This window comes from Elgaria multicarinata, chromosome 2 (assembly GCF_023053635.1).
Source record: "Elgaria multicarinata webbii isolate HBS135686 ecotype San Diego chromosome 2, rElgMul1.1.pri, whole genome shotgun sequence".
NCBI lineage: Eukaryota > Metazoa > Chordata > Lepidosauria > Squamata > Anguidae > Elgaria > Elgaria multicarinata.
Genome location: NC_086172.1, coordinates 148,364,942 through 148,419,151, shown reverse-complemented (window position 1 = coordinate 148,419,151; position 54,210 = coordinate 148,364,942). Strand labels below are relative to the sequence as shown.

Sequence of the window (54,210 nt, the reverse complement as noted above, 5' to 3'; positions counted from 1 at the left end):
TCTCCACGCCATGCATAATTTTGTACAGCCCTATCAGGTCTCCCCGTAGCCTCTTTTTTTCCAAGCTAAACAATTCCAGCTGTTGTAACCTTCCCGCATAGGAAGGTTTTCAGTTTGGGGTCTAACCCTCTGGGTCTTAGAGGATCTATTGATCTAAATCTCCCCCAACCTGGTGACCTCCAGATGTGTCTAATTACAACTCCCATTGGCCATGCTGGCCTGGGGCTTTGTAGTTGAACACATCTGGGGGGGGCAGGTTGCAGATGGCTGTGTTTGTTCTGAGTCCAAAATTGCACACGTTTTCCTAGTAGCAGCAACCCTTCTCCAAACGTCTCCTTCAAAAGCTAATGTGATGGATGGTGCCCCTTGGGAAAGAGGAAAGACTTCCCATTTGTCAATAAGGATGCACAAAGAGAAAGGTGGTGGAGGATGGGTTAGTGCACATATTTTAATTGCGTTTTGCATGTACATATATATCCCTGTCCCATGTAGGGTAGACATGTTAACTTTTGAAAGAGCTTCAAATGGTAGTTAACATGTCCATAATATGCACAGCTCCTGCCGCCTACGCAGTGTCTTGAGCAGCAGCAGTAGTAATGCGTATGCTAAGTACTTGGCCAACTCCTTCCCCCATGCTAAAGCTAGAGCAGCTATATCCCTGCTAAGGGAGTTTACGAAGGGGGCATCCATTTGTTCTGCCATAGGACTCCAGAGTCCTCCCAGCTGGCCTCTTGCTGCCGGATGGCCTTAAGTTTGTCTTTAGGCAGGTTGCTCACACAGCTGGAATACAGCCTGGGGATTGACAAGGACTTGAAGCCAAGCTGAGTCTGTCAATGAGGGCAGCTCAGCCCCGTGGATCCCCTTCAGCTAAGAATGCAAAGCACTCTCCAGCGGGACCAAGAGATGGGGCGTGAGCCAGCAGCTAAATGTAGCCAGCATCAGATTTCAAAGTGCTTTCTAAAGCTACAAAGCAAGATCCAGCTGCTTGGGAGTGGGTGTGTATTTAAGCAACAGGGTGCTACTGAAGAGTTTGATGACAAGCCCAGTAAGAAACCAAAACCCTCTGTCCACAAAGCTGGCACTTCTCAAACAGCTGCCCTTCGTGGGGATGGAGCAAGAGCATACGGTTGATTTACACGATCCAGCCGAAATTCTTTGCAGAAAGGCAGCCATGGGACCTCTGACGTGCCATTCGTTTCCTGCCTCTTAGCTGGGGAAGGCTTCAAAGCCGCACGGCCTCCCCTCTCTCGCTCATTCAGCTCCTGTAGCAATATTTCTTCTTTTTATTTTTATGCACAAAAGGAAAAATACACACACCTATCAACCGTTTTTCATCTGATAAAGTGCAGCCCACAAGTTCTCTAGAAGTCAATACAGCAATGAGCAAAGGCAACGCTGCTATTATCACTTGTGGCAACACTGCGCTAGGAACCAGGTGGCAGCGTAGGGCTTGCAGACACTCGCTATCCCAATTCGTCATCAAGAAGAGAGAGGCCACCGACCTGGAATCAGAGCACCCTCCAGTTTGGGGAAAGCGGTTTAGGGGGCATGAAAAGAAAGCAAGGAAAAGAGGGGAGAGGAAGAGCCAGGCTAGAGGCCAGGAGGGGAGAAACAGCAAAGTAGAGGGTGTATGTGGGGGGAGAAATAGCAAGGAAATGGGTTGGAGAACAGCAATCGCGAGGCTAGAGGCTAGGAGGGGAAAGGTCTGTGTGGACACAAGAAGAATGGGCAATGCAGGTAGCAAGTCTTTCCACTTCCCCCTCCCAGCCAGCCTTTATTCATGCTATTTCTCCCCTTCCCCTCACATCTCTTGACTAGCCAGCTAGCCCACCCCAGACAGCCATTGGCCCCATTCAGACAACACACTAAACCATGCTGCTTAACCACAAAGTGTTTAATGGAATGCATAGTGCATTCTATTAGTGTGTTGTCTGAACGGGCCATTATGTGACTAGCCACATCCTCCATGTGAACCAGTTTGTGGTGGCGCCCACAGCAGCTTTTCAAATGCCCAAAGGTGCCCATGGGCCCAAAAAGGTTGGGGATCAACAGCCTAGATGATGATGATGATGATGATGATGATGATGATGATGATTAAATGCACTTCAGAATTCTGGGTTCAGACTCACTCCATTCTTTGGCTCTAAACGCAAGATTGTTAATAGGAACTTGCTGCTGCAACAGCAGTGCAATTTTAGTGCACAATTGTATTCCAAACAGCAATCTGTCATACTGTCCACATGCATGCAATTTACAGCTGGGGGTTGTCTTCCATTGGCAGAACCAGAGACAACTTACTGAGATCGCCACTGCAAATCAGTTTCCAGCCATTGGTTTTAAGCTTCTAAATATTTGCACCCCAGTTCTCTTTAGGTCACCGATTTGTTCTGCCAGAATATAAACACACAGCATAAGTATAGTTATTGCTGCTGCAGCTGCTTATGAAATCTAAATGTGCCTTGTTACGAATTCAAATTCCAAATATGACAGCCAGTACTGCCATCTTGTGGCCAACTCTGAAAAAAATCACATTATTATTTCCAAAGGCAAATTTCAAGATGGAAAGTACAGAAAATGTGATATTTTAGAATTATTATTTATTACATTGATATACAGCCCCATAGCTGAAGCTCTCTGGGTGGTTTACAAAGAATAAGATTTGTTGAATGAGATAAGCCACAGCTTAGTTGTAGAAGACACATCCATGCCTAAGAGAAACTGTCCCATCAGAGTCTGTCAGTGTATTTTCTCCTTCAGTTCTGGATCAGATGTGCCCTACACAGTAATGGAAACAAATTAAAGCTATAGTGATTTATATTTGTAAAGGCTAAGCTTGAGTTTGCTTGGAGGACAATATGTTGGTTCACATATCACAATAAGCCACTGTAGGTTAATTCACCTGCGGAGCTCCAAGATGCACAACAGGTGCCATTTTGAATATGCAAGCCGTGGCCAAGGCTTGTGTCAAGCTAAACCAGGCATCATGGATTATTTAAATCTCAAATAACCCACCTGAATTCACACAACACAAGCAGCCATGGCACGTCCCCACCATGACTTTCATATTCAAAATTGTGGCCAGCGTCTGTCAGAGCCCTGTGGGTGAATTAAACCAGGACAACTTGACTGTCACAGACTGAGGCAACACTTAGAAAAGGATCGGATCAGAAACAGGTTAGCCCAGATCCCTGTTCCCATAATCAGTAGGGATTGTATTATAAGGGTGGGGCATCTTGAATTAGAATATTGCACTCTTCTCCCCCTTACAAAGTTATTTCCTTCCTTTTAGTCTTTTCGCCCTTCTCCACTGCCTCACGAAAAAATCTAAACACAACATTCCAAACTAAAAAACACAAAATCTCTCAACATGTAATTAAAGTTGCAGGAAGCATGCAAATTAAGCCTGTTTGTGGTGCACACTTTCTCTAAGAACTTATTAGGAAATCAAGTTCTCTAAGCAAATGTGGAATCACTACCACCATCCCCCAATGGTGCACAGCCAGTAAGAGTGGCAGAAGCTATAGACCCCCAACAGTCCTATTATGGCACAATTTTGAAGAGACTTAGGAACTACAGATGCATGGGAAAGTTTTCTTGCTGTCCTTGCTTCCTCCAGTTTAATGAACTAGCAATGTTCAAATGTACTTTATACAGCAAAAAGAAATCAATTTTGTCCTATGGAAACGGCTCTTCTCAGAATAATGTTTTATTAGCAAAGCCAACGTTCCACAGATATTAAACTTTAGTCTTGCATGCTTGAGGGACTGAGATCCTACACAAATGTCCTTATTTTTATTCAGCCTTTGTTCTTGGCTTGTGTATGTTTGAAGTCCTGTTGCTCATATCCCACATTGCTTTGATTCTACTTGCTTTTGAAGGAGTTTCATAAGGTGTTGCTTAGAGAAAGCCAATATCCTGATTTTCCTGGGCAGTAGTTTTCTACTACTATTGTCTGTTCTCAGAAGAGATGCCAGTACAACATCGATATAGCTGTGACAGCAGATCAACTAATAGGCTTTAGCTTTTCTCCTTTTAACCCCATAACAATTTGGAACACTCCCTTGCCATTTACTCTTTTGCTAGTAAGCCTTAGTCACTAAACTAGTAAGTGTTGGAGCAACTTTATTGGGGAATTTCTGGAGAGCAAGGATTAAAAGTTTGCCTTAAATTAAGATACATCCAAAATCCACATGCTGGAATACAATACTTCTGCTGCTTCCAATTAAAGCTTCACCAAAAGTTACAGTTATCTACAACATACACTTTTGCCTTCTGAGCTGAAAATTCCCCACTATCTTCTTGAAGAGGCTGGACTATCTTGGTCTCTGGTCAAAAAACCTGTGATCTCCCCACTCAAATAAGAGAGCCAGTACATCTTCTTTAAGTTATGTTTATTTAGCAATACGGGTGTATGTACATTTCTGAGAATCCACCTTTGAATCCCCTGCAGCAGGAGACATGCATACGCAGTGAAGGGCTGGAATCTGCACTGCTCAGTGGCCTTCAAGACCACCCTGCCATCCTGCTTGTCACTACAGTGAAACCGAGGATAAGAAAGGGACAGCCAAGAAGCAAATCAGTCCACACGGCAGAATCCTTGGGCAGAGACTCTCCGCAGTAGCCAGCGTTAAAATAATCGGGCCCCAAAGCCAAATGTCTGTTTAATGCCCTCAAAGTAGTAACGTTGCCAGCCCTCCCTTGTTCTCTCTTCTTCATTGGCTGGGATGCCCCTCCCTTCCAGACGGACTTCTGTTTCACCAGCTTTGTCAATGAAGGCCAAGGTGATGGTTGCAAAGTGACCTAAAAAGAGACAGAATAAATCCCAAAATCACGACCTGCGGTGACACAGCAAATCAAAACACCTGCTTCTTTTCTGATACTGTTGGAGAAAATTACTCTTCCTTCTCAAAAAGACAAAAGGAAAGACAGGAAACACTCAAGCCTTAAAGTATTTCATATCCAATAATAAGTATAGGTGATACCAACATCCCTCAAGCGAAAGGAAGGCAAAGCCTTGCCACGATCAAGGTTTGTAAACTACCAGAGATACTTGCACTTTCTACCATCTTTTTTTCCAATCTTCAACTTTGTTTTGCAGGTCTTTTGCTATTGCGGTCAGAGCTTCTATTTTATTTTTTTGATCCTGAGGATTAAATTCATAGCCTCCTCTGCTGTTTTCTTTAAAACTTTCTCCTGATGTTCACGATCGTATCTCGGCATGTCTTTCAGATATCTCAGCTTGGCTGCTTCATCGTCGCTTAAAACTTAACATGGCAAAGACTGAATTGCTTGTTTTTCCTCCTAAACCTTCTCCTCATCTCTCATTCTCTCTTACTGTCAATGATGTTACGCTTACTCCGGTCAAGGAAGCTCGTAGCCTTGGCTTTATCTTCGACACCTCGCTCTCCTTTATTCCTCATATTGAGGCAGTAGCTAAATCTTGTCGATTTTTCCTGTATAATATTGCCAGGATTCGATCATTTTTGTCTGTCTCTTCTGCCAAAACGCTTGTTCATGCGCTGGTTATTTCACGGTTGGACTACTGCAACCTTTTTCTCTCTGGCCTTCCTTTTTCTCACATCAGTCCGTTGGTTTCTGTTCACCACTCTGCCGCAAAGATCATCTTCTTGGCTCGCCGCTCCGACCATGTTACTCCGCTTCTGAAATCTCTTCATTGGCTTCCAATTCACTACAGAATCCAATATAAACTTCTCCTGTTAACCTTCAAAGCTTTTCACGGTCTAGCTCCTTCCTATCTCTCCTCTCTCATCTCACACTATTGCCCCGCTCGTGCTCTTCGCTCCTCTGATGCCATGTTTCTCGCCTGGCCAAGGGCCTCTACTTCCCTTGCTCGGCTTCGTCCATTCTCTTCTGCTGCCCCTTACGCCTGGAACGCTCTTCCAGAACATTTGAGAACTACAAGTTCAACCGCAGCTTTTAAAGCTCAACTAAAAACTTTTCTTTTTCCTAAAGCTTTTAAAACTTGATGTTGTGCAGACTTCTACTGTTACTTTCTACTGTTAGTTTTACCCTACCCTGTGCCTGCTTACCCTACCCTGTACCTGTTTGCATTCTCTTCCCCTCCTTATTGTTTTACTATGATTTTATTAGATTGTAAGCCTATGCGGCAGGGTCTTGCTATTTACTGTTTTACTCTGTACAGCACCATGTACACTGATGGTGCTTTATAAATAAATAATAATAATAATAATAATAATTGTCAATTTCAGAAAAAGAGAGAGGTGTCAATGTTGCACCAATCAGCTGCAGGGCTGGTGCCCAGTCTTCGTAACTCTCTCCTAAATTTGGTAGGAGGTCTCTCAGTTTTTATCAGCCCGATTATTTATTTATTTGTTTATTTATTTATTGCTTTGGAACCTTTGAAAGCTTTAGAAGAAACCAGTGCCATTTTGATAGCTTTGGCCTTCAACTGGGGAGCTTAGCAAGTCCAGGGCTTTTCTTGCAGAAAACTAATGTCCAAATTATTTAATCTAACAAAGCCCCATTTCATTACCTGGGCTTGGCACTGCTTCGTTAATTCTTTAATTAGTAGGTGAGCAGCAGAGCAATGATCCTAGGCAGCTAGCTTGCAGGCAAGACACACACACGCACCTCTCTCTCTACCTGTTTTCCACCATCTTATTGTTCAGGAGTGGGCACCACTACTTATGCAACACAACCAGAGTGCAGCTAAACCTATGACATATTCTATTTTATATGTAGTGGAATTACTTACCTTCTGGCCATGATTTAAATCTCCACTTCATAGTAATCTGCTTCTCAGAAACCTGGAAAGAAAGGAAAGTTCATCTACAAGCTAGAGTATCACTTGACTATTCAAGATAAGGAAAGAGATTATGTTGAGAAAGGTTTGGAATGCCAATATTATTCAAGATTAACTGATATACCTACTCCAAGTGTAAGGAAAGCATTAGAAATGCACAATAATCGCTTTGGTTTTATTGAAATCAGATTCATCTAGACTTAAGCGCAATCCATCTGACTTTCCTTGAGAATGTCTTTTCCACAGAATCAGACACCAAGCCTGGATAAACAACCACACATATATCCACGAACATGAATTTAATTCATGCTCCTAAAGGTATGGGAAATATTTTGGCCCATATAAAACTACAATCAACTATTTGACCAGAGAGTGGCCTGATTCAGATGTAACCATGGTTTATAAGACTGAGAACAAGTACTGTACCTGTATATGCCCTCTTCCCTGTCCCTCACACTCTGTAACCAATGATTTCTAGCTTTTGTGAAATCACAGTTCCTTTTACATCTGAACCAGGAAACAGTGGCTTATTATCTTGGAATACAAAGCACAATGTGAAATTAGGATCAGACTCTACTTATCCCAATTTGTAGTGAGATTTTTTTCCAGTTTGGATGCTAACAGGAAAATGGTTTGTATTTTGTTCTGACAACATGCAAATGAAGGGAAGGAGGAAGCATGCAGGTACAATGCTTGTTCTCAATCTGAATAGACTGTCTGATCTAGGCTAGTGTTGTCCATGTGTTTTCTACAGAAGAGGCGTACTTTATTTCCAGCTAATCCATTAGCCACATAAAAAGGACGATGCAGCTTATGGAGTCAGTGAGATAACATAGGCATTAAAAAACAAACAAATCATGAGCTGAACAGAAGGGCACTTCTCAACAACTTTGAAACACACACACGAAACCAATATTTATACTCACTAGTTCAGTGAACTCTCCAGTGACACTCCCATCTAGTAGCTGGAATTTTCCTCCTTTGTCAGCCTCCACAACAGCAGGCGAGTGAGTAAAAGCCTGGATCAGCTGTAGAAAATATATATATAAGAGCAGCCTAGAAACAAGATGACTCTTTGCACTAAGTTAATTTCCACCTGATTCACTGAGATAACAGGGATAGCTGCTAGATTCCAGCATGTGCAACTTGATTCCTCTACTGTCTTCCACAGGGAACTTTGGAGAAGTCAGGCAAGTTTCAAGGATGAGGGAGAAACACTACCTTTTATCTGACAGCAAAACGGAATGCCTCTCTCTCAAGGAAAAGTGTTTTGAAGCAGGACCCTTCTGTATTTTTAAATTTCTTAGATTTATATACCAACCAACTAGCAAATATTTATTTATTTATTTATTTATTACATTTCTATACCACCCAATAGCTGGAGCTCTCTTGAGGTGGTTTGAAATAACCTTGAGGTGGTTTGAAATAATAGAAAACCAAATAACAAAATAACCAAACAAAAACACAACAGTAAAAGTATAAGATTAATATAATGTTAAACACTAAAAGCATTATGATGCCAGCAGTAAAATTAATAATCAGTGCAACAGATTAAAGATTAAATGCCTACTGGAAAAGGAAGATCTTACCTCTTGTGTAATGAACACTCTATACAGCTCATCCGGAGATGTTAAGAAAGTATCCTTCAAATTTATCTTACAGGTTGGGATCTTAACCCCTACTGATTTGGATTTAACTGCGTTGCCAGCAACATGTTCAGTAGCCTAAAGAAATGTCACAGAATTCAAGACTAAAATGTATCTTAAGTGCTAGAGCAGAGTAATGATCTAAAACCTCTCAGATCAGACACTGCATTCCCTGACGCTGTTGTCGGATCAAGGCACCAACCTGAAGCCACCCTTCTTCCTCACTGGGTCCCACCAGTCCCCCATATCTTCAAGATTTTTATGTGAGCAAACAAAGCATTAACAGTCCTGGAGGGTTTGGGTCCAATCATATGTCACGGAATAGACATATTCATGGAAACAGTGCTTATTGCTCAGGGCTAGAGATATAACATTTCTGAAAATTTTGAAGCCATGGGGAAAAATAGGTTTTTTGAGGGGGGCGGGAACAGACATTTTTGGGGAAAGTTAAAAAATAAAAATCTTATTTTTTTTAGCACTCTTTACAGATTTAAAGTCACTATATTGACTTAGAACAGCTTTCCCCAACCTGACACCCTCCAGATATTATAGACTTTAGCTCTCTTCAGCCTTAGGCAACATGGCCAATGGTCAGGACTGCTGGGCATTGTAGTCCAAAGCATGTGGAAGGCTGCTCTAGGAACATAAAGAAGCTTTTATGTTCCTTAAGTTATATTATGTATAACAGTAAGCCTATATACACCAGTTGCTGGGGAACATGGGTGGGTGATCTTTCACCCATGTCCTGCCTGTAGGTTCTTGCAGGTCCTGCCTGTAGGATCCAGCATGGCACTTCTTCTATTCTTATGTATAGCTTGGTTTGCTCATAAAATCATTATTTTATTTTAAAATGTTTGAAAGTAAACTCAGTAAATTTGCAATTACTGCCTGAATGAACTATATTTTAAAATTTAAGATACTAAACATGATAATTTTATGAGCAAACTAAGATATACATAACATATTTTAGGTTCCTATTTACGTCTGACAAGAGGGAACTTCAGCAAGAAGTCCCTGAAACATCTGTAGCATCCTAAAGGCTAGAGACAGAGGAAGACTGGAGTACAGCATTTGCTCCTGGTTGTAAGGAAGTTCAGAAAATACCTAAATCTGTTCCTCTTTGTGGAATGAAAACCTATTAACATTTTATTTAGCTAGGAAAGATTGCTTAGGAACGGTGAGCAACCAGATTTAATTTAAGAACCTTTAAGCAATCTCAACCTATTATTTGAAGAGTGACATATTATTCACTTTTGTAAATAATTTCCATTATTTGGAATGAGATGTTCATTAATGGAAATTATTTACAAAAGTGAATAAAATGTCACTCTTCAAATAATAGGTTGAGATTGCTTAAAGGTTCTTAAATTAAATCTGGTTGCTCATTGTTCCTAAGCAATCTTTCCTAGCTAAATAAAATGTTAATAGGTTTTCATTCCAACATCTCATTTTTTGTTCATTTTGAAAAGTTGTCTCTAGTGGTAGTGTCAATCCCATGCCTATGGCTTAGAAACTAGACTGACTTTCTTTTAAGTTGAGAGGGTTTATTCGAGTGGCAGAAATTAAGAAGTTTTATAGCTGAGGCAGCATTCCCAGCGGTGAGGTCTAATTGATAACTTTATTAAAACTGTCGCAGCAAGTTCTATAGACCCAAGCCTCAAAGTTATTTTTTTTAAAAAAAAAAGCATAGGTGGGATAACCCACATGCTGTTCTGTCACCTCTGGTGACAGTAGGTGAATAACCTAGTGTTTTTTCCACATGTGGATTTTAGATTAGAACTAGTTTAATTGACTGCTACCACATCAAACCAGAACAAGCCCAGAAACACAGGACTCTTTAGAACAAAAACCAAACTGTCAAGAATGCACAATGTGCAACGCTACTCACTTGTTAAAACAGCTCCACTGGCTTCCAGTCTGTTTCCGGGCACAATTTAAAGTGCTGGTTATGACATATAAAGCCCTATATGGCTTGGGTCCAGGTTATCTGAAAGACTGTATTCTCCATTACGAGCCTGCCCGTGCTTTGAGATCTTCTGGGGAAGCCCTTCTTTCAGTCCCACCATCTTCACAGGCGCGCCTGGTGGGAACATGGGGGAGGACCTTCTCAGTGGCTGCTCCAGTGTTCTGGAACTCTCTTCCTGGGAAAGCTAGACTGGCTCCTGCATTGATGTGCTTTCGGAAGCAGGCAAAAACTTCTTTGTTCCAGCAGGCCTTTGGCAAATAATCTGGGCCTCCGTCTATGTTAAGGACTTGTAAAATTGTTGTGTATTTTAAATGTTTAATGTTTTAATATTGTAATATATTTAATATATTAACTTTTGTATATTTCTTTTCGTAGGTTTTTAAATGTACATGTTTTAAATTTTGTAAGGCCTCCTTGAGGCCCAGTATTGGGCAAAAGGCAGGATAGAAATAAATATAATAATAATAATTTTTTTTTGAGAAACTGAGCATAAATGACTATCAATAAACTATAGATCAATAATTTTAATCAGGAATGAAAGAAATAACTATGCTGGGAATCTTAAAGAGAGGATTAAATAAAACATTTTTACCATGGCTTCATTATTTCCAGACATTTTACATATCTAGTTTTTCTATAAAAGTGTTCTTATTGCAAAGTTTTTAGAAATCATTTTGTGGGGAATAAAGTCTGTGTAACAATATATAAGCAGTATGTCTTAAATTCTAAAGAAAACATTTCATAATCCAAAGCTGTTCAATTTTTTGGAAAAAAACCAAAAACAGTCCCCAGGGAAAAAAAATCCAAAATTTTCAGCTTTTTTCCGGGCCTTCACATCTCTGCTCATGGCCACATCACATGCTACTCTGTAAAGCCTGCTGCTATTAAGTATGTAAAGTGGCTTCCTGCCTTGTAACTTATTATACCAGAATAAGGAAACATTACTCTGTAAAATGCCTTTGCCCAGGCTTTCCCCATCTCAGTTTGTTTCAAAGTAACATGCACCTACCTTGCGCTCTTCCGCTTTATGCACAGGATGAGGTGGTGCCTCTGACTGTTCACCATTCACTGTGGGCAAGATCATGCCTTGCGTAAACTCTGGAAGATATTAAGATCTCATTATTTCATACAAAGTGTCTAGAAACTCAATTGTTATTTTGTAAAAACACACACACACATAGCTGCAAGGGAGCATCATAGAATCATAAAATAGTAGAGTTGGAAGGGGCCTACAAGGCCATCGAGTCCAACCCCCTGCTCAATGCAGGAATCCACCCTAAAGCATCCCCGACAGATGGTTGTCCAGCTGCCTCTTGAATGCCTCTAGTGTGGGAGAGCCCACAACCTCCCTAGGCAACTGATTCCATTGTCGTACTGCTCTAACAGTCAGGAAGTTTTTCCTGATGTCCAGCTGGAATCTGGCTTCCTTTAACTTGAGCCCGTTATTCCATGTCCTGCACTCTGGGAGGATTGAGAAGAGATCCTGGCCCTCCTCTGTGTGAAAGCCTTTTAAGTATTTGAAGAGTGCTATCACTAAAGTAAGATAAGACAGGACCACAAGAAAAAAATTTAATTTGGAAAGCTATTACCCACTTTGAAAAGACGTGAGAGCTAGATTGCATACTCATCCTTTTTAGGTACAAAAAGCTAGTTTCAAGTAACTGCAGAACTACAATATGTCTTCTGTCTATGAGGTGGTAAGAAAAGCTACACAAAATGCTTTATTGAAAACAAGAAATATGACCTAATGCTAATTTACAAGGTATGTTTTATTATTAAACTATTCGAGACATACAGCCTAAAATTTCGCTAATTCCAAGTCAATATCTAAGTATCAGACTACCATCATCACCACCACCTCAAATTCTCTAATGCCTCTCTACTGCTGCAGCTAGCACATGCAACCATTCAGTCACTACAGCTTTCTGGCAGGAGGAGATTCTGCTGGAAAACAGGCAAGGAAGTCAGTCCCGTGCACCCTGTTTATACCCAGAATTGGCTGATTCTGCTGGAAAACAGACGTGTGGGGATAACTCTCCTCACACAGCCATTTCCTAGCAGAACCCAATGTGCTGGGAAAGGGGGAGAGCAAAGAAAATCATGCCCATGCACCTTCTTGCTCAGCATGATCACTGATAAGAGGGCAAGGGCCTCTCCCATTATTATTATTATTATTATTATTATTATTATTATTATTATTATTATTATTATTTATTTATATAGCACCATCAATGTACATGGTGCTGTACAGATAACACAGTAAATAGCAAGACCCTGCCGCATAGGCTTACAATCTAATAAGTTGTAGTAAACAATAAAGAGGGAAGGAGAATGCAAACAGGCACAGGGAAGTGTAAACAGGCACCGGGTAGGGAGAAGCTAACAGTATAGAGTCAGAACAAACTCAATATTTGAAGGCTATAGGGAAAAGAAAAGTTTTTAGCTGAGTTTTAAAAGCAGTGATTGAGTTTGTAGTTCTCAAGTGTTCTGGAAGAGCGTTCCAGGCGTAAGGGGCAGCAGAAGAAAAAGGACGAAGCCGAGTAAGGGAAGTGGAGGTCCTAGGGCAGGCGAGAAGCATAGCATCAGAGGAGCGGAGAGCACGAGCGGGGCGATAGTGTGAGATGAGAGAGGAGAGATAGGCAGGAGCTAGACCGTGAAGAGCTTTGAAGGTCAGCAGGAGAAGTTTATATTGGATTCTAGAGTGAACTGGAAGCCAATGAAGAGATTTCAGAAGTGGAGTGACATGGTCAGAGCGGCGGGCCAAGAAGATGATCTTAGCGGCAGAGTGGTGGACAGAGACCAGCGGACTGATGTGAGACGAAGGAAGGCCAGAGAGAAGAAGGTTGCAGTAGTCCAACCGAGAGATAACCAGTGCGTGAACGAGAGTCTTGGCAGAAGAGACAGACAAAAATGGTCGAATCCTGGCAATATTATACAGGAAGAAACGACAGGATTTAGCTACTGCCTCGATGTGAGGAGTAAAGGAGAGCGAGGAGTCAAATATAAAGCCAAGACTACGAGCTTCCTTGACCGGAGTAAGCGTGATATCGTTGACAGTAAGAGAGAATGAGAGGTGAGGAGAGGGTTTAGGAGGAAAAACAAGTCACAGCCATCATGAGGAGCACTGCTGGGATGGGGACACGGTTAATTTATTAATTAATTAATTAATTACTTTTTTATACCGCCCAATAGCCAAAGCTCTCTGGGCGGGTCACAAAAATTAAAACCATAATAAAACAACCAACAGGTTAAAAGCACAAATACAAAAAATACAGTATAAAAAGCACAACAAGGATAAAACCACGCAGCTAAATTGATATAAGATTAAAATACAAAGTTAGAACAGTAAAATTTAAATTTAAGTTAAAATTAAGTGTTAAAATACTGAGAGAATAAAAAGGTCTTCAGCTGGCGATGAAAAGAGTACAGTATAGGCGTCAGGTGGACCTCTCTGGGGAGCTCATTCCACAACCGGGGTGCCACAGCGGAGAAAGCCCTCTTCCTAGTAGCCACCTGCCTCACTTCCTTTGGCAGGGGCTCACGGAGAAGGGCCCCTGTAGATGATCTTAAGGTCCGGGCAGGTACATATGGGAGGAGGCGTTCCTTCAAATAACCTGGCCCCAAACCATTTAGGGCTTTAAATGTCAATACCAGCACTTTGAATCGGGCCCGGACCTGGACTGGCAGCCAATGAAGTTGTAAAAGGACTGGCGTAATGTGATCTTGCCGACCAGTCCCTGTTAGTAAACGGGCTGCCTTGTTTTGTACCAGCTGAAGCTTCCGGACCGTTTTCAAAGGCAGCCCCACGTATAACGCGTTGCAGTAATCCAAGCGAGAGTTTATCAGAGCACGGATAACTGTAGCTAGGCTATCTCTGTCCAGATAAGGGCGTAGTTGGTATATCAACCTAAGCTGATAAAAGGTGCTCTTTGCCACTGAGTTCACCTGTGCCTCAAGTGACAGTTCTGGATCCAAGAGCACCCCCAAACTATGGACCCGATCCTTTAGGGAGAGTGCAACCCCGTCCAGGACAGGGCAAACATCACCTCGCCGGACAGATGAACCACCCGCTAACAGTACCTCTGTCTTGTCTGGATTGAGTCTCAGTTTGTTAGCCCTCATCCAGTCCATTACTGTGCCCAGGCACTGGTTCAGAACAGGTTAAAGCCTCCCCACTGCAGCAAATTGGATGTGTGCAGTGTGCCTGGGTGTGCAGGCCCCAGCCACCCAGCCAACACCTGATGAGGCCCTCAAGAGGAGCAAACTCAGTTCTGATCTAGTCTGTTCAGAACTGTAGCCAACAGAACACCAGGTTTGCTCTCTTTGATCTCAAGCACTGCTGAGTATTTCTCATTTTTCTCACTTTGTGCAATTACCGGAGGTTCTCAAGAGGAGCAAACCTATTTCGAGACAGCAGTAGATACTGCAAGTATCCTCCATCCTTCACTGAAAAAGCTAGTGAGGAGAGCTTTAGCAGGAGGTCACTACCATTTCTTTTATCCTCTGTATGTACCTGTTTTGAGAGTACTGATGTAAGTTCCCAAAGCATTGCTGATCTGTTCCGCACCTTCTTGCTTCATCAACACTAGAAGGTTGGTGTCTGGCTCATCTTTGGCAAGACTAACGTTGATCTGAGAATAAAAGGAAGAAATTAGTAAGGTCCCACCAAAACATGTTTTCACTGTACATGCCTGGCCTTGCACTGCATCCATAAAAATCATTTCGAGAAATAATTTGGATGCTATTTCTAGCTTTGAATGTCAGAAAACAGCAGTGAACTTATGGGGCTTTAAAAATGCTGAAAAAGGCCTTTCAGAAGTCCTGAAGTGAAGGGGAGAGAGATAACATTCCCATTTCAAAAGTAGTGCAGGAGCCTGAATCATCCTGTTAAACATGAAATTATTCAGATTTGTGATCCCTTTCCACTTTCTAATGAAGCAGCAGTCAAGAATTTCACCTGTAACTGTGCTTACCTCAATTTCATCAACATCATTTTCGTCTGACAGATTGGGGATCTCCACATGTCCTTTATATTTCACACCTGTATTTGAGGTGCCTGAAAACAGCAATATATTAAATTAAAGACCTGTTCAATTTCACTTTCCTAACAGCAATTTCTGACAGCTTTTGACACTCTAGAAATTCAAAGGCTGGGTTCAGACAATTACAGTGTGGAAAGGAACCACCATGGTCCTTGTGACCACCATTTGCATAATCTCCCGTGATACAGCGAGGGTTGGCATGTCATGTGAACCCAGTGCAGGTCACAGTGGCAGGCACTTCATACCCATCCTAAAACCCACAACATACAGCAAAGGTTGCAGGATGGGTATGAAGCAATGCTGCTGCACTCCACGCCAGGTTTGCACACCAAACCTCGTTGCATCGTGGAAGATTATGCAACAGCAGTCATGTGTGCAGCATGCACAGCGGAAGGAACCATGATGGGGGGTTGTTGTTGTTGTTGTTATTATCATCCTGCCTTTTCCCAGTACTGGGTTCCTTCCCCCATTACAATTGTCCAAATCAGGTCATAGAGTGGCTCTTCTCTCAATTCCGGTCTCAATTCTTTCTAAGACGTTAGAAGTTCTATTATATGACAATTCAGGATCTGGAATGCTGCAATGGGATCTTTACACGGATGAAAACAAAGCAGCCAAACTCACCTGTCCAAGCCAACTTGATATTCCACTCATAGAAGAAAATTAGCTTTCCTTTGCGGTTGTTGATGGAGGCTTCTCCATCCAATTTGCTCACTTCTGTCACTTCACAAGTCCCCTCTGCATTCTCTGCTCTAATAGCCAGAAGCAGCGTTTTCAGCTTCTCTGAGGACCAGTTAGATGCATCTCTTTCAGTCCTAAAAGGGAAAAATAATACTGAAGTTGAAAATGCAGTAACAGGCAATGGCTTTTCATACCCCTCCCCACACTTTGTTCCACCCTTCCTGAGGTGGTGTTTATTTGGCTTGAAAAGTCACGTTTTCAAACCTGACTTTCTTTTCCTTTCTTTTTTGGAAGCAACGTCCTAGAAATGGGAAGGAACCCCTACACACACACACACACAGAGAGAGAGAGAGAGAGAGAGAGAGAGAGAGAGAGAGAGAGAGAGACAGAGAGAGAGAGAGAGACAGGAAAAATTCGGGAAAGCACATTCCACATCCCCAGGATTTTGTTTCAGTTTTTTCAGTAGAATAACTTGAAAATTTGGGGGAATACTGAAAAATTGCTATGACATATTTCCTCTTTTTGGAATGAGTGAAATGCTTTTGAAGACAAAGTTTTACTCATTCAAAAGGTGTAGTAAGAAGATTTTTGTGTGAGACAATCAACAACATTAGACAACAATTCCTGTGTATATTGTAGACATATATAACACTCAAGTAGAAGATGCATTTCTGCACATAGAGTACTGCCATCTTCACGAAAGGAGGATAATGCAGGGTTCTGTATAAGATGGTTTCTGTCCAAATAATACATTTGTTTTTGTTTACCACAAAACGTATGTCTTCTTTTTTCGACATTGATGTTTTCCTACTTAGAGTGCAAAAGCTAATATACATGTGCTTGTGTAGAATAGGGTGCAGCAGTTTGCATATCTCTCTTTTTCTAGTATTGGACATATTTACAGTTTTGCTTGTACGTAATTATGGCATTTATGCTTTTGAGGCTGCAGTCACATACATGCTTATCTGGGAATAAGTTAGACTAAACAGAATACTTACATACATAGGATTGCTCTGCAAGTTTCATAAATCTGCCAAATTGTACAATTTTATGTGCTATGAGAAATTATGAATTTTGTTCTAAAAGCAGTAAAATAAATTTAGGTTTGGTAAGTATTGCATATATCTCCAAAAAAATGGTAGCCAAGAGTTTTAATTAACCACATTTTATCTAGCAAACTCAAGCTGTATCTATGTCAAATCAAATTTGGCTCCATTTAGATGTTCAAACACGGCACTCTGGGTTGTTGAGAGTTAACCCCCCCTCCATAGTTTTAACCCAACCATAGGTTCAAACTCAGGGTTACCTGGGTTGTTTTGGAAAGCAGAAGCACACAGGACCCAGCACACTCACTCATGCTCAGCTCTGACAACCCATGGGTTGTTGATACGTGTGAACGGGGCCTTGATGTACCAATTCCCTCAGTTCCATCTTGGGTCTGTGTCTTTACTTCAGCAGCATTACTGACCTAGAACAACTAGGCAACCAAGAGTTGGCTGAGACAAATTATTGTTTGAAACTAATTCTATTATGTCTAGAATCCAGAAAGGAATCTAAGACTGGTTTTTAAAAAGGATTTTGTATATTACCACCTTTGCTTCATAACCTGTATGTTACATATATTATTCTACTACTCCCATTTCTGCTCTAGCCCAAACTCATCTGGAGTACTGTGCTGAATCTAGGTCCTACACTTTAAGAAGGACAGACACAATTTGGAATTGGTTCAGAGCAAAACAATGAAGCTGGTCAACAGTATGGAAAACAACTAATATGAGGAAAAGTTGAAGGAAATGGGTACGTTTAGCTTAGAGATGAGAAACTAGGGGAAACGTGATAACCTTTCAGGCATTTGAAGAGTGTGGTCATACAGAAGAATGCAAAGACTTGTTTTCAACTGCCCCAGAGGAAAGGGCTAGATCCAATGGGCTTAAGTTACAGGAAAGTATATTTCAGTTGAACATTTAGAAAAGTTTCTAAATGGTAGGAAAAAAATAACAAATGTTACCTGTTACCTAGGGGGATGATGAGCTCTCCCTGGCTGGAAGTGTTCAAACAGAGGCTGGACAGCCTTCTGTTGGGGATACTCTCTCTCCCCTGCATTAAATAGGGGGTTGGCACAGATCGCCTTTAAGGCCCCATGATTCTATTACATTGCTACATGATAGCTGAAGTATGAGTTACATAGGCATTACCCTCAAGCAAGAGTACTATTTATGCAGGTTACTATGTCCAAAATCTTGAGAAAGCCTACTAAGAAAGCAGATGTGTTGTTCAAGCCAATTCACTGGATTTGCTTGCATTGAGAGATCAATAGGCAGGTCTTAATTTACCCAAGAAACACTTATAATGTGACAGGGAAAGATTTATATAGTGCCATCATATACATGCTTATGCAAAAGTCAATCTATGTTCAATGGGCCTTATTCCTTGTAAGTGTGTATGGGATTGCAGCCTAAGACAATATTAAATACAGATAGGATTGTCCCTTTTTTCCTAATCAAAACACAAGAACAGGATTCTAATAGAGCACATTCAAAAGTGTCACATGACAAGAATGTCTTTGTCACACTGAAAATTTCTCAGGAGGGATCAAAGCTCCTTGGTAGAGCACAGGCTTTGCATGCAGCAGGGCCAAGGTTTAATCCCTGGCTCCTCCAGGTAGAGCTAGGAAAAAATCCTGCCTGAAACCCTGGAAAGTTGCTGCCAGTCAGTGTCAACAATACTAGACTAGATGCACAAATGGTCAATATAAGTCAGCTTCCTATGTTTGGCATTGCTTTAGGGCAATGAATGTCCAGGAATACCACAAACTCCCACTTGGGACACCCTTGTTTCACTACTTACAATCCTCATTTCCCAAGGAAATAAATCATCCCCATTTCATGAATAGGGAAACTGAGGCTCTAAAATATTACTTGTTGAGATAGGAAGTTAATCCAACCTTCAAGGTCCAAATTCAACATGACACCAATCAAACCACTTGTCTCTCTTGCTACTGCCTAGTGTTATTCATCAATACTCTTCCCATTTAAAAGATGCCATACCTCTTTGCATGCTGTGTGTAGTGTGTGTACTGAAGTTACACCCAGTACTCACAACCAGGAAAATCTACATAGCATAAATTACCACTCAATACTTGTTTTAATTGTGGGGGGGGATATTTTTTCTGGATAGCAATCCAGCTAATGACTGCTGTCTTTAGAACAGGGCTTTACAATTCCCCAGGATTCTGTTTTGACAATCTAGCTAGCCAGATAATTTGCAGAAACTAAATATAAAAACATAGTGTGCTTTCTAAATTTGAGATGGCTGCATCTTTCACAGTTGCTAGAGTGTTGCTGCATTTAATTTTACATACCCTTGGAAACAGAGTTTGCTCACCACTGCAGAATGAGCTGTTGGCTCACTTAACACTGCCTGTGTCACTATATTTCTTTTTGGCTTTTTTCCCCCTTTATGGTTGGGGCACAGAGGGAAAGAACAGCGGCCAAATGAAGAACTCTCAAGGGTTTCAAGAGAAGGACACATTCCCTTCCCCACGACTGATACCCAAACATTGGGTTCATATGACATGATAACCCACGATGGGTTATTTAACCCATCATGGATTATCGTGTCAGCTGTTGGGAAATTTTTAATCCACGATGGCTAATTTGCTCAAAATAACCCACTCTGATAACCAATAAGCTGCAGAAGGAGTTACTTAAGCCATTGTGGGATATCATGTCATCTGTCTGGCACCATGGGTTATTTTGGCCTCCTACAGGGTTGGGCAGCAAGAGGGGTTCAGACTGCTGCTGCTCTGCTCCACACAGGGTGTTCTCTGTGAAATGGAAACAGCTTACACAGGCTATTTCAGTAGTGTCTATGGGGGGGAAATACACAATTGGGAACACCTTAAATCTATGTCTAAGAGGGGAAACGCACAGTTCAGAACACTTAATGGTTCCATGCCAGCAATGGCTATAAGGGGAAATGCGCAATTGAACTTTAGTGCAACAGCGCTTTCACGTTATTGAGAACACTTAAAGGCCTGCATGCCAGCATCAGCTATGGGGGGAAATGCGCAACTGAATGTATTGAGAGTGAGTTGGGTGCCTCCCTATGAGGCATCCGGGTGTGATATTTTGTCCCGATCCTGCAAACTTCCAGCATTTTAGAGCCTCCACCACCACCCCCTTGTCGGGTTGATGCTGGAAGTCACTGTACTTTACCCCACAACTCTCCCCTCTCATCGGGATATTGCAAAAGGTTAAAACAGGGTGCTGCAATGTTGTCAATGGGTGAAACAGCACCACTGCTTGGGTGGGGCAAAGGGATTACTACAGCAGGACAGGAGATGGGGAGGGATGACTCAGATTATGCACAGTAGTTTGTCTGATCATGTGGGGGATAACAGTAGTTTATTTTCTAAATAAACTACTGTAAGTAGCTTATTAACCCATCATGATTTAAAGAGAGGTCTGAACCTGATCAAAGATACAGGGCAGGAGTCTGTATCTTTGGTTATGTCCTGCAGTATAAATTAACTGGCAGTTTCCCAAAGCAAGGAACATACTCATCCTACCCATTTCTCCTTTAAAGTTTCCTGTTGTTCAAAAATTAGCAGCTGCTCCCACATCAAAAGTCAGGAGCATGGTGATCATGTTTCTAGTTGTCCAACGGCGCAGAACAGTCTGGACTTCATGAAGGGCAAAACTGAATGGGGCAGGATGGAATTGGTAAGTATAGCCACAATTGTGTGGGACCTGTCTTCTTTGTGCCAATTCTGAAAGGAGTTGGCTGCTCCACACAAACATTCATAACAAAATAAATCAGGCTGTAAAACGCTTGGTCTTTTACTGGTGCAAAAAGGCATATTTGCAGAAACCATCAAGTGCATAGCAGTTGCTTCATTACCGTGCGTGTACTTCAGCCTATGCATACTCCATGTGCAGGATCGAGTTTTCGGTATATACTGGCAACTGCTGGGAAAGTTTTGTGATATGCACCAGTCAAGCTGGCCATGGATAGGCATCCTGCTTCTGTATGACCTTGAAGTGTTTTCTATCATACAGAAAAAAAATCCTTCCTAGGTAAGACGAAGATTCATTTAATTGAACATTCTGTCTCTAAAAGTGGCTTCTGAGAAGCTTACAAGCTGGGTACGATGGCCACAGCCATCCTCTTTGTGCTCAGTCTCTCGCATGCAGGGATATGTTACTTTTCTACCAGGATGATCCTTTTAGTAATAAATATTGTCAAGTTGACCAAGCATTTGTCAGCAGCAGAATTGCTGGGTTGTATTACACAATCTGCGTCACCATCTTTCCAATTAAACACTGGTCGACATCTAACTGTAATTAATTCCATCTTAACAATACAGCATGTGAAATACTTCCTTTTGCCTGTCCTTATTCCTGCCAATCCATTTTCTTAGATGACTCAAAGTTCAAGTAGTACCAGAGAGAGTAGTTACCTTCTTCCCACTCTCTTCGCAGTGTCCATACTTCGATATTCATCTAACTACCAGACAGCTAATGGGTGTGCAAATCAACTTCATGAGTCCAAAATGCAACAAGCCCCCCTCGCCCGTGACATGGTATTTTGTACCCTGAAGAGTGTATGGCAACAGAATATGATTCAAGCACAGTGCTGTCTTCCTGTCACAACCTGTCTTTGCCCTGCAGGCACAGAGCCCCGGATGCTGCAATTGGGTCCTAAAGAAGGCAAACAATAGAACTAGCGCACAGCTGCAACCCTATGCACATGAGGGCTGCCACATTTCTTTCCCTTACAACCCTTGCTCCCATGCATTTAAAAGCCAAAGACCGTGTTTATTCCCATGCCATGAAATAAACAACGGCCTCACTAGGCAACCATGAAAAGCCCTCACTAGCAGGACTTAAGAGAAATCGAGCAGCTGTCAAGTGGGGTTTTGCTACCCTTGACGGCAGTTTTGTCAATTTTAGAAAAGAAGAAAAAAATTAAAAGGCGTAGGTCAAGGGCAGGCGAGAAAGGTTTCCTTCCACCCACCCACCCACTGTCACTTGTCAACACTCCACCCCCCAAAGATCTTGCACGCTTACTTGAGGTTAAGCACCACTGAAACCCTCCCCACAGGGCTTCCTTCAGAGCAAAGCAAGCCAGGGCGACGGGCGAGGTGGTGCTGGGGAAGCGCCGGGCATCTCGTGCGCCGGTGTCAAGAGACCGGAGAGAGACACAGAGGAGGCAGAACCACGCGCGCCCGTTCGCTGGTTCGAGGCGGCGGCATCGGCGGCCCCCATCCCACCCCGCGAGGAAGGCCGCTTGGTGAGAATGGCGGCGGGAGGTTTCCCCTCCCGGTCTGAAGCCCCCCTCCCCCTCCGTCAATCTCTCTCTCGCACGCACGCGCTTCCCCCCTTCCCTCAGTCTCTCTCTCCCTCTCGCGCGCGCGCTCCCGACTCTTCCCTCACCCACCAGTGCCAGTTATTGACGTTGGTGGCGTCCGCGCGCTGCTCCACAATCCAGCGCGGGTCTCCTTCCCCCCACTTGGCCATCGGCGCCCCCGAAACACCCGCCGCAGCCGCGTCTGCCTCCGTCGATGCCGAGCGGCCGTCTCCGCGCGCCTGGAAGCTACTAGAAGGCGCCGGCAGCCGCGCCGCCTCCCGGCTTCCGTCACCGGCAAAGGTTCCTTCCGCTCTTTTCTCCCTCCCTCAGGAAATACCATAGAGCTAGAACAGGAGGGGCAGCGAAGAGAGACGTCGGAGGGACACGCAGCCCCGGACGGCGGATTAAAATGAAACAAGATTAAAAACCCGTGATTGGTATGGGCTGGAGTGCATAGACCTCGTGGTTAGACTCGCATAGTCTGCACGGCTTCCGAGACCGTTAGACCCGGCCTTTTTCTGTAGAAAAAAATATACATGGAGGAATCCAATATGCGTGTCAAACAGACGATAGCAGGGAAGAAAGGACTTCATGGTCTTTATTATGTTGGGTGGAAAACATGATCTATTGATTGATCATTACATTTTTAAAATTACAATAGGTCTGTATGCACATAGGTCAAGGCTTTGATGCAAAAGAGCTCTGAATTTGTCTAAACGTGCATAGGCTTGCGCAAAAATAATAGCTGTAGGGTGCAATCCTTTGCATGTTTAGACGGGGTGGGGGACTCCTACAACTTCCAGCAGCATGCCTCAGCCAGGAGTTGTAGTTCTTCTGTCTAAGTTTGCATAGCATTGCGCCTTTAACGACATTGTACACTTTTTGACTCTCTTGATGACCCGTAATGCGGAAACGAAATAAGCCTAGGTGAGTGCGGAAAAGGAGCTTTGGTTTCTGAGGAGCCTGCTGGTAGTTGTAGTTTGAGTTTCTTCCAATCTAACGCGTTCCGTCCTAGGAACTAAAAATAAGTTGTAGTCGTGCTGGGATTTGTAGTTTTTTGGGCGCCAGTACCCTTTGTTATATCAGTGTCAGAGGAGCAGCTTGGAAACTACTCTTCCCGTGATGCTTTTCGAAGACAACCGCCTTTCTCTCGCGGGCTATGGTGGTAGTTTGAGAAGCCAGGCGATCAATGTAGAGCATACGGGTTGGGCATCTGCATGGTCGGATAACCTGGCCGGTTGGTAGCTTCTGGCAATCCTGCTTTTGCAAGGGTATGTTTCTTCTCTGGGGGAAAAAGAGGGATGACTAAGGTCACCAGCACTTATTCATGTGTTTGTTGATTGGGGCTACGCACAGAGATGTTGCCCCGTTTGTGTATGGGAGACGCTTGTTGGTGCCAGCTGCGTGTATCGGAGGGCTTGGTTTTAAGAGGGGGCTGCCTCCCAGTCTTCTGGCTTTTGGGATTTAACAAAATTAACTCCGGTTTTGTTGGATAGTTGCACTGGCTGTTGTTGTTTTTAGGATGTCATCAGTGTCACATGGCGCTTTAATGACTTGTAGATAAAATGGATAGGCCTTCCCTGCTCCAGTCCAAGGAGAGTTCAGTCCAAGGCAGAGAATGGGGCAAACAACCGAGGGAAAGGAGCAAAGAGCCAGGGTAAATGTTACTGAAGCTTCGTTATCGTTGAGAATGTGGGTTCTCCGAGGTAGTGTTGGGAGGAAATTGAATGGGCTAAATATCAGGAATAGCTCAGATGCAAATTTGCTTGCAGTTTTGCTTTGGCAATGAGCGCAGGACATTAGCGCTATCATCAGTGCCATTTGACGTATTGATCAAATCGAGCAGGAGCATAGTTAAATGGTATGTGTATATGAGTGAAAACAGTCAGCCTTAAAGTGAGCCATTACAAAGGGATCAGATGTACTCTGAGGTCTGCATGCCCGCTTCTAGTTGTCGATGCAGTATGCAGTAATTCTGATTCACAATTGCTAAAGTGTAGCAGCAAGAAAACAATTCACGTAACATCTCTGATGCTCTATTTGATGTTAATTTTATCAGCACTTGTAAGGCTACTTTGTTTATTGAAAATATCAACACAAAATGGACTAGCAGTCCTGAGAACTCTTACTAGGCAATGTGCCATTGAACCCAATGGGACTTCCTTGATAAACTTGTTTATGATTAAGTTAGCTAGCGCAGCATATACTCGGTTGTTCCTGTTTCTTGTCTGTTTGCTAAAGCAAGTCGTAAGCTTCCTTTATATATGCTGCTGAATTTTTGATGGCCACTACATTTTTGGAAAAATACTAGAGGTGAGATTTGTGGCATTTAAAAAGGACTAGATATATTGTGGCATATGTTTTCTTGTATTAGGGCCTATTTGATCAGATGTATGAAGAGGATAATACCCAATTGGTGATAGATAAATATATCCATCTATACAGGGGTATAGAGAAGGGAAATTGTGAACAGTGGGGCAAAATGGCTATGAAATGCAAGACGCAAAGTATGTGATGATTCTCTGCAAAACTCAATATACAGAAGTTGATCATAGTAACTATTCACAGCAGCATCAGTAAATAGGTGAAAACACAGTTATCCTCGCTCTGCTATATTAATTTAATACCTGTAGTGGGAGAAGAAACCAGCATTTGATTCAGTCCTGAATTAATAGAAGCAAACTTACTGATAAAGCAATTCAGCAATTGCAGTTCAGCAATTTCTCATTGGAATCTTCTGATCCTTTATTGAAGAGTAGCAGCAGCAGAGTGTCCTGAGACACTGAAATGTTCTCTTGTTTCTGATGTTGTCATTTTTTCAGTTGTATTTCTATCAGCATCATTTTTTTGCATAGTGTCTGGAGAACTTCTGGCCCACAGGCCAATTTTGCCTGCCCAGGTGACCCATCTAGCCCACAAGGCCGTAGCTGAGGCACTGCCCATTAAGGACTAGGGAGGAGATGAACCCCCATTGGATGACTCCCACTCAATTTCCATTTCCCATTCCTGACATAAAGACTGACTTGCTTGTGGTACATGGACACTGATGGCAAATTATGACATATATCATGTTGGGGGATGATCTAGTGAAGGAACCTCTTATGGTATGACTGAGGTTGTTAGGTCCTGTAATAGTGTTGTCTGACTGGATGTGAGAAGTATTACTGTCCATGGTGGATTGTAGATCGTTGATGATACATTAGCTAGGAGCAGTAACATCAGGTGTGTATTCTGTCACTTTTTTCTGGGCCTGTCCTGTAGTAGATTATTCCTAGATACCAGTCTGGCTTTGTCAGTGTGTTTTACTTTTCAAGTATTGTAGTTTGGGGGATGTCTGATGTAAGTCCTTAAGATATGAGTCCCTGTCTGAGGAATTGGAACAAAGGCAGTTGTATCATAGAGCTTGTCTATAGTACATAGGCAACAGAGTGACCAGGTTTGGGTGATCATGGGGATGGGGGCACTGTGGCTTCTGCTGCTGCACATGAGAGCACTATTTGCATAATTACCCATGATGCAGTGTGGGTTGCCATGTCATCTGAACCCGGTACAATGCATAGTGGGGGTGGCTTCTTTCCCCCACCGCATGATCATCTGAACTTGGCCATTGTGTGGTGTGCTCTAGGTGGAAACTGAAAGTATGTATACCGGTGTAGTGCTCGACGAAGTGATCAGGGATTGTTTCTGAACTGACAAAAGAAAATATGTTTGCTGTAAGAAAATATTTTATTTTTAGATGAACAGAATGAAGGTTGATGAGGAAGAATATTGGCACAGTTCGAAATGTAAAGCCTTCACTTTTGATGATGAAGATGATGAGCTCTCTCAGGTATGGTTCCTAGTGTTTTGGAAAGGAGAAATATGTGTATGGCATAGTCCTTTCATATCCTTCATTTATGACTATTTATGCTTCAAAGGAATTGGGAAAGATTTTCAGTATTTATATGAGTTGAAAGCACTCATATAGCAGAATTGGGATCCCTGATCTTCTCATTCTTTATTCATTAACGAAACAAGCTGTAAAGATATATTTGAAAATTAATTTCCTTTTGCAGTGTTCAGAACTTCTGTGCTGCGCAAAAGCATCTGTCCACCCTTCATAGCATCCACCAGTTCAAAGATCTCTTTTGCCCCCTTTCCTACCACATCTTCTCTCCTGCTACTAAACCATTCTTTGTCCATTGATTTTATTGCATATAACCATAGGTTCTTACAGTGTTGCCTCAACAACAAGAAAAGAGACAGTCACAGAAAGAAAAAGGTTGAACAAGCCATGCAAATCAGTCCATCATGTGCACAATTTACAGCAACAGTTTTTAGAACCTTTGCTGTTATCTTTTTAGTAGCCACCATGAATAATGTTACTTGATTAGTTACACAAGGATCCATATCTACAAGTAGTTTATACAACTCCTCTGCCGAAGTTCTATCAGACATTCCTCCCAGCAAAGGGAGGGACTGGGACTGGTGTATAGTTCATATCATCCTCTGTTTGTGGAGCCCCACATATACAAAGGTGTTGAAATATGGGAACATTTATATATCTCCCATCTTGACATGCAGAAGGCATAGTCTGGAAGCGTCATTCTGTAAATGCCTCCCTTAGCTCTGAGTAGGTTAAGGAATTAAGATAATTAGAAAAAGATCACTCATGCTTGTAAAGATTATAACACCTGCTAAATCCTGTTTGTTGGATGGTTCCTGTTGGATGTAAAAGATTTCTCCCCAGGTGGAGAGAACACGGCCAGACAGCTTTCCAGAGAAGCAAGGTTACCACAAAGATAGCACACAGCAGACAGCAGTTCTTCAATAACGTTTACTGAGGCATAAGGCTTAGAAGATTCAGATATATACAGCATAGCATTTCATACCCACATAAACGGACAACTTTTCACACAGGAGAGGAAAGACATGTTTTTTACAGAAGACTTATATACATTATATTATCTCCCTCAAACAATTAAACCTGAACTGTCACTCAAACCACACCCGTCAAGACTTTGGAAATTAACCTTGAAATTTACAGTGGCTGATGTAACCACTTGCAATCCTTGCATCAGGAAGGTGAACTTAAAACTGTGGACAGTAAAAATCCCATCCCGGACAGTTCCAACATATTTATAAGCATCTTATGAATAGATCCCATTTTTGCCAAAATGTTTCAAAGTCTATAAACATTGGAAAATAGGTGCCAAAGAAAACATTGTAATAGGATTGCAGCACGTATTTGATGTCTTATTTCAAATTGGCATGAATTTGGTGTCTAGCTGTCTTCCCTAATTTGCATCTAGTTGCTAGAGATTTGCCTGTCCTTTAGATTTGTATGGTTAACAAAGGCTGTTTCCTTGAGCCATTTTAGTTTGCTCACAAGCACAGGGTGCATCTCTACCTGGGGTGCATGCACTTAAAAGCAAAATGTGCAGTCTGGGCAGAACAGGGCTTGCCTTCATTCTAACTTTGGTTTTGTTCATAGCTGAAGGAGTCCAAGCGAACAGTGAACAGCCTCCGAGATATTGTAGATGACGATGATGAACTTGAGAAGTTCAGCTGGAGTGGGGACCCGGTGGGCAGTAAGTGAAGCAGTTATTTAGAAAAGCAGAAATCTAACAAATTGGCCCAAAATATTTGTAACTGATGTTCCAAAGCTAATAATATTTCTCCCTGCTCTAGAATGTAAAAGTTTTTATACTTGTGGGGAGAGCGATCCTATGGCCCTTAAACAGTGTCTGGGGGAGCATAGGATACTTTGGATTCCTGGATCTGAGGTTGGAGTCAGTGCTCTGACCATGGATCCGGGGGTCTAAGTTCCCCACATTTCCCTTCCCCTTCATAGCCAGCACGGGGAGAACCACACCGGTGACCTCAGAGGGATGGTAAAGGGAGCGTTCCCATGGGCAGGGAAGGGAGGGGACTTGGGAGGCCAGCTTATGAGGAACCCCCCAGCCTCCTTCCCTCCCCATGGACACAAAAGCCTATCTAGCTGAAATGCAGAATGGGAGGAGCATGAAGATGAAGAACTGCACCGCCATTCTCCCGTTCTGCATTGGATGGTTGTTAGCCTCTGAGTTCGGAGGCCTTCATCCATCCCCATAGAATTGCTCCCTAAGAGAATTTACCAAGATAGCTCTTTCATTTTTTTATTGTTCTCTTTCCATAGGCATTTCCTGGTCAATCAAAGAGACGGCCTCCTGCAGTAACAATACCTTTGAGGGGAGAGACTCAGGTCAACAAAAGGGCTCTTCTTCTCAGGCAGGATTTCCCAAGCAACCCTCCTCTTACTCACTGAGCAGCTTTTTCAAAGGTAGTGGGACCTTAATTTGCTGAAAGGGCCCCTTCCTCTCCATAGCTCCTACCATCTCTGTGACTAACAAAGTCTCACTTGAGTTCAGAGATGGGCAGACATGGGGCTTGTGGGATCAACTTTGTGTTTTTTCTAGAACTCCAAGGCCTGCCACCAGCCACGGGCAAAATGGTGGCAATTACCTGTTGGTTCCATAAACCAGGGGTGGGCCTCCAAGTGTTTTGGCCTCCAGTTCCCATGATCACTCTGCATTGACTGTGTAGACTAAGGCTGGTGATAGTTTAGGCCAAAACACCTGGAGGGATGCAAGTTGCTTGCATATGTGACTGCATATATGACTACAAATCTACAGATCAGGGATTTATATACAAAATTTTAACTAAACCTGGCCAGCAGAGCTGCTCAAAGCCCTGGTCAGAAGCATTAATGTTCACATTTGACAAGAGAAGAAGAAACAATGAGGCTGATAAGCAATTAGCACAAGCCTAGCCTTAGCAGATACATAACTAGCTCAAGGCAGATAATCATTTTTTTTTACTTGCTAAACAATGGAGAATCAAATCCTTGCAGATCTACTGAATATCACCCAGAAATCTGCCAGTAGATCCCAATGTATGTTCTGCCCACAACTATACGTATGTGTAGGGAGCATTCTTGGTGGCCAACCACACAGCTGTGGATTTTACTTTCTCTGGAGACTCTCCATAGCCTAAACACCTTTCAGAATCTTTGTGAGACTTCTTTTATTTATTTGGGCTGGATTGACGATGATGTGTTTGTAATTGTTGACAAGACAGCAGCTGCAGCATAGGCAAAGACATCTTGTTGAGAACCCCCTTTAAAGGTAAAAGGAGTTTGATCTTCCATCCCCCTTTCAATCCCTAGTCCTTGTACTGAGCATTCTCTTAACGAGACCAAGAACTTCACTCAAGCTGATGACTTACATCAGCGGTCCCCAGCTTGGGGTCTTCCAGATGTTTTGGGCTTCAATTCCAGCAGCCCCAACCAGTATGGCCAACGGTCAGGAATTCTGGGAGTTGTAGTCCAAAACATGCAAGGGGCTGTGCAGAGGAGAGTTCCTGCACAAATGTGTTGTGTGGCAGGCTCCATGGAGTTTTCCTTTGCATTGAGTTGACTTTTCCCACTGGCTACAGAGTTCTCTGGCAAGAGCAACAAAAGGAGCGAGTGCAACTCTAGGAGAGCTACCAGGATTTTTTTTTTTTTTGCAGCAGTGGCTGATAGGATACCATCAGGAGGACTGGGGGAGGAAAGAGGGCAGTGGAATTGTCAATCAAATGTCACAGTGGATTTTGCTTAACTCCATAGTAGCCCACAGTCACACAACAGTGGAGTTAGAACATGTTGTGTGGTGTGTACCTTCTAAAAACTCAACTGTTGGGTGGAGTTTTCACACTGCATTGACTAACATGATGTCTGAACTGAGCCTCTGCCTTTCTTATGCCCCCTTTTCTTTCAGGAAGAAACAAACATGGAAGTTTTCAGTCACTTTCAGATGGTAAGAACCTCAATTTTTAACCTGAATTTCTTTAAGTGTGAAGTTGCTTCTTGTACTAGCTTGTGGAAATTAGCACCAACGTCTCCATCTTCTCAATGTAAATGCAGTCTGATGCATGTCTACTCAGCAGAAATGCTTATTAGGATATATTTGGGTTCCGTTTTGGGCAGCAAAACATCTTGGCCAGCACTGTTCATTTTCCCTATGAAACTGACACTGCTAGCTTCTTTTCGGACTTTAGAAAGAAGGCGATAAGTTGTATTTGTTTGCTTGCTCATTTCTCCAGGCCTTTGCTTCTGCTTTTTTAAAAATACTACTACTGGTAGTAATATGTGTTTCTGGCTGTAACTGGATTATTTTATTGTGATTTTGTAATTTTGATCAAATTTCAGTGGTTTTGAGCTCCCTGGTGGGCTAAAATTGCACAGGTAAGAGCAATAGAAACATCTCAGATAAATAAAAATGTTGTCCTTCCTTCTTCAGCTCTTACAGACACTGGATTTAAAAATTATGCCCCAGAATTACGCAGACCAAAAGCAGAGTACCAGGTAGGTGTATTTTGGGGAGCTTAGACTAAGGACAAAGTTATGGGATGGAAGAGTTTGGAGCTGGATGATCCAACCTTGTCCTGAGGGCTGCTCACACCACCTTCTCTTGTCTGAAGACTGCCTGCTGGATGCTCATTGTAAAATGTACTGATGTTCCTGCCTTAATTAGCAGTCTTCATTTAAAGGGGAGCTGCTTCCGAGCAGCTCCCCTTTGTCACCGGTAATAATGTTAAAGAATTTCCCGGAGGAACTGAAGGGCAGATTAAGTAAATTATTAATAGAAAAAAATAAAATGAAATTAAAGGATTGGTTGAGAGAAATGAATACAAGAGAAGATATGGAAGAGGTTTTAAAAGATAAAAAATTAACATGGTTAGATTATAAGCAATTAGAACAATTAAAAGTGGGTAAGAGAAAATAGAGATTGTAGAGAAATGACAAAGTTTGAGGAATTAATAGTTAAAAGAGAAAAATGTAGGGGAGAAAGTTCAGCGTTAAAAGGGTTAATGAGTGAAATATATAAAATATTGCTGGAGAAAGGGTCGATGGATAGTTCAGGAAAAATGGTATGGGAGACAGATTTGAATGTACAAATAGGACAACAGAGCTGGGAGGGACTTTGGAAACAAAGAGTGTTGAGAAATATGTCAGTGAGAATAAAAGGGAATTATTTTAAAATTATATGGAGGTGGTACCTAACCCCGATTAGATTGAATAAGATAAATAATCAGCATTCAGCAAACTGTTGGAGAGGTTGTGGGGAAAAAGGAACATATTTACATATGTGGTGGGAATGCAAATATGTACAAAGATTGTGGAAGATGGTGTTTTTGGAGATTGAAGAAATAGTGGGAATGAAGATAGAAAAAACACCAAAAGTTGCATTACTGTCACTATTTGAAGATTTAAAATGTGGAAAAGAAATTAAAGAATTGATATCGAATTTGCTGACTGCAGCACGATTGATGGTAGCTAGGATCTGGAAGATTCAAGGGGAATATTCTATTGAAGAATGGTATAAAGAAGTATGGGATATAGCTATTAATGATAAATTGACTTGTAATATTAAGTGGAGAAGAGTTATAGCTAAAACAAATGACTTCAAAGGACTTTGGAAACAGTTCCTAATATTTGTGTTTTCTAAGGGAAGTGGGAAACCGCCAGCAGAAGAAAGTATGAGATTTTGGAATCAGGAATGAGATCCCGAGGTGGGGGGTGCACTTACATGTTAAGTTTGATTATGTTATGTAGATATGATATTATGTATTCAACATTTATTCAACATTTATGTAGTATGTTGTTTTCTTTAATTGTAATTGTTTAATTACTTTAATTAATTAATTTCTTTAATTGTTTAAGTATTGTAAAATAATTATTTTTATATATATATATATATATATATATATATATATATATATAGCAGTCTTCAGAGAGAGTGGGGCTGCAATCCTTGGCACGCATACTAGGAAGTAAGCTCCACTGAACAGCCTGGGACTTACTTCTAAGTAAGTGTGTGTAGGATTGAGCTGTAAGTCTCAAGAGGAGACTAGGAGGCTGACAGCACAATCCTGGGCATGTTTACTCAAAAATAAGTTCTGCTTTTTTCAGTGTGGCTTGCTCTGCTTTTGAAAGGATTGCTGCTTTTGAAGCTTAACTCCCTTTCTGCTTTTTGGGGAGTCTTTTCTTGCTCATTAGAGGGTGGAAGAGAAAGGAGGGAAGACATGCTCCAAAACTGTCACTTCTTTCTCAAAACAATGTATGAATTTCCACCACTTATATAGTTAATTGTGGCCATTTCCAAGCTGAAGTTTTGCACACAACAATAAGCCAGAATTCTGGAGATTTACCACCACCCCCAGGGCAGACTGTGGGCCAGATTCCCCCCTTCCAGGGCCAGCCAGAGGCCAAATTTGGCCTCTGGCCTAGTTCAATTCCCCTCTAGCTTTTAAGGCTGGTCCTACCCATGAAGGGCTGCATTGTAGACCTTCCAGCTCTTCACTTGCTAAGCATCCTACATCTGGTGCCTGCAAACCTTTCTCAAAAGTTCATTTCCAAGCTGTGCTGCCGTTATGCTATATTCCTGGCCAGGACAGTCTTGTGTACTTCCACATGCATTACTAGTAGCAGTGTATTCCTTGGGGGTCATCTGGTGTGATGCCAGCCATGCCCATTCTCCTTTCACCCCACCTGCCCTCAGTTGTCTCAACCATCAATGGAGGGAAGTACATGCCAGAAACCTTTCAAAACCCTCCAAGTGTTAACAGCTTCTTGTGGTGTTCTTTTTACATTCCAGGACTACAGCAGTGACTGGAGTCCGAAAGATGCAGTAAGACGGCTGCAGAGAGGCAAGGTAGGGTTCTTCCTCCCTGCTTCTGAACAGGTTTGTCTTTGTGTATGTGGGAGATTCCTTGCACTATCTGTTGTCTCCATGGCTCCTCTTCAGGGGAGTTTTAATCATGCCCAAGCTACCGCCTTGATAACAAAAGTTGGCATCGATGTTTGGTTCAGTTCCTGAGAGAGCTGCTCGTGCAAATGGCTAACCAGATGGAGCGCCACCCCAGAGAATGCATTATGTGGGTGCAAGAACGAAGTAGGCCTGCCTGGGATCTCCAGTCTGGTGCCCATGGACTCTGCTCTTGGTGCCTGCCTGGCTACCTGGTTTTTATTTTATATCTTAAGATGTTTAATTTAATTTAATTTTTTAACTGGGAGGCTGGCATGCTACAAAGCAAAGTGCTGTGCTCCATTATTTGAGTTCAAAAGAGTGGTTTTGTGTTTTGGAGCTTAGACTCATCTCTGCCTTGTACTTAATTAGGCTCTCGTGGAAGTTACCTTTCTTTTAGTCTCACCAGTTGCCTTCTGGGAAAGGAGTGTTTTGTGAGCAGTCATATATACCATGACAACCATTTTGTGAGTGCACTAGCAACTCCCTACATTCCAAATGTGCCCAGTGACCCCGAACATTTGGGGATACCTGGTCCATTGAACCCCTTCGTGAATGTTGCCCCTTTCTAGGTCTGCTCGCTGGAGAGGTTTCGCTCCTTGCAGGAAAAGTTGCTGTTACTGGATGAAGCGGTTGCAGCGCATGATGGGAACGTCATTACAGCCGTGAGTCCTACTGTGATCGTACCCCAGAGGGCAGGGAGAGTGGCTGCCACTCAGGCTGCCTCTGATTCTGTGATATTTGTATTGGAATGGGGCTCCTTTGATATTCAATTTCCCATGAATTCTTCCAAAGAACGGAAGGCTTCTGGGTGGGGCAGTTAACTTTTTGATGCCAGCTTTGTGGAGGATGCCAGGATGCATTTTAGTAGACAGCGCATTTCCTCCACTGTCCTTGCCTCCAAGAATATGGAGTGTAAATGAATCTTGTGAACCTCCTTGAATGTCTTCTAGTTTGTTTCTGAAACATCCGAAGATCCAGATGCATCCCCACAGAAAAGTGTATGAGTGCTTTTCATATGTAAGCTTCCACAATAATAAATGATTTCCAATAAAGAGCTTTCACATAGGTAGTGAGATGGGAAAGATCTTTCCTCAAGACCTTGAAGGGCTGCTGCTGCTGGACTAGCTGGCCATCCTGGATTACATGGACCATTGGATTCAGCTGTTCATATGAGATCAGTCTGTCCATAGCTCTAGACACATGAAAACCATAATTTTAGTATAGTAAATTGAATTTGACTAAAATGGAATCAAATGTTAATCAGGCTAAAATGGGTGTGTGCTGCTGCTGCTGCAATAAATTGTTTCAGTGTAGAGTGCAACAGTCCGTCAGCATTCTATGCCCACTGAGCAAACTCCGTCCTCATCAGCCTGTTTTTAGTTTTTCTCTCTGTTTTATGGGCTGGCAACACAAGCATGTGTCCAGTCCTAGCTGCATTAAAATCTTGATGTCCTGTTGATACATATGGAGAGCTCTTATTTCCGTCCTTGGGGACATTTTAAAATAACTTCTCAGTGTAAATGGGGGAATGATCTATCCAGACAATGAGATGGTTCTTTCTAGCCTTCTTTTATACTGATGTGTCTCCTTCTCCCTTTCCAGCCACTCTGTTCTATTCCTCCTCCCATCTGGCTGTCATTTTTTTCATCCCTTAGGCAGGATCTACTCTACTGCTTTACAACTATTTATAACAGAATTGACAACTGTTGGGGCCCAGGACACACTCCATATACAGTTTTCAAACTGTTTTCAATGTATTTTATCCTGCTTGGTGTAGATCTGACCTTAGTCTCTCAACATTCCATGCCATTGAGTTTTTATGGGGCTGTTTATGAGCCCCCCCCCCCCCGGGAGGTGGTATTTCTAAAACTTTTTTTGAGCATCAGTAAACGTTTGGGTTAGTCAGAGTCTAATGATACCTTTTTCTTGTGTGTGGCTAATATGGTTTCTGGCTACATAATCAGGATTACAAGAATGATCTCAATCCTTCATTGACTTCATTGCAGCCCCTCAAAGCCTGGCTTGGATCTTGTAGCATTTCCCAGAGGCAATCAGTCTTTGTCATATGCCTAAGTCACCTCCTTTTTGTTAAGCTGCAAGCTTTTGTACAATTGTCTTTCCCAGACTATTGAGGAATATGCCCTCCCAGGCTCCATTTCTCCAAATATGACTAACTCACTACTAAATATGGCGGCAGAATGGTATAAAGTACATGTGGTACTGCAGAGACATCCAGGTGCTTCTGGAGCCCGTGGGCTTCCTAACCAACTTTTTTTTTTTGATGTCACAAGATCCTGACAGAGACTACACAGCTCAGCTGAGGACTCTTTTCCATTTTCTTGCAGATTCTAATATTTCTGAAGAGGAGCTTAAAGAAAGGTATGTTTGACCGAGAAGTGAGTAGACCCAGAGGGATGTGTACAACATCTTGTTTGTTTTAATCAGCAGATCTGTTGCATGTATATTATTCTGCCAGCAGCAGTGTCGAAAAACCTCCAATTCAGCACTCATGCAACTGACAAAATGAGATGTTAGCTGCACACAATCACAATCCAGACGAATTGTGGCCATGCCTTTCTCTCCACAAATACGCCAATACTGGTTGTTTCTGACAAAAGGCAGCTTTGGGCAACCATTTAACACTGCAGTTTCATAAGACAGGTCCAATAACTTTACATCCAGGGTGGTTACAGTTCAGGTTTGCACCTGTGCTAGCCAGTCACGTGAAAACATGGTCCCAGGCCATTAGCCCTCTTTGCTCTTGGAAGCGAAATCTTTAAGAGAAAGGAAGAGTTAAGAGTTCCTTTAGGACAGGGGTGGGCAGCTTGTGTGTCATCGTCCCCCCATTTCTTTTGGCTTAAACTCCCATCAGCCCTAACCAACGTAACCAAATGTGAGGAATGTTGGGAGTTGTAGGCCAAAACATCTGAAGGGGACACATGATGTCAGGTACTCAGGTTCTAGTACCTGATCTGTGCTGCCAGTCGAGCACATCTTGGTTTCTTTTCCCCATCCAGAAATCCTGTTCAGAGAGCTGGAGCTGCGGCAGGTGGCCTTGCGCCATCTGATCCATTTTCTCAAGGAGACTGGGGACCAGAAGCTACTCCTAGATCTGTTGAGGTAAGAGCCCACCTGAGCCTATCGCCAACTAAATTCTGAGCCAAGAATGCTGAGTCAGGCTGATGCTTCTTCTTCCTCTGCAGGTTCCTGGACAGGACAGAGGAGGTTGCAGTGAGTATCCCTTGTGCCTTGCTGTTCTCTTTTGAGGGGGAGTTGGGGAGACAAGGATATTCTGAGAAACTGAATGCAAACCACTCAGTATTTTCCCTCTGCTCAGTGAACTAAATCACTAGGTTGAGCTAGTGTGACTTGACATAATATTTTATTTCAACCCCTCTTAAGCCTATTCTTAGTGTCGTCTTCTGCTCTCTCCAGCTGACACAGTACCGTCAACACCTGACTCTCCAGGATGCCGAAAAACGAAAAGACTTCCTGAAAGGTTGCATTGGGTAAGTGTGGGTATGCAAATCTGTGTTTCCATCTACAGCAAGGGTGGGCAACATGTGGCCCTCCAGATGTTTTGGCCTACCACTCCCATGGTTGCTCATCATTGGTTACCCTGGCTACGGCTGATGGGAGTTGCAGGCTAAAACATTTGTAGGGGCCGCAAGTTGCCCACCTCGATCTACAGGCTGAAATGAGCTTAACCCTTAAATGGGGCTGTGGTGGGGGTGATTGCCCCCACACAAACTGAGAAAACGGAGTGCATTGAGAATGGGTTTTTCATTTTAGGGGGGAAAGTGAGTAAGAGACAACATGATAGAGGCATATAAAATTATGCTTGGTGTGAAGAATGTGGAGGAAGAGTTGTCCCCACCCTTTCTCATAACACTAGAACCCAGGGTCTTCCAGTGAAGCTAATTGGTGTGAGATTTGAGACAGATAACAGGAAGTACTTCAATTGGAGCGAATTCGAACTATGGAAACGTGGTAATGTTTGGGTATTGCTGATGGGCATCGTTGCCAAATGAAGTGCTTCTTTCAATAAATTCACGCTATTCCTGTATTTATTTTTCTCCCTCCCTCACCAACCGCCCTCCCAAATATAGATGAGTGGGAAGTGATCTGGAGAGGAAATTTTATTTTAGTCTTTTTGGAATATGTCTATCCCACCTTTTAATTCTATATATTAAATTAACAAGTCCGCTTATGGAAGAAGTCATAAAAGACAAAATGAAATGATTAAAACAGTACAACACAATAAGAAAGCTGCATAGCAGAGGATAAAGCAGCAACAAAAACTGGTTGCAAAAAAAGTCTGAAGCAGCAGTCCAACAACATCCTCAATCTGGTACTGAAAACCAAATAAGGACAATCAGGTGAATCTCTTCGGGGAGGGAGAAATGCAGACATTTCTAGTCTTAGACCATTCAGGTGAGAATGGTCTAAGACCATTGTTCCTAGAAGTAAAGATGGGTGTGGGAATTGGTTCCTTCACCTTTACTGAATGGGAGAAGTTGAGATCCCGAACACACTTACAAGGACATCTGTCCCATTGGATGGGCTTCTGAGTAAACCTGCCTAGGCAGGAATACAAAAGTGAAGAGAGCCTCTTCCCCAATCTAGGTTATCCTTTTCATCAGAGGATGCAGCTCACGTTCAAGATCATTATACACTCCTGGAGAGGCAGATCATCATTGAGGTAAGGTCTCTGGGCACGCGTTCCCCCAAGCCTCCTGACTCATGGTAATACCAAGTCTGCTCATTGTAATACTAGAACTGTAAGCCTTACATCAGCCTGCCCTGCCCTGGTCCCCTCGAGTTGTTTTGAACTCTAGCTCCCATTAGCCCCAGCCAAGCATGGCTAATGGTCTAGAAAACTGGCCGTTGGCCATGCTGGCTGTGGCTCATAGGAAAAGGAAAGGAAAGGAACCTCTCGCGCAAGCACTTGAGTCATTGCTGACTCCTAGAGGGACGCCTGCTTTCGCTGACGTTTTCTTGGCAGACTTTGTAGCGGGGTGGTTTGCCATTGCTTTCCCCAGTCGTGGTTACCTTTCCCCCAGCTAGCTGGGTATTCACTTTACCGACATCAGAAGGATGGAAGGCTGAGTCGACCTGAGCCAGCTGCCTGTGAACCAGCTTCCGCTGGGATCGAACTCAGGCCGTGGGGAGAGTTTTGGCTGCAGTAACTACTGCTTACCACTCTGCGCCACATGAGGCTCATAGGAGGGGTAGTCCAAAATATCTGGATGGCATCAGATTGAGGAAGGCTGCGTTACATGATGGCTTCCCCTACCATAAACAGTCCACCATGATGGATGCTGAGTGGCTGCTTAGCCCTCGAGTCATACTGTTGCCTTTGCAGCCCTGCATCCGTTTATAAGGCTGTTTGGGTGTAAGAGATTCTGGATCTCACTGCTAAAGAAATACAGCAGGGCTGCACTATGAAGTTGTTAATATGCCAAGGCAGACCCATCTATAAAATTTTAATTTTTTTAAAAAAATAGAATTTAAAAAGCCTATAAAAAATTATAAACTGGTTGAGTTACTAGCAGTCATTTGTTTTGATTGTTTGCTGAGCAAGGCTGCATACAAGTTTAACAAACGTTATTACATTTGTATCCTACCATTACTTCAAGGATCTCAAGGTGGCACACAGGGGGATGGTAACCATTTCCCCCTTCATAACAACCCTGCGAGGTAGTTTAGGCTGAGACATAATGACTGGATCAAGGTCATTAAGGCTGAAATCCTCAGCACACTTACCACAGCAAACTTCTGAATGAACATTTATTTATTTATTTTTATTACATGACTATACCATCCAATAGCAGAACATGCATAGGATTGCAAACTTGGTCCGCTTCATTACTTGAGTTGGAATTTAACTTTGTTTGTGCTTGGTGCATGTGTGTGTGTGTGTGTGTGTGTGTATATATATATATATATATATATATATTACAACTTTGTTTTCATGCAGCATATTTCTTGTTCTTCTAATGGTTCCCCAACCCACCCACCCACAGGCAAATGACAAGCATTTAGAGTCAGCTGGACAGACGGAGATATTTCGGAAATACCCTCGCAAGGCCTCCATCCTAAACATGCCACTGGTCACCACACTCTTCTACTCCTGCTTCTACCATTACACAGAGGCTGAGGTGAGGGTAACAATGAGGGACGGGGGTGGGAAGCATCTTTGTCGTGTCAAAGAAAGGGAGGAAAAAAACAAAACAAAGAGATATGTACCCAAAATTGGTCAAGAAGAAGAGAAACGAGTTCTCAGGATGGAAAATATTTTTTGTCAAGAAGCTCAACACAGTTCGGCCATAGATTACCACAGGAGATAATTATTTGCTAGAGGAAATTCTGCAGACATTACCTTCTATATTTTAAAGAGCCTGGAATGCACAACCCGAATATGACAATGAGGAATAGAATGGAGCTTAAGGTGGTCAGAAAATTGCCTATTTCCTATCATTGCTATTACCAGTTTAGAGATGATCTAGGGTAGTCCAGTGCCATCCTCTCTCCCCCTCTTACCCTTCATCTTCTTTGCTAAGCTTGTCTTGTCTCTCCTTTCCAGGGCACATTCAGCAGTCCTGCAAACTTGAAGAAAACCTTTAAGGTAAGGAACCTATCTTACATATCTGCATTACATCTAGTTCCTCCATCTGACCCTTGCCAAGGCCGGCTGAATGGTCGATGTTGGCCGTTTAACTGTGAGCCCTTAGGGGAATCCAGTGGGTGGAGAGCCCAAAGTTGCCCACCCGGTATATACTCAGGAACTCTTAAGGCATTAATAATCTAGGTTAGGTGATCCAGACTATACGCACATGCTTAAGAACATTGGAGGTCCGATTCCTTTCCAAGAATCCCAGCAATGAGCAGGAGCTACTTGGTCCACCGGAAATTGCTCACCGTCTACCGATAGACCAGAGTCATCCGTCTGCCAATCCCTTTCCTAGGATTTCCATTTTTCTGCCTTGCAGATTCCAGACAAACAGTATGTGCTGACGGCCCTGGCGGCTCGTGCCAAGCTCCGAGCTTGGCATGATGTGGATGCTCTGTTCACCACCAAGGTGAGTTGGGGTGGCTTTCTCAGAGCTTGGACCAAATCCTGGGCCTTCATTGGCTTCAGAGCGCAAGCGAGTCCTTCTGTTTGGCTTAAAGCTTATCTGTGCTGGTGTTCAGTTCCCTTTATACTTTAACTTACCTGCCCTTGTGCAGTGCATTGGAGGCTAGCTGCTCCATAGGAGGAGGCTTGTTCCAGGCCCGTTTCACTCTTCCCCTTTGAAGACTCACCACACTCTGAATACAGTGATGAGACATGGGAGTCTGCTGGTTAATTCCCTCTCAGAAAAGGGCAGCATCTTCAGCCGAAAGAAGGATATTTCTGCCCTTTAACCCCATAGGGAGAGGTATGCAGGTAGAGGACATCCTTTGCTTGCTCTGCAAGTTATTTGCAGCCCTCCCTCCCCTCCCCACCCTCTCTGAGATGACTCTGTCACAAGGTCTAATGTTAATGTATTTTTCCTTGATTTCAGAACTGGTTGGGCTACACCAAAAAGAAAGCGCCGATTGGTTTCCATCGAGTGGTGGAGATCTTACAGCGGAACAATGCCCCAGTGCAGGTCAGTAAGTCAGCTGCCATGTTGCAAAAAAGCCTCTTTTGGGAATTGGTTTACTGGGCAGTAGTCCTTTAACTCCACCTTGTAATCTCTTCCTGTCTTGCCCCCACCCCTGAAATGTATTTTCATTATCATGATAGCTCTATTCAGGCGTTATTGATCTGTGTACATTTAGCACATGAAGAAGGGGTGTGTGCTAACCTTGCCCCTCTCCACCTTACACCTGTTTTAGGATGTTTTAAGGATTAATCAGTTTTTATGTGTTTATATTCACTGTTGTTCCCCGCTTCAATCCAAGTGGAGAGGCGGGTAAGAAATAAGTTATTGTTGTTATTATTATTATTGTTATTATTATTGTTATTATTACATATAGAGGGTAAGGGAGAGGCTCCTCTACCCATGGAGGCTCTTTACACAACCAGGAAGTAGTTGGGGCACTGGTGGAATACGCTTGGATCAGATCCAACAACTGAAGACCAGAAGGTTCATACACCAGGCCAATTACTTGCACAAGGACAAGAGCTTCTAAAACGAGACTGGCAATCCCTTGTGTGAGCCCTCATAACAGAGGAGCACCCCAAGAGCCCAGCGGAATGCTTCTGTTCAAGATTCATAGAAAGTGAGCGCTCTGTTGACATTGAAACAGTGAAGCGTTGACTCAATTGGGGAAGGAAAGAAAGTTGACAATACTTTGTCCTGATTAAGATGAAACTCTAAGCCAACCTTAGGCAGGAAAGCCCGGTCTCAGCACAATACTACTGTCTCCTTATGAAAGGCAAGCTAAAGAGAATCCATGCAGACCGCTCAAAGTTCCCATATAAAAGGAGTCCAGGGAACCCCTGTGGGACTCCCATGGACCATCAGGAGTCAGAAGACGACCATCCAGCCCCAAGACAAGGAGGGATCCGAGAGAGTGGTCTACTGAAGCATGCTGTATTTCACCCTCTGAGGTAGATGCAGTTCCAGGCGGTGGGAGGGAGAGGTCTTTCCCACTAGTTATCAATTTCCAATCTCTCCAATATTGGGACCAGCCACTTGAGCGCAGATGGCAGTATCGGTAGCAATCCCAAGGTTCAGTGCTGGGTTTGGCAGCAATTCAGTGGTGGCAGCTTCCAGGCCACTTTCTTTTTCTTCATCTCTGACAACTGTTTTTTCTAGCCATTTTTGGTTTTTAGGCCCAGAGTGAGGAGAACGCTCCAACCCCAACTAAAGGCAGTCAGTACTGGTGTAAGCACTGGGCTCAGTACCACCGTAGCAGCTGCTGTAGACTAGTCAGTAGGAGAAACCAGGCAGGTCTTTGGAGAGAAGAGGCATCTCCTATCCTCAAGGCAAACAGATAGTAGAAGGATGCTGATCTGTCAGCTTAGGGTTGTAATATGTCGCCTGCAGTGCCTCCTCTTAAAGCAAGACCCCTGAGCCTGCCTGAGTGATTTTGATGAGCCTGCTTCATAAATATCTAACAAAAAGAGCAAGAGTCTATTTTGGGCCCTTTCACAAGGCCCGTCTGTTGGTGAAAGTTTGCTCCCACAGTGAGAACACTTACAAAAAGGGACCCAGAAGGCCATAAGCCTTCAGGCTGTCGCAGAGAATGTGAAAGGAAATAAGAATGCAAATAAAGATAGAAATACTAAGAAGGATAGAAATGAAGACAAATTTTAAAAAATACTATCCTCGGGTCATTCTTTTTCCTCAGCGAAGGTGAAAGAACAGCAGAGAAGATTCCCAATGAGGTTGCCATAGTGGCGGTTGAAAGAGAGCTGAAGGAATAGGCGGAAACATGCCCACTGGGCAGGTGCATTGGGATGGGGGGTGGGGTTTCCCGCCAAAATTCCTTATAGAAGGCTCCCAAACAGGGCTTTGTGCCGACGCAGAGCCACAGAGGCCACAGAAGAAGAACCACAGTTACAGGTAAGCAACCTGTCTTTTTCCATGGTTCCAAATCACGTGGGGAGCCTCCACGGATATAGGTGGCCCTCCTGTTCAGGAAGTCACCCCCCATGTGTAGAAGGTGATAGAAATGATGACAGAGGGAGACAAGGCTAGCACACTCCCCCTTCTTGCATGTTTAACGTTCACACGGATCAATGACACCTCAGTGGAGCTTTAGTGTGCCTGGGAAGCTGGCAGGAATAGATCCTCTGGTTGCATTTGGTTTTCCAAGTCCAGGATGGATTTCTTGATCAGCTTGATCTTTGGGTTTACAAACTTTGCTTAACAAATGGGGCATTTTGGTTGTTGGCTTTACTGTCACTTTTGAGTTTATATAATATCACCTTGAGCAAAAACAGGTCAGTTTTGATGGAGGGAGGCAGATGGAGGGAAATGTGGTTTACAAAAAAAATCAGGGAGTTGGGGAAGAGATCATAAGGGTTGGAGAGCTCTGTTCTGCTGATCCATCTTGTCCTTCTCATGCAGGTTCTACAGGAGTATGTGCGTCTAGTCGAAGATGTTGAGACAAGGTTGAATCTTGCAATGAAGTACAAGTGCCATGATGTGGTGATAGATGTGAGTCCTTGCTATGTGATGGGAAGGGTGGTGGCCCTTGATCTCTCTCTCTCTGTGTTTTGGCAGGCCTGTCCTGGGGAAGATGAGTGGTAGGCATAGATCCTGCATCTAAACACAATGGTTCCCCCATGATCAGAGCCCTATCATTGAGTGTCATGTCACTACCAGCAAGAAGTAGGCAGAGAGGCCAGAAACCAAAATAATCGCTTGGCAGGAGTCTTCTGCTGCTCTGCTAACCACCGTGGACAACTCCCTGCAGCTTGAACTTCAGAGCACCTGCCTCACCCTGTTTTTCTGGTCACTGTTTAAATTGCTTCTGGAGCAATGGGGCACAGAGAAGTCCCAGAACAGGCTGCTGAGGGAACTTTATTGATAGCCTCTTCAGCCACCACTGGTCTTGTCCCACCTGGAACAAAGCCATGGCTGCTGCTGTAAATTCATATCTGCTCATTCCTGAGCATGCTGGCCATTTGTTTCTCCCGAGTCCTTGAGGGATGAATGGTCTGTGTTGTTGAAATTCTGTAACTAAAAAACCCAAACATCCAGCAGGAAAAAGTGTATACAGTATACAACTTGGTAAAAATATTGGTTTGGTGAATCAAATACATATGAAACACAAATGTTCAGGATCAGCAGATGTGGGGGCATTTTATTTCAGACAGTGTCATCCATGCTAGGTCAGCCACTTCTAACTGCAAAGTAGTGGGGAAGGAGAGTTGTGGGATACTGGTGGCCAGCTAAGAAAGTCGGGTCTTGGGAGTTCCTTCTAGAAGAAGGATCAGCTGTCTGTGGAAGACGAAATGCATTTTGCCTTCGCCATAGAAAACTCTTTGCAGAAACGCCTTTTTAGTCTTGCATCCTTTGGCAGGTAATAACCCACTTCTTTTGACCTAATTCTGTCGTCATTGGCATTAAAAACTTTTTTTTTTTTTAAATCAAAGGTAGAGTTCTTGGGAATTTGATGGAGGTGCTGCATACTGTACTAGAATCAATATATATTTATCTCCTACCTTTTCCCAATACTGGGACTCAAGGTGGTTTACAAGATTAAAACATATACAATTAAATCATATAAATATACATTTGCCAAAGTTAAAATAGAATTAAACCCCTGTAATATTAAAAACATTTTTTAAAATGAAAGTCAATGGAGTAATGAAGCCCTGGTTAGAGGTATGGGTTGCTGTGTCCTAGGACACCTAGCTGGCATGGTTGGGGATGTTGGGAGCTGTAGTCCAACACATTTGGACGGTGCACGTTTGGGGAAGGCTGGCCTAAATGCACATAGATGAAATAGCTGACTAAAACTAACTTTCTACAGTGAAACCCTAACCTCTGGCTACCAGATGTCAACCAAACAGAAGTGATGTGAATGCTAGGACTGAGAATGAATCAGCTGGGTGACAGAGCACCACCCTGTCACCTGACTGCTTCCTTTTCCAAAACAGGTGAAGTGAGAACTCTGGTTGTCTACTAGGGCAGCCTTTTCATTTTCATTGCAAAGCCATTCATGAAAAGGGAAAGCAGGCCTCCCTTAGGAAGGAGTTCAAAGAGCCTAGATGCTGATTGCTTTCCAGATGACTTTGAGATTGAGACAACGAAGAGTCTTGTGGCACCTTAAAATTAACACATTTATGATGGCATGAGGTTTTGTGAATACTGTCCACTTCATCAAATGCACGAAGTTGTATGTACAAATTGGCAGATGTGTATACACATACTGGGAGTGGTGGTGAGTTGTGAACAGTGAGGTCAGAAGGCATTGAAGTGAAGAAAGTATGGATAGGGCCTGGGTTCAGTTGACAATTGAGCATTTCCAACCCCCTCTCAGGGGTTGTCATGACATGGGAACCCGCCAAGCATGGGTTAAACAACCCTCGCATAACCCTAAGACACACGTTTGTTGGGTTTGCACAACATGAAAACCTCTGAGCGGAAGTTACACGTTCAAAATGGCTGCCCCACACACTCCACAGCCTCACCACACCCACCCCACAGCCCAACCCACAGGGGCTGTTGTATTATGTGAACAAGCCCAATGATAATTACCTTAACACCTGCCATTCATAAAACCTTGCTGATTGATAATGCAGACATCGCTGCATTGGTGAGCTAGAAATTGCAAGATTCAAGACTGTGATAAAGGTGGTTTATATACTTTAGTTGGCTTTTGCTTTGCTCTGTTTAACTAGACATACAGAGACTTGAAGGACCGTCTCCAACTGATGGCATATAGATGTAAAGTTGACAGGGGTTCTTCACCAGAGGAAAAGATTGACAGCATCCTCAGCAACCCGGTAAGAAAGAACAACCTGCACTCAATTTTTCTAGGCATAGAGGGAAATGGGAGATACAAACCTCTTGAACTGCAAAGTCTCTGGAGTCTCCAGTTTTGTATTTAACAGGTCTGATTATCCAGTCAAGCAAATAGCAGTCATGAAATGGGCTCCTCTATTCCTAAAGAGGGACTACTGTGGCACCCACTAAGGGTGCAGTGCTATCGATCTCGATGCTCATAAGCGTCCACACTCGGAGGCTTAGTAGTATCCAATACAGAGCAGGAGATGTGGCAGAGGCAATCAGTCATTGCCTGTGCCATGCCTCCTCTGCATTTTAGCTAGACAGGCTTTTTTGCCCATCTAGCTAGGATGCTGTGAAGGGGGAAGGAAGGAAGCTGGAGAGGCCTGGGGATGCAGTGTAACCTAGCCCAGGACCAGCCCTTCTGAAATATTCTGTAGACTCTGTCTAGGGGTGGCAGGGTTGCTCCCTAAAAGTCTTAATTCAGGGATTGGCAAACACTGGCCAGGTATGGATGACCACAGGGGGAAACAGCACAGTATGGGTTCTTATCCTGCCCCTGCACGTGCCGCTTGCACGACAGGCATTTACCTAATTATCTGTGCCATGTTGCGAGTTGGTGTGTTATTTATTTATTATAGCACTTTTACCCTGCCCTTTAACCCAAAAGGGATCTCAAGGTGGCTTACTCAAACATTTCTTAAGACAGTCCCTGCCCACAGGCTCCCCTGCGATTGTGCAAACTGAGCCACTGTCTTAGAAGGGGTTGACGTGTGGCGTGAAGGCATCCGTGGATCGTTGCTCTTTTATCTTATCAGGCATTTTGCATCTTCACCTTTTGCCCCTGGAACTCTGATTTCACCTCTCAAATTCAATGTCATTTCCAACTTACAGTGTGATAGTAACTTGAAATGACAATGTGCAGCTAGAAATCAAGAGTGTTCACGGCTTGGTTTTCTGTTTTGCTGTGTATACAATCCTTTTCCTAAAATCAGCCTTCCCCAATGCAGCACCCTCCAAATGGGCTGGACTACAAGTCCCATTATCCCCAGCCAGCCTCACCCTGCTGGCTGGGGTGATGGGAGTTATAGTCCAGCCCATCTGGAGAGCACCAGGATGGGGAAAGTTGCTGTGAATTTTCCATCAGCAGCTTAAATACTTATCTCCCTGATACAGATGAAAGTAAAGGCCATCTTCTACTTATAGGCGATGATTTATGTAAGTTTATTGGTTGTTGTTTACTCCTCTATGTTTAACCAAGCTTGTGAGAGTGAAGCAGGGGATGGTAACATTTCTTTTTTGAGTAATCTGGTTCGGGCATTGACCCAAGATTGCTGGCTTGGTTTAGGAACTTCAGTTTTCAGTGGATTGCCGCTTAGTTTCACTGAATGGAAAGTCTAATCTGTGTCTATTCTGGTTAACAGATTTTTTAAAAACAAAACAAAACACTCAGTTATTTTCTCATGAGCTTTGTATGTTTCACTGGGCCAAAGGATCTCAGTGGCTGTTTTCCAAGATAGAAAAAAATGGGGCGAGCAAAGCTCTGGTGCTATAAATCTTTATTTCTATCCTTAAATTAGTTCTTCAAAGTACTCAACGTGTTTCGGACATTATCCTTCATCAGGAGCTACATATGAAACAAATAAAACTGCCAATTAGAAACGCATTAAATTAAAAATAAAACATAAAACAGTTCAGGATTGAATGTTTTATTAAAAATAAAACATAAAGCATTCAATCCTGAACTGTTTTATGTTTTATTTTTAATTTAATGAGTTTCTAATTGGCAGTTTTAATTGTTTCATATGTAGCTCCTGACGAAGGACAATGTCCGAAACGCTTTGAGTACGATGAAGAACTAATTGGGCTCGGAAACGTATAGGCATTGGCTGCCTATATGTTTCCGAGCCCAATACAAAGTGCTGGTTTTAAACTATAAAGCTTTACACGGCTTGGGACCGCACGATACCTGACGGAACTCCTCTCCCAACATAAACCTATCCGTACACTGCGGTCAGCATCTAATAATAATAATTTATTTCTTACCCGCCTCTCCGATTAGATCGAGGCGGGGAACAACAATATGCACAAAATGTAAAGGAAGCACGCACCAGCCAAGCTGGCCCTTAGACTGGATTTAGCACAGATCCCCAGAACGGACACACACAGCTCACTAATCTGGAGGTTTAAGACCTTTATTTCAGGATAAGGGTAGGTTACATGGGATTAGCATACTAAAAACTATTAAAACATGCATATATATAAGAACCCAGAAGAAGCAAGCCAAAAAACTAAAACTACAGTTCATACATCACCCAGCCATGGAGTCAGCCAGCCGCGCCGAACTCCCCCCACAAAGTACACTTTATAGTTTCTTTTCTCCAACTCCTTCCCCCCTCCCCTTGGCTTTTCATACGTAGATCTTTCACACCTCCGCCTGAGATGTTAATGTCTCTCAAGGCCAAACGGACATGCCTCAGGCGGTTCCTGGTCATTCTCCCCCATGCAGCTGGGCCTCTTATCTCCCTCTTCCTATGAACCATAATAATAAAATTAACACGTTAAAAGACAGACCATCCCCAGTAACATTCACCCATCCCTTACAAAAATACATAAAATACTGATTAAAAACATGGTATTCACTGTTTAAAAACATCCTAAAAGCATCCTAAAAACATCCTAAAATATCCTAAAATTCTACTGGATAGGCCTGCCAGAAGAATATATCCTAAAATATCCTAACCCTAAAATATCCTAAAATTCTACTGGATAGGCCTGCCAGAAGAGATCAGTCTTCAGTCTTCTTGAATCTAAGGTCCTCCTCCGGATGCCTACTCCGAGGGAAGCTCGGAGGATGGCAATGCGGGAGAGGGCCTTTTCAGTGGTGACCCCCGCAATTATGGAATGATCTCCTTGATGAGGCTTGCCTGGCACCAACATTGTTTTTTTTCCGGCGCCAGGTCAAGGCTTTTCTCTTCTCCCAGGCAGTTAACAACATATGCTGAGTTTTTAACTGACCCCAGAATAATTGTTTTAAATAGATGTTGTTGTTTTTATGCTTTTGACGCTTTAAATTTTTTATATGTTTTTAATGTTCACTGTTTTTAACCGTTGCAAACCGTCCTCCAGAGTTTCAGCTATGGGGCGGTATATAAATGTAATAAATAAATTAAGAATAAAAAATAAAGGTTTATAGCACCAGAGCTTCGCTCTCCCCTTTTTTACTTCGGTTTGGTGGTGCTTCTTTCCTTCGCTTCTGCACCTGTTTCCAAGATAGCCTGGAGGTGTGATTGTATCTGATAGCAGCCGTATCCCGTTCTGCGTCTCTTTCAGCAAATCCGGTGGAAGAATTGAGAGGCACTCGCTCATCTCGGAAGCAGCCTGAGTTTTCTGTTGGCGCAGGCAAAGCAAAGGAGAAAACTGCCAAGCACAACTCTGCACTGGTTTTCTGCCACTGCCTCGTCAGTTTGTTAGCTTGGGCTGCCTCTGGATCCCAGGACAGGGACAGACATCGAAGCATTGACAGGAGCCCAAACAGATGTCCAGCCAACGGTACACAGTGCTGACAAACTGACGTCCACACTCTGTCTGATCAACTGGACCATATGATGAATAGGACATCATTGTACAGGCGAGAGAAGACAAAAGGCCGATGCTTCTGCTTCTCATAGACTATTTAACTATTCATCGAAAAGGATCAGGACAACTGCACATGAAGAATCTCCCTGTATAGGAATTGTTGCCAGTCCTTCCACCTCCCTTATCCAGGTCTAAAGCTTGGGACAGGGCCTGCATTGCAGGGCCAGCCCTGTCATGAAGTGGCCTGATGCAGTTGTAGCAGGTGGCAGAATATGGGAAGAGGGGCGAATTGGGATGCTCTTCCCCTCCAAAGGGCCTGCCGCTTCTTCATGCTGCCAGCTGCCTTCATGGCCAGCCAGCCATGCTGGTGGTCAGTAGGATCAAGAAATGGCCGCTCGCTCACTGCACACTTCCCACCCATACGACCTGCTTGCCAGCCAATCCAGTTGGCCCTGCCTGCCTTCGCAGCTTAATTTTTTTTGTCACATGTAGGTGCACCTGCCTTGCCAGCATGGCGCCCATCAGAGGTTTCCTCCTTCAGGAGCCGAGTGTCACCTGTGAGGTCGGCTAAAGTATTGTGAGAGGTTCTGGAACCTCCAAGAACTTCTAGAACCTATCACAATACTTTGGCCAACCTTGTGTAGGTGCCACATGGCTCCTGAAAGTGAAACCCCTGACAGGTGGTACGCTGGCAAGGTGGGTGTGCATACATGCGCAGATCGTATGGGAGTGGCAAAGGGTCCCTGCCTCAGGTGGCAACCTACTTAGGTTCAAGCCTGCTGCCTTGATAGGATGAAAACTCTGGCCTGGACAGTATTCTTGCCTCTGGTAAGAATTAAACAAGAGAACTGGGGTGCTTATTTAATAGAGGAAAGGCTGTGTAAAGATTCTTCTGGGATAGCCTTGCCCAACCTGGTGCCCTCCAGTTGCATTAGGGAGAAGGCTAAGGGATTATGGGAGTTGTAGTCCAACATATCTAGAGGGTGCCAGGTTGGAGAAGTCTGTTCTAGGGACTAAACTCTCTTGTTCCCCTCTCCAGATCCTTGTGTGTTAACCACACGGCCTTTTAGCCAATGAGAACTGGAAACCAATCCCAGTTGGAGGTTCTCAAGGTTGCTGCTGTGCTGCTTATTGGACAACTGAAATTACATGTTCCCTCAACAAGGGCTAATAAACCTATCTTGTCCCTTAGCACTCATGCTCCAAGGTGTGCCGCAGGCTCAGATCCCCGTTCTATGCTTCACTTTAATGGGACTCCTCTCCTGTCTTTATCCTTCATTTCCCATATCTGTAAATAAAGCTATGCCTCCCTCTGTGTGGCCATGGCTTTTCCTTATTCCTCTGTATGCTTTGACTATAAAGATTACCTTTATTTCAAAAGCAGGACCATGGTCATATCCTCAAAGGACTGTAATTATGATGGAGTATAATCTTCTAAGATGGGGAGAGAATATTTGTCATGGAGCTTTGAGATGACTTTCATATCTCACAGGGTATCCTGCAGTTGCTGGTTCAGCCTGGACTCAAAGGGTAAAATCCATCGTTGTGTGAATAGACACACACCATCTGCTCCAGAGGTTCCCCAACCTTTCTGGAGCAGATTTTGAGGACACATGGGGGAAAGGGAATTGCAGCTCTTCCCCGTTCTGCTGAGAAAAGCCATTCTGTCAGCAGGAAGGGTTAATTGGCTAGGACTTAGTCACACATCCCCCCAACCCATATGCATATTCCCCTTTCAGAGCTGGGAGACTGGATTCAAGTTCCATTTAACCATAGGAATAAGCCCTAGTTATTGTCTGAGGCCTGTGCAGCATTCCTTTTACAGCAGGGGCGTTGAACCTCTTCAAGTCCAAGGGCCAAAGTCCATTTCAAAGAAACTCTTGGGGGCCACATGCCAGTAGGGGAGGGGACCATAGTCCAAAGGGTCAGGGACTATTTTAGCCTAAACCTCTTAGTGCCAGCAAGCTTTAATCTTAGGGAAGGCATTTCAACCTTTTAGAATGGGAGGGGGAAACAACGCAAAAGCCAGAAAACCACCAAATAACATGGGGGCACAGCCCTCGGGCGAACCCAGGAGCAGTGGGTCTGGCCCTCGGGCTTGAGGTTCTACACCCCTGCTTTACAGCATTTGAAGAGAACAGTCTTCGTGTGAGGATTACACTGGGCTAGGAACATGTATGTGAATCAAACACTTATGGTACGACCAGTGTGAGAATTATGTTTTTATGTAATTTATGAAAAGTAAGGCACTTTCCCCCCCGTAAGCTGCCCTAGAAATGTGTTTATGTTGAAAGGTGGAGTATACATTCATAAAATAATGATGCAGATGTTATGTCTATTTTGAAGGAGAGTAACCCCAAAGGGCATTAGGGGCAGTTTAGTCTGGATTAAGTATAGTTTTTAAAAAGTTAAATTCGTTTAGAATTACAGGGTTTAAAAAAACAATAATTTAGGGTTTTCACTTTTGTGTGTATAAACCATGTGTGGAAAGAGTGGGGGATGCCAGCTTTTTAACACTTCTTAGGTACCCTAGTTGTGTATGTACAAAAGGGTGACTTAAACCCAAGATTTCAAAGCCAGTTCAAACCTAAAGCTGTGACAAGTTTAACGTCTGACAAATTGCAGCACAATCCTATTCATGGCTACTTGAAGGTAAGTCCTCCCCGGTATGTAAGTTTAGGTTTGCAGCCGTCATTTAATTTCTTCCTTTTTAGGGCCATTCAAAACATTTACTTGCTCAGATTCTAGGCGAGGCTAGAAATGGCTTACTGTCTCTTTTAAAAGCTGCCAGTATGAAGTCATCAACTGCAAAAAGGATTCTAGAAACAAGGTTCAGTCACAAAGCATTTGCCATGGCGACAGTACTTTGTTTGGATTGTGATCTGGGCTGGCAGTTGATGGAGAAAGGAAGAGCCGGAAGCTTATAAGAAAGGGAACTTGGTGTGCTGTTGCCCTCTCCTTCTTTCAGCAGATGTTGAAATCTGGGTGAGATTACAACCACCACCACCCCTACCAGTTCTTGTGTTCCTCTTGGCTACAAGATTTCTTTGGGGAAAGATTGGCCCTTACATTCAAATAGAATTGTCCTCTTGTTGGGAACTCTTAACTTTGAATTGAACAAGGGGCTGAAGGACCCAGCAACTTTAGCTCTACCTGCTGATTCACTCCTAAGAATTGTGTAATCTACTCCCAGTGTGAAGAGCAGCAGAAGCACTGTTGGTGGGCTCCCCCTGTATCCGGCATAGCCCTGTACAGTTTCTGCTGCTGTTTACACTGGGAAGGGGGCATTGGAGCCATTTGCCAGTGTATTTGCTCATGCTGGGAAAGGCAGCACCGGTGCCAACAAACAGAAGGGAGGTTCATTGTGCAAGTAAGACTGGAACTTGGGGCTGACGTTCAGGGCCCAGCAGTCCAAGGGGCTTTCAGATGACCACCCGGAGAGCGGCAGGTCATGATGGTGCAGTGGCCTGCAGGTCCAGCACCAACACCTAGGCCAGCATGAGCATGTTGGGGCCTACCAGTGCTGACACTGCTCTCCACAGTATTAGGGTGACCATATGAAAAGGAGGACAGGGCTCCTGTATCTTTAACAGTTGTATTGAAAAGGGAATTTCAGCAGGTGTCATTTGTATATATGGGGAACCTGGTGAAATTTCCTCTTCATCACAACAGTTAAAGCTGCAGGTGCCCTGCCCTCTTTTAAATCTGGTCTCTCTAGTATAGCTCCTGCACCTTTAACTGTTGTGATGATAGAGGGAATTTCACCAGGTTCTCCATATATACAAATGACACCTGCTGAAATTCCTTTTTCTATGCAACTATTAAAGATACAGGAGCCCTGTCCTCCCTTTCATATGGTCACCCCTGTGTGCTGGATTGAGATCCTAAACTCCTTGCAAAGTTATCCTGCTTTAAGTGTTAATGTGTCTGTTACGATAGATGTTTTATTCCTGCTAGGGTTCTCTTAGTGTGATCCATCACAGGCACCAAAAAGGCCTTTCGGTGAGTAACGTGAAGCTGCTTCTACTCTAATCTCAAACCCCGCCTTTTGTATTTTTAGTCCAGAATAAGTATCCTTCTCCATTCATTCAAAATTCTGTGCCACCGAACAGCCTCATTCTGTGAACTCAATCAAGTGTGCACGTTAGGCAAACGAGAGCTAACGATCCATACTGTTTAGGGTGACCATATGAAAAGGAGGACAGGGCTCCTGTATCTTTAACAGTTGCATAGAAAAGGGAATTTTTAGCAGGTGTCATTTGTATATATGGAGAACCTGGTAGAATTTCCTCTTCATCACCACAGTTAACGCTGCAGGAGCTATACTAGAGTGACCAGATTTAAAAGAGGGCAGGGCACCTGCAGCTTTAACTGTAGTGATGAAGAGGAAATTCCACCAGGTTCCCCATATATACAAATGACACCTGCTGAAATTCCCTTTTCAATACAACTGTTAAAGATACAGGAGCCCTGTCCTCCTTTTCATATGGTCACCCTAATACTGTTTTGCTTTCATTTGTTAGAGTTCTGCTTCTGCTACTCTGGTGGAGGTGAATTACGCAGAGCACTGGCACCTTAACATCTTACAGTGGAAATCCCACTGAGCCCAGCTTATGGTTTCTGACATTTCACCATGTATAACTCATATTTTCATCTATATCTCTACACCGTTTAAAGTAGGAACATTCTTTTAAAGGGGAGGGGGGCTGCCTAATTGCAGCACAGAGTTTACAGCACTCGCTTATACCTAAGGACTGTGGTTCCCGTGGACACCAATGTACTTGTGGACATCTCTGTTGGTGCCAATCAGGCTCCCTGCCCCTCCTGGTCTGTATTTTAGTTCTCAAGACTTTTAAAAAATATTTTTTAAAAAAAACAACAACTGGGAGGCTGGTGTGCTGCAAACCGAAGAGCTG

At 43.3% G+C, this 54,210-nt stretch overlaps 2 protein-coding genes across 3 annotated transcripts; one reads left to right on the top strand and one right to left on the bottom strand.

The window, feature by feature from the left end:
* Positions 1-4,376: 4,376 nt before the first annotated feature.
* Positions 4,377-22,729, bottom strand: AHSA1 (activator of HSP90 ATPase activity 1). Its single transcript, XM_063117905.1, has 9 exons — positions 22,561-22,729; positions 16,063-16,253; positions 15,370-15,452; positions 14,910-15,027; positions 11,406-11,494; positions 8,374-8,508; positions 7,711-7,812; positions 6,737-6,788; positions 4,377-4,800 (listed from the first exon to the last, which is right to left on the bottom strand). The coding sequence occupies exons 1-9, from the start codon at positions 22,638-22,640 to the stop codon at positions 4,628-4,630; spliced, it is 1,023 nt and encodes a 340-aa protein (XP_062973975.1). The 5' UTR covers positions 22,641-22,729; the 3' UTR covers positions 4,377-4,627.
* Positions 22,730-22,843: 114 nt separating this feature from the next.
* On the top strand, positions 22,844-50,485 carry VIPAS39 (VPS33B interacting protein, apical-basolateral polarity regulator, spe-39 homolog). 2 transcript variants are annotated; one of them, XM_063117904.1, is made up of 20 exons: positions 22,844-22,907; positions 26,207-26,299; positions 27,944-28,040; positions 28,628-28,771; positions 30,249-30,287; positions 30,771-30,835; positions 33,129-33,185; positions 33,851-33,943; positions 35,627-35,660; positions 36,299-36,401; positions 36,485-36,512; positions 36,717-36,790; positions 37,908-37,983; positions 39,308-39,442; positions 39,868-39,909; positions 40,274-40,363; positions 40,829-40,915; positions 43,328-43,417; positions 45,610-45,714; positions 49,049-50,485. In XM_063117904.1, exons 2-20 carry the CDS (start codon positions 26,207-26,209, stop codon positions 49,067-49,069), a joined length of 1,473 nt encoding a protein of 490 aa, XP_062973974.1. In that variant the 5' UTR covers positions 22,844-22,907; the 3' UTR covers positions 49,070-50,485. The 2 variants fall into 2 exon arrangements, with proteins under 2 accessions (XP_062973974.1, XP_062973973.1); XM_063117903.1 differs by lacking the exon at positions 22,844-22,907 and adding an exon at positions 23,541-23,741.
* The last annotated feature ends 3,725 nt before the right edge of the window (positions 50,486-54,210 follow it).

Coding starts and splice junctions, on each gene's coding strand:
- AHSA1 (XM_063117905.1), bottom strand. CDS start 22,640: ATGGCCAAGTGGGGGGAAGGAGACCCGCGCTGGATTGTGGAGCAGCGC. Junction 15,028..15,369: donor ATGATGTTGATGAAATTGAG/GTAAGCACAGTT, acceptor TTTTATTCTCAG/ATCAACGTTAGTCTTGCCAA. Junction 6,789..7,710: donor CTGGAGAGTTCACTGAACTA/GTGAGTATAAAT, acceptor CTTTCTTTCCAG/GTTTCTGAGAAGCAGATTAC.
- VIPAS39 (XM_063117904.1), top strand. CDS start 26,207: ATGAACAGAATGAAGGTTGATGAGGAAGAATATTGGCACAGTTCGAAA. Junction 36,791..37,907: donor TTCCTGAAAGGTTGCATTGG/GTAAGTGTGGGT, acceptor TCCCCAATCTAG/GTTATCCTTTTCATCAGAGG. Junction 43,418..45,609: donor GCCATGATGTGGTGATAGAT/GTGAGTCCTTGC, acceptor CTGTTTAACTAG/ACATACAGAGACTTGAAGGA.